Consider the following 72089-nt stretch of genomic DNA (forward strand, 5'->3'; position numbering starts at 1 on the left):
TGATAACCTCACATAGGGTAGAGAAATTCTAATGTCTTACCTGTCATGGGGGAGACAAGAATAGAAGAAATGAGGATTGGAGAAGATCAAAGAGACTTTTCTCTGAGGTCCTTAATTTTAAACTATTCAGCATATCAAGGTTATAGGTTCTGATCTATTATGTTTTTAACCCCCCAACATTTCCTATCTGAAGCTTCAGCTAATGTTCCAAAATGACTATAAACTGAACTTGTGGCTGTGGAGAAAAGAGGTGAGTTGGCAGGTGAGTGGGAAGTGATCTGCAAAGAGTGAGAACTTTATGTAAAAATATGCTGAGGACTGGATGTATGGCTTATGCAGTAGAGCATCTGTTTTGCAATTTTAAAGCCCTGAGTTCAAACCAAAGTCCTACTAAAATTAATCAATTTTTTAAAAAAAGGAAAAGTATATTGAATGAGAGAACACATCTAAGCTCTTTAACAACTTTAAGCTCATTGAACAATCTAAACATGTAAGAAATATAACTCATTCATTGATTCATCCTTTATTTTGTAAATATAGTCTTTAGTAAATCATAGGTTCCAGGTAAATTTTATGCCCTGCTGATAAAATTATCAGAGGAGGCTCAAGAGATTATATAAAGTTATATACAACATTTAAGTTGAAAAAAATTCCTAAAGTCTTTAAAATAACTTTATCTTGTTTTCCATATATGTCAAAAATAATCTTCACAAAGCTTAAATGACTGTAATCTAAAAGCAGTATAAAAATTAGAGCTATTTTCATTTGCCTTATAACTTCAGTATTGCATCACTGCATGCTATATTTTGTATAAGATGTTGTCCAAAATAATTCAATTTGTAATATTTGGTTCATGTTGCTATGTTAAAATTGTATACAGTATGTAGATATTGTATTTAAAAAGAATTCAATGAACAATGGCAAAATATGAAATCTGTTTTGCTTCCAAAAATATTGATTGATAGATAATAGTAGTAATCTATTTGCTCATCACCACCATGTTTAGTATGCAAGGATTTTGTATAAAATTACCAAATTTGTGTTTAACAAGTTGGCTGGCAAGTGGGCAGTACAGCTTTGAAATTTTATTTTATTTTTTCCTTTGTTTTTGTGCTGGTTGGGGGTACATTGAAGCATTTACATAGGTTATTACAAAATGTATCAAATATATCATACATGAATTCATCTTCTCAGCCATTCTCCTTCATCCCACTCTCCCCCGGTTCCTGAAGAAGTTTCAACAGTATCATTTTTTCATTTACTCACATGTGTACACATTTTTTCACTGTATTTTGCACTGTATTCACCATCTTACCCCTTTTTCCTAATACCTCCTCTCTTCCACTGGTGTTAGCTCTCCCCACTTAGCAAACTATAAATTCTCATTTTATGAAAAATTAGTTTGATTACACACCTAGGAAGTGACCTGTAGACCACTAAATTAATTGGAAAATCTTTCATTGTGTTAAGGATGATTTTTTTTTGCTTTTTTAAATATTTTTCTTTTTGACCATACTGAGGTTTGAATTCAGGACTCGGCACTTGCTAAGTAGGTGCTCTACCACTTCAGCCACTCCATTAAGCTTTTGCTCTGGTGATATTTGAGGTAGTGTCTCACTTTTTGTATTTTATTTTCTGCTGGATAGGGGTACATTGGAGCATTTACAAATGTTCTTAAAATACATCAAATAGTCTGGACTTTTCCTGGGTTGGCCTGGACTGCCATCTTTCTATTATGCTTCTTGCAGCAGCTGGAATATCAGGAGTGGGCCACCACTCACAGCCATTGGTTCACATAGGGGTACCACAGACTTTTGCCTGGCCTAGATATGAACCAAAATCCTCATTATCTCTAGCTCCTGAGTAGTTGACTTTCTTTTATTGAACTTAAAAAGGGTAATGAAATTTGAAAGCACATTGCTTATTTTTGGTGGGCAGACAACAGGTGACAATTTGAACCAGTACAGAGAATCTGCACATTTCTGTGATGACTCAAAAGGTGTATTTATCAGCTGATGAACACTCAGTTCACTTACTGAATGATGGGACATGAGCAAATGCAAAACAGATGACATAGTGGAAGTCAACATAGCATCGATGATGGTTTATTATAAAAATTTTGTGTGCAAAATGATAATGAAACTGAATAAATAATATAATAGTTATGCAAATTTATATGTATATGTTCAAATAAATATTATGTGAAAAGGGAAATCACATTAATATATTAACAGTTTAGAATTGCTTTCATTCAGTTCATCGAATTTTGGTGTTTCTTATTGCTTTTAAATAGAACATTTTACTAACAATATAAACATTTCAATATTCAATACAAAATATTTCATTCTTGATAGTTTCAGTCATACATTAATAAATATTTTCTATGAACAATTCCTCTTTGGCACACTAGTGAAAATTTTCTTACTTAAAAAACCATGCTATGTAAATCTTATACCTCAAACATTTATATAAATATTATGTGTCATTTTAAAAGTATTTTTAAAAAAATAGTACACCAAGCAGAGGTCCATTCACCATTTTCTTCTTTATGGACCTTCTTTGTGAGAAGGCAAAAGTTTTATTCATGAAATCATTAAAATTTTGAAAACAAGCCAAATAATTTTCCATGGAAATTGGTCCCTGAGGGGAGAAAACTCTTGCGTGATCCCCAATGCCCATTGAATGAGACACACTGGATTTACCAGACTGAAAGGCACAACACACAATGCTCTGCATATATTCATAGTAGATCTAGCATCTTGGGATTCTCCTGAAAAATACATTTCTGGTAAAAATTTATCTGACAAAACTAAACAAAATATCAAGACTGATATAACTTTGTTCAGAATAGAGAAATGAGTGCACAAAAATTTAATGATAACTATGTCAAGGACCACCAGTGCTACATTACAGATTTTTTTCACCTCCTTAAATGGATTTCAAATTCTTTTTGTGAAAAAAGCTGGGCTGATAAATTTTGGGGCAAAATATTGGAAGAAAGATTTTTTGACCAAGTTTGTATCACAGTTAAGTATTCTTAAAAATGAAATGTTTTATATTGGATAAAATTATGGAGGATCTTTATTAAGAGAATATGTATGCACATATTATTTGGGCTTTATCATGAGTATTGTCAGCAATGTAGAGTTGATAGACTAAGATTCTAAAAGAAATGTGAATATTTTGAAAGCATAATCCTAGAAGAAATTTGTTTCTGGATTATCAAATTAGAAAATTATTTCATGTCCTGCATGCAAATCCTTACATGTGGTCTATATCATAATATTCCCTAAGAATCCACTAAAATGAAATTTACTTAGAGTTTGTGAATGTTAACAGCAAAACAGTAAATGATACACTAGAGATGTTTTCTACCATTGTCCATTATATATCTGGCATTTTGCTCAGGTTATTGAACTCATTATGAAAAGTAATATACTATTATGGTCTTTGAAATAAAAATCATAAAATAAAATGATAGAGTCAGCATGAATTGGCACTGACATCAAGCAAGTTATTTTGGATTTGTCTATGGTATAATATTTCATGTAAATAAAATATGTAAATGGAAATAATTTAGAATAGCTTCAAGTACATTCTAGTTATGAAGTATGTTAAGTTTTGTGTTATGATATCCAATTGTCAGTTTATATCCATATCTATATTTCAAAATCAATTATTTCAGTGATAGTTTATTTATTTATTATTAATTAGGAGACTATGTAAGTTACTTAAAAAAACATGAAAGTTAATAAAAACAAAATCCATTTTAGAATCATTTGAGTGAAGCATGAACTTTGATGTCCAACCTGTATAGAACAAAACACTATGAGTATGTGGAACATCACACGCGTGCCTGACTTCATCCTGATGGGACTGACAGACTCTGAAGAGATCCAGCTGATGCTCACTGTGCTCTTTCTCCTGATATACCTGGTCACTGTGCTGGGGAATGTAGGGATGATACTGATCATTCACCTGGATGTACACCTTCACACTCCTATGTACTTTTTTCTCAGTCACCTGTCATTTCTTGATCTCTGTTACTCAAATGTCATCACTCCTAAAACCTTAGGGAACTTAGTGATTTCCAACAAGAGCATTTCATTCACAGGCTACTTCACACAGATGTACTTGTTTGTTTTGTTTGGTGCTGCTGAATGTTTTCTTCTCTCTTCCGTGGCCTATGATCGCTATGCAGCCATTTGTAATCCTCTACAGTATCTAGTTATTATGTCCACAAGGCTGTGCTGTGCCCTCTCTTCTGGAAACTATATGACTGGTTTTTTGGATTCCTCTTTCAATGTGATTTGCATGAGTAGACTACATTTCTGCCACTTCAATGTAACACATCACTTTTCCTGTGATACACCCTAATTTTAGCCTGGTCCTGAGAGGATACCTTTTATAGTGAAATCATGGTATTCATTTCTGCTGGTTCTACCTTAATGGTGTCGCTAATCACAATGTCCTATGTGTCCATTCTCTGTACTGTTCTGAAAATTAATTCCACCACAGGAAAGCCTTCTCTACCTTTGAGTCCCATCTCCTGGGAGTCACCATCTTTTACGGCACTACGATCTTTACTTACTTAAAACCAAAGAAGTTCTACTCCTTGGGAAAGGATCAAATGGCTTATGTTTTTTACACCATTGTGGTCCCCATGCTGAATCCTCTCATTTATATTCTTAGAAAAAAGAAGTGAAAAATGCTTTCATTAGAGTCATGCAGAAGAGAAGGGGCTCCAGGCAATTAATGTAACAGTGCTGTTAAGCATTTCAACTCATTTTTAATTTCTTTCCTGTTGGACAGGACTTTGGACTCCCTCTAAAAACAATGGATTTGCTTCATTTATATTTCTTTGAGCTGAAATAAATTTACTCAAACATGGTTTTTGACACACCCAGGAGGATGTATTTAAATTTCCATTCTGTGATTACCAGTCATAAAGTATGTATAAATCTACCGGCTAAATGTATGTGACTTTTAAAGAAAAATAACATTCAAAATTAAAGAATATGATCTAATTCTTAGCAGTATACCATAAAGCATTTCTTATATATTCCAAATTTACACAATTTTTATTAAAAATAGACATCCATTTTGGCAAATTATACATGTTTCAGAAGTCATTCTCTTTAAAGTGAGAAATACTTCTTAGATGAACAAGCATTTATAGGTCACTCAAAGTTTAAATCTAAGCTTTCTCTATCACACAAGATTAATAGTAATTCTATGTCCATGTGATCAGAGGATGGATTAGATTTATATAAAGCAATAATCCTCAGTACTGTCAATTATCATGGCAGGACTTACATTCCTGCAATATTGTAATGAACAATGCCTTTTGAAGAATATGCACTTTTGTTTTTACAAATACAGATCAGTTAATTTAATTCATGAACAAAAAAATAGCTGCAAAGGAAAACAGTCAGCAGTTTCTCTATTGGTACCGAGAATAAATAAAGCCATTGAAGTAAAAATGAATTATACTAAAATGGTGTTTTCTAACTGGAAACAATTTGGAAAAAACAAAATTTATGAAGAATGACATCGTAAAAATTATTTATAATTTTGTGCATGTTCTCTATAAATAATTGTGAGTGTATGTCTGTCCATTCTTGTCATTTTCTATGTGGAATTTACTTCATTCAGTTACAACTTTAACATGTGGTCAACTATTTGTCTATGAAATTAATTTTCTTTCAGTATGTAGGCAAAATCATGAGTCTATCTTTGCAATGCTGTGTACCTAAAACACAGTGAATTTACTAACTTAAAAATCTTCAAGCAGTGAGAGTTCTTATTTTTGTGTTTCCTGTGAAACTTGATATCCAAACACTTCCATGAATATCAAGCACTGTATTCTCTTAGAGGCTCAAGTGGTAGAGCAGATGTCTAGGAGCCTAAGTCTCTGAGTTCAAGCCACAGCAATATAAAAAAATTAAAACAACACTAGTTTCATTGACTGTCATCTGATTCCTTTAGCTTTTTAATATTCTTGAAAATGAATTATTGAATTAAATATTTTGTATTCTTAATGGTGAAAACTTATATAACACTGATTTAAAAATGAGTTAAGATCTATTGGCATCCCATATTTTTTGGCCAAGTCATTTTCTAATATTTCTTTATTGTTAAATTTTATCTACATGTTCTGGAACTGAAGTTTTAATTTTCTCTGGTGTACAAAGGATACTTTGAAATATTTGTTTTCTAAGTAATTTTTTGTTGTTTAAACTTCTATAAAATTGAATACCAATATTAAAGGAATGTGTTTTCATAAATTAATTTTGAAATTAATATTAGTGCTGTTTGCATAAAAATATGATCCATTTTTTTCCTAAATGTTTCCTGAAAGCACAATTTTTCTATTTTATCAGTTAATTTAAGTTATAGGAAACATCAAAACTGTCAACTAACTTGTTAAATATTTTAGATTGTGCTATATTTCTTGACTTTCTTGTTTCACGATTTTGCCTTTTTCAATATTGATGCCATATGAAAGGATTGTGACTTTTGTTGGCTTGTGTGTTTGCATTCTCTATAATGTATAGTTGTTGATATAAGTATTTGTTCTTACTTGTAATAAGAATTTAATAAAAGTTTATATTTGACCTTTTCAATTTATCTCTGGTACTGTAAATGCCTATGTCATTTCATAGATTCATAACTTCTTTTCTCATTTCTAGTGATTTTTATAACATCTAACTTTAACTTCCTTTCATTTATTCCTGTGATTTAGAAAATTCATACTGTCAGTTTGTGTTGGCAAAAATGTTCATCAGAAAATATAATTTTTGTAGACAGAATTTAAGTTTTAAAAATTCTTAAGGTCATTAAAGTGAGATTACTTTATTTTCTTTTTCTTTTAGCCCAAAAAGCATCTTTGCAATATTTTAAATGATAATCTAAAAGCAGTATGAGAAATTAGAGCTATTTGTATTTTCCTTATAATGTGAACATTTTATCACTGCTTGCCCTATTATTATAACATGCTATCTGTAATAAAGTGTAATATTGTGTTCATGTTGCCATGTTAAAATATTATATAAAATGAACAGAATGTAGTATTTAAGAAGAACGTAATGCACAATGGCAAAATATGATTTTTTTTGTCTTTTGCTTTCAAAAATACAGATTGGTAGATAATAGTAATATTAAATTTTGCTAATCACAACGATGTTCACACAGTTTATAAGGGTTTTATGTTTAATTAAAATTTCATGTTAAACCATGTTGGGTTTTGTATTTCTATATGCATTTTTGAATTTATTTTTAATTCTATGAAGAATGTCTTGGAAACTGATGAATATTCTAGTGATTCTGTAGATTACTTTCAATAATATAGTCATTTTCACAATATCAACACTGGTGACCCATAAATATGGAAGTTTTTCCTATTTACTAGAGTCTTATTCAGTTCTTTTACAAGTGTTTTGATTTTAATTTCTTAGGTAGGTTTATTCCCTGGATAGGGATATTCCTCTATATTTTTTGAGGCTATTGTGAATGGGATGGCTTTCCTGATTTATTTTGTAACATGTTCATTAATGATATATAGAAAAGTACTCATCCCTTTATTTTAATTTTGTATCCTATGCTTTGGGAAATTTTGATCCAGTGTATCAGCATCTGTTGGACATTTTAGCGTCCTCTAATTATACTGTCATATCATTTTAAAATAGATATAATTGAGACATGAAAAAGGGGATATTTCATCTTATATCAATGAAATCCACATAATTAGTTGGGAATACTTCGAAACTTGTAGCCCAAAAACTTAGAAAAGTTAGAAGAAACTGAATATTTCAGGTACATATGCATATGAGCTATTACAATTAATCAAAGATGACACTAACCCTACATATATTCATAATAAGCAATGAGCATGTAGAAGTTCTTATCTCTCTACAATGAAAATCTCAGCACCATGCAGACTGATTCACAGCTGAATTCTAAAAGTCTTTTAAATAAGATCTAAAAGCAATGCATCTCAAACTATTGCATAATACAAAAAGGAAAGATCACTTCCAAAGTCTTTCTATGAAGCAATATTATCCTGATATCAAAAGTAGATAAGGACATAACTACTACAATTACCATGACTACAGCAAAAACCTACAGACCATTTCCCTGATGAACATAGATGCCAAAATACACAATAAATTCCTTGCAAAAGAATTCAAGAACCCATTATAAATATCATACAACATCATTTTTGTTGTATTCTAAAGATTCAATAATAATGTTTCATCATATACAAATCAGTAAAGTTATTGCTGTACATAAATAGAATGCAGGATAAAGATCACATCAACATCTCGATAGATGTAGAAAATGCTTTAGACACAATTTTTCAGCTTCCAGTAATAAAGCCCTGAGGAAACTAGAAAAAGAAAGAGCATAGCTAAACAAAATATAGGCTCTCCATGACAAACCTGTAGACAACATTATACCACATGGAGAAAATTGAAATAATTTCCTGTGAATAGGAATGAGAAAAAGGTGCCTGACCTTTCACCTCTCATGAAATACAGTGCTTGAGTTCTTAGCTAGAGCAGTAAGATAAGGGGAGAAATTTTAGTGATAGGAAAAGATACACAAAGAATTCAAATTATCAGTGTTTGTAGGTAGTAATTACAAATTTATTAGCAAAAGATTGTTATAATATATATTTTTTAATATTTGCGGGGACCATTGTAGCATCCTTTCTTTAAAAGACAGTATTGAAAATTTTTGCATTTTATCTTCTTTTTGGTGTACTTGAATATAAAATCTAACTTTAATATATTATAGTATACTTCAATGACATAATTTTAGTATCAGACACTAACAGTGGTATAAATCCAATTATACTCTTCAAATATTTGTGCTATACTTGTCACAAATTTTACTTTTAGTTATATAATGAACCTCAAGTGCTTCAATATACTTTTGCTTTAGTAATTTATTTTTAAAAGAATTAAAATTTCTAAAATTTGTTATATTTACCTTCATTTTCACATTTTTATTTTTCTTTCTTTGCATAGAACTATGTTTCCTTCTGATGCCATACTCTCTACTCTTTTTTTAATTAATTTAGTCACATGTGCATACATTGTTTGAATCATTTTTCCCTCCTGTCCTTGCTCCCTCCCTCTACCTGCCCTCCCTTCAAGGCAGAATCTGTTCTGCCCTTTTCCCCAGTTCCTTTGAAGAGTAGAAATAAGCAATAATAAGAAAAACATAGCATTTTTGCTAGATGAGATAAGAACAGCTATACAGAGAGATTCCTAGCATTGCTTCCATGTACAAATGTGTTACAACCCAAGTTGACTCATCTCTAACCGATCTTTACACTGTTTCCTGATCCTCTTCTCACGTTGACCTCTATTGCTTTAAGGTTTCTGTATTGATTCCTCTGGAGTGGGGACATCAAATACTTTCACGTTTTGGGTTTTCCATCTAACCCCGTACATCCCATGTATATTCTCCCCTTGTCATGTAACCCAAGTCCTACAACATTGCTGTATTTTCCTTAGACCTAAAGACTGCATATGAGGGAGAACATATGATTTTTGGTCTTCTGAGTCTGGCTAACCTTGCTCAGATTGATATTCTCCAGCTCTATCCATTTACTTGCAAATGATAAGTTTTCATTTTTCTTCATGACTGAGTAAAATTCTATTGAGTATAAATACCACATTTTCTTGATCCATTCATCGGTAGTAGGGCATCTTGGTTGTTTCCATAACTTGGCTATTGTGAATAGCGCTGCAATAAACATGGGTGTGCAGGTGCTTTTGGAGTAACCTGTGTCACATTCCTTTGGGTATATTCCCAGGAATGGTATTGCTGGATGATATGGCAGATCTGAGTTTAGATTTTTAAGAAGTCTCCAAATTTTTTTCCAGAGTGGTTGCACCAGCTTGCACTCCTACCAGCAGTGTACAAGGGTTCCTTTTTCCCCACATCCTTGTCAACACTTGGTTGTGGTGTTTTTGATGATGGCTATTCCAACAGGGGTGAGGTGGAATCTTAGTGTGGTTTTGATTTGCATTTCCTTTGTGGCTAGAGATGGTGAGCATTTTTTCATGTGGTTTTTGGCCATTTGAATTTTTTCTTTTGAGAAAGTTCTTATTTAATTCAGTTGCCCATGTCTTAATTGGTTCATTGATTTGGGAGAGTTTAATTTCTTAAGTTCCCTGTATATTCTGGTTATCAATCCTTTGTCTGATGTATAGCTAGCAAATATTTTCTCTCACTCTGTGGGTGGTCTCTTTAGTTTAGAGAGATGTGCAGAAGCTTTTTAATTTTATGAATCCCATTTTTCCATTGTTTCTTTTTATTGCTGGGCTGCTGGGGTTCTATTGAGGAAGTCCTTTCCTATACCTATTAGTTCCAGAGTGTACTAACTGCCCCTTTCTGTACTAACGTTAGTGTTTTGGGTCTGTTATTAAGGTCCTTGATCCATTTTCAGTTGTTACTAGCACAAGGTGATAGACATGGATCAAGTTGTTGAACAGGCTGTCTTTTTTCCATCATATATTTTTGGCCCGTTGGTCAAAAATAAGGTGGGTATAGTTGTGTTAATTCATATCTGGGTCCTCTATTCTGTTCCACTGGTCTTTATGTCTGTTTTTGTGCCAGTACCATGCTGTTTTTAATGCTATTGCTTTGTAATATATTTTGATGTTGGGTATTGTGATACTGCCAGAATTATTCTTTTTGCTCTGTACTGCCTTGGCTATTCGCGGTTCCTTTTGTTTCTAAATGAACTTAGGGTAGATTTTTCGATCTCTGTGATGAAATGATTGGGATTTTGATGGGAAATGTATTAAACATGTAGACTGCTTTTGGTAGTGTAGCCATTTTTGCTATGTTGATTCTTCCAATCCATGAGCATGGGAGATCTTTCCATCTTCTGTAGTCTTCCTCAATCTCTTTCTTCAGGGGTTTGTAATTCTCCTTGTAGAGGTCATTCACATCTTTTGTTAAGTTTACTCCTAGGTATTTTTTTTCTTGAGGCTATTGTAAATGAAATTGTTTCCATATATTCTTTCTCTTTTTGTTCATTGTTGGTGTATAGAAAAGCTAATGATTTTTATAAGTTGATTTTATATCCTGCCTCCTTGCTATAGCTGTTGATGGTGTCTAGGAGCTTTTGAGTAGAGTTTTTTGGGTCTTTAAGGTGTAGGATCATATCATCTGCAAATAGGGATATTTTGACAGTTTCTTTACCTTTTTGTACTCCTTTTACTTCTCTCAAACTCCCTATTCTTGAAATTAATTGAAGTAAAGATGTGGCTATAATTTATCTCAACATAACTTTGCATATGTATGATTGTAAGTATGTTTGTACGTAAGTTACTTTTCCTGAAAAAGACTTTATCCAAGCTTGATCTATCTTAAAGACGTTTTAGACAATAAAATGGATGTTAAATTCTTTGTTAATACTTCTCTTTCACCACTGCAAATATTAATCACCAATAATTCCAGAAATGGATAATTTTTCATAGCATCTGCTAAAATCTGTATTCCATTTTATTTTGTATGAGATGTGTATTTCCCTCTAAATGCCTTCACAATTTTTAAATTATCTTTATCAGCCAGCATTGAGATTCCTGAGTTGAGGTGAATTTTTTTCAGTTTCAGAGGAGGCACTTAATTATATTTTAATCTTTTACTTCTGAGATGGAGTTTTGCTGTGTTATCCAGGTCTGCATTAATTCTTAGAATCAAGAAATACCCCCATTACAACCTCTTGAGTTTTTGCGACTAGAGCCACATGACACTGAGATGGGCTCTTTATCTATAAATCTACAGAGTAAGTTATCTTTATTAACATTGAACTTGATGTAATGGATACAGGAACAATTTAGACATGCAACTTGTTTTTAAACGTACATATTAATTATGTATAATATCAGTTTAATTCTGATATTTCCATACATTCATGCACTTTGTTCATATTGTCCATATATTGTCATCTCTTATCCTCCTTTTCATACACTTCCTATTCTCTAAAATTTCCCTTCTACTTGCTTTTTTTGTCATCTTATTCTATGAGATTGCACTTACACAGAAAACATGATACTTGCATAAATGTCCCTTTTTTTTACATCTTGACTTTCAGTTCTTCTTTGCATTTCATATTTGTCCTTCCCAAGATCTTATATTTTTGGAAGAGAGGTGTAATGCATTTCTTATTTTTAGAGAAGTAGTGACCATTATATCATCTAATATTTATTTTCCTTTATTCCTTTTTTGTATATTAATCTGTTGGACATTGTTGCAATGTTATATATTTTTATGAGCACTTTCTCTTTTCATTCTGTTTGACTAATATCTGTTAATTTATTTTCCAGTTCAAATATTCTATTTTTTTTAATTTAGTCACATCATTCTTATGGTTTTATTGCAAATGTTCCAGAGAAGGACACAGACTGTGGATGACAAGACAGAACAGCCAAGGTTAAAACATTTAAAAGTAGTTTAGAGAACATTTAGTTATTTCTATTGCAGACAGCATTTTAGGAAAATAATTATGACTGATAGCATTCAAACAACAATGCTAAGTGCTGCTTGTTACAATCAGGAGCACAGGGACACAATCCTGTGAAAGTCTAGTATCCTTAATTTTTGAACTCTTACAAGTTAAGAGGACAATGCCCCCCTGTAATGCCAAATCTAATACAGAAATACATTTCATAGAAACTGCAACACTCACATGGTTAAGACAAATACAGGTCAGTTTTAAATAGCAGAATTGCCCAAATGGCAGGGTTATTCTGAATGTTACTGATCACAACAGTACAAGTGTCAAAAGTTTCATTAATCATTTTATATGCCAAAGGTGTAGATTTAATCTTCATGGGTAAAAGAAATCTTCGTTTTGTAATTTTACATATATCAAGCTAACACTTAACTTTGCAAATGCTTGTAAAACAATTAGATATAGTCTAGAGAAAGAACACAGTAATAAGGTGGTCATTAGAGAGAAATTTACATGAGCAAATACTTAAATAAGCTCTAATTTAGTTAAGGTTTAGTTTAAGTATTTAAAAGCTTCACATGATCAATAGAAAACATCAGTAATTATTTGATAAAATCTTTCCTTACAACAGTTTCTTACAGATGTTACTCAGAGCAGACAACATTAAGACAGCCTTGTTGTTACGGACATAGAGATTCAGGTTTTTGTTCAACATGACCATTGAAATCTTTCAGGAGACCATGAAAAAAGGCATTCTTATACTGCTCATCTATACAGTAACTAACTTATAAAGATACATATGTTAATAGACCTAATCATGAAAGAAGTTTTTATTATATCATTTTACATTTACTCACATGTGTATATATTTTTTGGGCCATTTCCCCCTTCCCCCTCCTTCTTCAGTGCAGAACCTGTCTGCTCTTTTGTTCTCCAATTTTTTTGAAGAGAAAATATAAGAGCTAGTAAGACAGAGTTTTTGCCAATTTGAGATAAAGATAGCTATACAGAGAGATTCCTAGCCCTGCTTCCATGCACATGTGTATTGCAACCCACATTAGTTCATCTCTACAGACCTCTTCACTGCTTCCTGGTCCCCTACCATAGTGGCCTTGGCCAGAGTAAGATTACCAGATTTGCTCCTCTACAATGAGCGCATCAACCACAGTCAGGCTTTAGGTTTCCTTTCCTTTTCCTGTTCTTTTTCATATCTGGGTCCTCTACTCTGTTCTGCTCGTCTTCATATCTGTTTTGGGGCCAGTACCATGCTGTTTTTATTGCTATTGCTCTGTAGTACAGTTTGAAGTCGGGTATTATGATCCTCCAGCATTGCTCTTTTTGCTCAGTATTGCCTTGGCTATTCATGGTCTCTCTTGTTTCCAAACAAACTTTAGGGTAGATTTTTTTTATATCTGTGATGTAATTGGGATTTTGATGTGAATTGCAGTGAACATATAGATTGGTTTCGGTAGTGTAGCCAATTTTACTATGTTGATTCTGCCAATTCATGAGCATGGAAGATCTTTCCACTTTCTGTAGTCTTCTCCAATCTTTGTTGGTGTATAGAAAGGCTTCTGATTTTGTAAGTTGATTTTGTATCTTGCTACATTTCTGAATCTTTTTATGATTTCTAAGAGATTTGGGGTACAGTTTTTTCAGTCTTTGAGGTATAAAGTCATGTTTTCTGCAAATAGGAATACATTGACTATTTCTTTACCTATTTGTGTTCCTTTATTTCTTCTTCTTACCTTATTGCTCTGGATAGGAACTCCAGGAAAATGTTAAATAGAAGTGAGGAAAGTGGGCATCCTTGACTCATTCCTGACTATATGGAAAATGGTTTTAGTTTTTCCCCATTAGGTATTATGTTGGCTATATAGCCTTTATAATATTGAGGTACATTCTTTCTATTCCTAGTTTTCTTAGAGCTTTTGTCATGAAGTAGTGTGGAATCTTATCAAAGATTTTTCCTGCATCTATGGAGATGATCAAGTGGTTTTTTCTTTGCTTCTATTAATGTGCTGTATTTTTGTGTATGTTGAACAAATACCTACATCCCTGGATTTCAGTAGACTTGCTCATGGTGAATGATCTTTCTGAAATGTTGTTGGATTTGGTTTGCCATTGTTTAACTGAGGATTTTTGCATTGATGTTCATTAAGGAAATTGGCCTGTAGTTCTCCTTTTGGATGTGTTCTTGTCTGGTTTGGGGGTGAGGGTAATACTGGCTTTATATAGTGGTTAGGCATTGTTCCTTCCACTTCTATTTCATGGAAAAGATTAAGGAATGATGGTATTAGTTTGCTTTTGTATGTTTGGTAGAAATCAGCTGAGAATAAGTGAGGTCCTGGACTTTTCTTTTTTTGGAGACACTTTATTGCTATTTCAATTTCATTATTTGTTATAGATCTGTTTAGGTGGCCAATATCCTCTTGTTCACTTTTTGTGGTCATAAATATCTAGAAATTTGTCCATTTCTTCCAGATTTTCCAATTTAGTGGAATATATGTTCTCAAAATAGTCTCTGACGGTTCCTTGGATTCCCTTGTTGTTTGTTGTTCTCTCCCCTTTTTTGTTTGTGATTTTACTAATTTGAATCTTTCTTTACTCACTTTACTCAGAATTGCCAGGGGCATGTGAATCTTGTTCATTATTTCAAAGAACCAGCTTTTTCTTTCATTGATTCATTGAATTTTTTGTCTCTATTTCATTACTTTTAGCCCTTATTATTTATTTCTCTCCTTCTGCTTGTTTTGAGTTTTGCTTGTTCTTGTTTTTCTAGAATTTGAGATATAGCATTAGTTTGTTAATTTGAGGTCTTTTAGTGTTTTTAACATATGCACTCATGGCTAAAAACTGTCCTCATAAGACTGCCTTTGTTGTGTCCCATAGGTTCTGGTTGGTGTTATTTTCATTTTCATTTAGTTACCAGAAAACTTTTGATTTTCTCTCTTATTTCTTCTATGACCCACTGATCCTTGAGCAGTGTGTTATTCATCCTCCAATTATTTACATATTTTACTCTGCTGTTTTTGTTGTTGAGTTCTGGTTTTAGTGAATTGAGATAAGATAGAGTGCAGGGGGTTATTTGTGTTTTCTTATATTTGCTGAAGTTTGCTTTGTGCCCTAAGATATGATGTATTTTGGAGAAAGTTCCATGGACTGCTGAGAAGAATGTACATTGGACTGTTGTTGGATGAAATAATGTGTAGACATCAGTTAGGTAGATTTAATCCTTGGTGTCATTTAGTTCTAGGATTTTTTTGTTGATTTTTTTGTTTGAATGATGTATCTATTGGTGATAAAGGGACATTAAAGTCTTCCACTACCACTGTTTTGGATTCTATATATGCTTTTAAGTCCTTTAGTGTATGTTTGATGAAATTGGCTGCACTGAAATGGAGTGCATGTAGATTGATAATTGTTAATTCCTTTTGGTTCATTTCCACTTTTATTAGTATGAAATGTCCTTTTTTGTCTCATTTCACCAAGGTAAGTTGAAGTCTTCTTTGTCTGGTATAAGAATTGCTACTCCTGCTTGTTTTTGCAGGTCATTGGCTTAGTAAACCTTCTTCCTGCCTTTCAACATAAGCTAGTGTTTATTTCTGTCAATAAAATGGGTGCCTTGTAAACTACTGTTTGTTGGATCTTCCTTTTTAATCCAATCTTCCAAATGATGGTTTTTGAGGGGAGTTGAATCCATTGACTTTCAGTGGTAATATTAATAGGTATGTGGTGATTTCAGCCTTTTAGATGTTTTTCCTGTTTATGGATTTGAATGTGTGCAGACTAATCAATGCTCCTCTCTGATTACTTGCCTTTTCTTCTCCTGTGGTTTGATACTTTCCATCCTCTCCTGATTTTGTTTGCTTTCATCCTCTGTGTGCAGAATTCCTTGTAGAATCTTCTGTAGTGGTGACTTGGTGGTCACCACTACACAGCTCTCTATACGAATTGGGTGCTGGAACCCCTAGCCACACAACAACTGTGTTCTTCTTACTCTTCTCAGACCTCTATCAGTATTCTCAGCCCTTGAGGCTTAGCAGCTCTCTAGAACTGTAAAGAAATCCACATTTTTTTTTTCTTTTCTGGATCTTTATGGGTCTCTTCTTTAGCATCAGCTCTCTACCATCTCTTAACTTTTCTCTATTTCTGCTATCACTCAGTGTCTCTACTGGTTCTGCTCTGTGTTGTTTTTGCCCTGGCTGCTCTTTGGAACACTTCAACTGCTTGTCATCACTAGTGCTATTGCCATGTCTGCTGCTGGGGTAGATGCTGCCTGTGACACCACTTACTACCACCACTGCCAGCTTTCCTGCTGCCTCTGTCACTGTTTCTGCCATTGCTGGCACTGTCACTCAATGACTACTGGTTCTACCACTGCCTCTGCCACTGCTGCTGCTGTCCCTGCCAGTGTCTTTGGCTTTGTCATTGCTCTTGCTGCAGATGCCCCTGTCACCTCTGCCACCATGAGAATTGTGGTTGCTTCTGTCTCTCATGCCATCTCTTCTCCTTTTTTCATTTTACCAATTTAACCATCTCTACTAATGATGAAGGCTAAATTTTTGAAAGAAAATACCACTAGAAATAATCTTTTATTAGTCTAATGTTGCAACACCAGTGGACAGCACAGGAAGGTGTTTGCCAGCTCATTCACAAAGTTAGCTGATTCGCCTGCATACATAGCCAGAACTGGATGTGACAAGGGTGCCTGACCCTATCAAGGCAGTTAATTCATGCAAATAAAAGATTGTTTTACAACAATTTCAGGCCATCTGTGAGGCTAGGAGGGGGAAGGTTTCCCTTTCTCATCTGGTAGATATGGCCTCAGGCTCATCTAGAGTTCACTGAGGCTTTTGATGGCACAAGTATGGTGCAAGTTGTTTTAAATAGTCATGGCTATGGTGATATCTCCAAGACTTGGAGTTGTCCTTTGGCAGCAAGAAGCTGTGGTTTTGGTGCAGTTTTTCTCAGTGATCAAAATAGTGAGTGCTCGTGTAAAGGAAGTCTGGCTGCTAAACTATCAGTTCTTTAGTCAAGGCAGCCAGTTACTAGGAAAGAGTCCACTTCTGTCAATTAGGGAGACAATTTTCTCTATCCTCCAAAACACAAGCATTATTTAAAGTAAAAAATATATATATTAAGAAAGGTGCTAGTGTTGTGGAAATATTGACAGATGAGAAACCAAGTGAGAGTCAGAAAAGTGGAGAACTCAGATTTTATTTTATGCCAGTGGTCCCAGATGGGTTCATACTCCTTATCTGGGCATTGTCCAAAAGATTCACAGGATATTTAAAAGGCAATGCAGGACATGAAAAAATGCTCACCGTCTCTAGCCACAAAGGAAATGCAAATCAAAACCACACTAAGATTTCACCTCATCCTTATTAGAATAGCCATCATAAAAACATCACCAACAACATGTGTTGATGAGGATGTGGGGAAAAGAAACGTTTGTACACTGCTGGTGGGAATGCAAACTAGTGCAACCACTCTGGAAAAAATTTGGAGACTTCTTAAAAATCTAAACATAGACCTGCCATATGACCCAATAATCCCACTCCTGGGGATATACCCAAAGGAATGTGACACAGATTACTCCGAAGGCACCTGCACACCCATGTTCAATGAAACGCTATTCACAATAGCCAAGTTGCAGAAACAACCAAGATGCCTCACTATTGATGGATGGATCAAGAAAATGTGGTACTTGTACACAATGGAATTTTACTCAGCCATGAAAAAGAATAAAATCTTATCATTTGCAGGTAAATGGATGGAACTGGAGAACATCATTCTGAGTGAGGTCAGCCAGCCTCAGAAGACCAAAAATCGTATGTTCTCCCTCATATGTGGACTTTAGATCTAGGGCAAATGTAGCAATGTGGTTGGACTTGGATCAGATGACAAGGGGAGAACACAGATGGGAGATATAGGAATAGGTAGAAAATCCAAAACATGAAAATGTTTGATGTCCCCATTCCAGAGGAGCTAATACAGAAACCTTAAAGCAACAGAGGTTATCATGAGGAGGGGATCAGTAACCAGTGTAAAGACCAGTTAGACATGAATCAACATGGATCATAATACATGTGTACATGAAAACAATGCTAGGAAAATTTCTGCATAGCTATCCTCAACTCAACTAACAAAAATGCTTTGTCTTCTTTATTAGGCTTGTGTGTTTTCTTCAACAAAATTAGTGATAAAGGCAGAACAGGACCTGTCTGGAACTGAGGGGGGAGGGGGCAGAGGGTAGGGTAGAGAGGCAGGGGGGAGAAATGACCCAAACAATGTATGCACATGTGAAGAAAAGAATAATTAAAAAAATTTCATTCTTAAGGATCTAAAAAATAATCAAATAAAACCATACCTCAAATTATAAAATAAAATAAAATAAAATAAAAGGCAATGCAGGGCAACAGGTTACAAGGAATGTGCTGGGATTAATTGGGGAGCTAGTGGTGAGTTAGAGACCTAAGGTTGTTTAGATAAAAACAGCAGGGGAGACCTGCTTTGGAAAGTTTATTTACAAGAAGAGACAAAGAAAGGTGAGAATGGAGAATTATCTCTGCATGGTACCCTTTATCTTGGCTCTGAACTTTTTTTTACAGCTTTAATTGGCAATTTCTCATGCTTTAAGGCCCTGTTTGAGGTAACCTCTTTTATAGCTTTAATTGGCAGCTTCCCATGTTTTGTGGCCCTGTTTCAAAGCAATCTTCTTCACTAGCAATGAACGATTACCATTAAATTAACAGTGCTTACTAGTATTTAACCATGCTCCATAATGCTAAAGTCATGCCTCAAAGCCTCAGGGAGAACTAGTTCTCCCAAGATGCCTCAACAGAACTAAGACATTTGAACTTTAACAAAGCCAAACTCTAATAGTATAATATCATGTTACATTAATATTAAATTTATCTGCATACTTTGCTAACACCCCTGTTAAAGCTTCCTATTCGTGGTTTTGCAGTTTGTGTGCATTCATATATTGTCTACTACATTAAACTTCAATATGCTTGAGTGGATCTCTCATTCCACTTAGAATTATAACATTTTAAAATTTAAGCAAGTTCATTTTAGAATCCTTATTGAAGATTATAAATTCTGTAAAAAGTCATGTTTTGTATTATTTCATTATATGTGTGTATACATATATATACATTTATGTCTGTGTGTATATACATATATAGATGTATACTAAAGGAATTAAGGAGGACACATCTTCATGAGGAGAAAACTGGATTTCAGAGAATTTATGAAATCAATAGCACAGAATTAGTAGATGTGCAATAAATATGTTTAAACTCCTTACATTTATTTTCTAGACCTGAGCATATATGATTTTTGCCTTGAGGAACAATTTGATACCTGGGGATAATGGACACGACAGCAAACATTTTTGCCATTTGTCAAGTAATTCACTGCTTTTAATCCTTCACTCATTTACTATGAGAAAAGTCTCCCTGAAACTTTTGTGTTCCAGAAGATAATGTTTGTGTTTTCTCCTTGGGACATTCCTGTGAACTTCCAGAAAAGCTCAAGGGTCTGGTACAGGGATTAAAATGTATAATATTAGTGGCTTGCCTTAATTGGCTAAGCAGTTCATTTCTGAATGTAAGAAGAAAGACTTTCTGTCACTTACAAAATATTTATCAGTGATAATCTTGCATTATAAATGGAAATACATGACTTAATATTTAATCTAACACAAAGGATTCAATCTAACTGAAAAATATTCTATAAAAAGAATAATAACTCTTCCATGCTATGCAGAGTAATTGGGAAGGATTTTTTAAGTATTTTGGTCATTTGAGCTTTAGTTTAGGAATGTGTCTTAGTTTACTAGAGAGAAGATAAGACAATAGGACCTGTAAAACTAAGGAAATACATTCATAATTCAGAAAAATTGCCAAATGTGCTAAAATCTTTTTTTTCTTTTATTATTCATATGTGCATACAAGGCTTGGTTCATTTCTCCCCCTTGCCCACACCCCCTCCCTTACCACCCACTCCACCCCCTCCCTCTCTCCCTACCCCCTCAATACCCAGCAGGAACTATTTTGCCCTTATTTCTAGTTTTGTTGTAGAGAGAGTATAAGCAATAACAGGAAGGAACAAGTGCATTTGATGGTTGAGATAAGGATAGCTATACAGGGCCTTGACTCACATTGATTTTCTGTGCGTGGGTGTTACCTTCTAGGTTAATTCTTTTTGATCTAACCTTTTCTCTAGTACCTGTTCCCCTTTTCCTATTGGCCTCACTAGCTTTTAAGGTATCTGCTTTAGTTTCTCTGCATTAAGGGCAACAAATGCTAGCTAGTTTTTTAGGTGTTTTATCTATCCTCATCCCTTCCTTGTGTGCTCTTGCTTTTATCATGTGCTCATAGTCTAATCCCATTGTTGTGTTTGCCCTTGATCTAATGTCCACATATGAGGGAGAACATAGGATTTTTGGTCTTTTGGGCCAGGCTAACCTCACTCAGAATGATGTTCTCCAATTCCATCCATTTACCAGCGAATGATAACATTTCATTCTTCTTCACGGCTGCATAAAATTCCATTGTGTATAGATATCACATTTTCTTAATCCATTTGTCAGTGGTGGGGCATCTTGGCTGTTTCCATACCTTGGCTATTGTGAATAGTGCCACAATAAACATGGGTGTGCAGGTGCCTCTGGAGTAACCTGTGTCACAGTCTTTTGGGTATATCCCCAAGAGTGGTATTGCTGGATCAAATGGTAGATCGATGTCTAGCTTTTTCAGTAGCCTACAAATATTTTTCCAGAGTGGTTGTACTAGTCTACATTCCCACCAACAGTGTAAGAGTGTTCCTTTTTCCCCTGCATCCTCGCCAACACCTGTTGTTGGTGGTGTTGCTGATGATGGCTATTCTAACAGGGGTGAGGTGGAATCTTAGCGTGGTTTTAATTTGCATTTCCATTATTGCTAGAGATGGTGAACATATTTTCATGTGTTTTTTGGCCATTTGAATTTATTCTTTAGAGAAAATTCTGTTAAGTTCACCTGCCCATTTCTTTATTGGTTCATTAGTTTTGGGAGAATTTAGTTTATTAAGTTCCCTATACATTCTGGTTATCAATCCTTTGTCTGATGTATAGTTAACAAATATTTTCTTGCACTCGGTGGGTGTTCTCTTCAGTTTAGAGACCAGTTCTTTTGATGAACAGAAGCTTTTTAGCTTTATGAGGTCCCATTTATCTATGCTTTCTCTTAGTTGCTGTGCTGCTGGGGTTTCACTGAGAAAGTTCTTACCTATACCTACTAACTCCAGAGTATTTCCTACTCTTTCCAGTATCAACTTAAGAGTTTGTGGTCTGATATTAAAATCCTTGATCCATTTTGAGTTAATCTTGGTATAGGGTGATATACATGGATCTAGTTTCAGTTTTTTGCAGACTGCTAACCAGTTTTCCCAGCAGTTTTTGTTGAAGAGGCTGCTATTTCTCCATCGTATATTTTTAGCTCCTTTGTCAAAGACAAGTTGGTTATAGTTGTGTGGCTTCATATCTGGGTCCTCTATTCTGTTTCACTGGTCTTCATGTCTGTTTTTGTGCCAGTACCATGCTGTTTTTATTGTTATTGCTTTGTAATATAGTTTGAAGTCAGGTATTGTGATACCTCCTGCATTGTTCTTTTGACTGAGTATTTTCTTGGCTATTCGTGGCCTCTTGTGTTTCCATATAAATTTAACAGTAGATTTTTCAATCTCTTTAATGAATGTCATTGGAATTTTAATGGGAATTGCATTAAACATGTAGATTACTTTGGGGAGTATCGACATTTTTACTATGTTGATTCTACCAATCCATGAACATGGGAGATCTGTCCACTTTCTATAGTCTTCCTCAATCTCTTTCTTCAGAAGTGTATAGTTTTCCTTGTAGAGGTCATTCACATCTTTTGTTAGGTTTACACCTAGGTATTTGATTTTTTTTGAGGCCACTGTAAATGGAATTGTTTTCATACATTCTTTTTCAGTTTGCTCATTGTTAGTGTATAGAAATGCTAATGATTTTTCTATGTTGATTTCATATCCTGCTACCTTGCTATAGCTATTGATGATGTCTAGAAGCTTCTGAGTAGAGTTTTTTGGGTCTTTAAGGTATAGGATCCTGTCATCTGCAAATAGGGATATTTTGACAGTTTCTTTACCTATTTGTATTCCTTTTATTCCTTGTTTTTGCCTAATTTCCCTGGCTAGGAATTCCAGTACTATGTTGAATAGGAGTGGAGATAGTGGGCATCCTTGTCTGGTTCCTGATTTTAGAGGGAATGGTTTCAGTTTTTCACCGTTAAGTATAATGCTGGCTGTAGGTTTGTCATATATAGCTTTTATAATATTGAGGAAATTTCCTTCTATTCCTAGTTTTCTTAGAGCTTTTATCATGAAATTGTATTGGATCTTATCAAAGCCTTTTTCTGCATCTATTGAGATGATCAAGTGGTTTTTGACTTTGCTTCTGTTAATGTGGTTTATTACGTTTATTGATTTTCGTATGTTGAACCACCCCTGCATCCCTGGGATGAAGCCTACTTGGTCGTGGTGAATAATCTTTTTGATGTGTTGTTGAATTCGGCTTGCCATTATTTTGTTGAGGATTTTTTCATCAATGTTCATTAGGGAGATTGGCCTATAGTTCTCCTTTTTGGAGGTGTCTTTGCCTGGTTTTGGGATAAGTGTAATACTGGCTTCATAAAATGTGTTTGGCAGTTTTCTTTCCCTTTCTATTTCATGGAACAGTTTAAGGAGTGTTGGTATCAGGTCTTCTTTAAAGGTCCTGATAGAATTCAGCCAAGAATCCATCAGGTCCTGGACTTTTCTTTTTGGGGAGACTCTTGATTGCTGCTTCAATTTCATTTTGTGTTATAGGTCTATTCAGATGATTAATTTCCTCTTGGTTCAGTTTTGGATGATCATATATATCTAGAAATCTGTCCATTTCTTTTAGATGTTCCAATTTATTTGAATATAATTTCTCAAAGTAGTCTCTGATGATTTCCTGAACTTCCCTGGTGTTTGTTCTTATCTCCCCTTTTGCATTCCTAATTCTGCTAATTTAGGTTTTTTCTCTCCTCATTTTAGTCAGGTTTGCCAGGGGTCTATTGATCTTGTTTATTTTTTCAAACAACCAACTTTTTGTTTCATTAATTCTTTGTATGGTTTTTTGGGTTTCTATTTCATTGATTTCAGCTCTTATTTTTATTATTTCTCTCCTTCTATTTGTTTTGGGATTTGCTTGTTCTTGTTTTTCTAGGAGTTTGAGATGTATCATTAGGTCATTGATTTGGGATCTTTCAATCTTTTTAATATATGCACTCATGGCTATAAACTTTCCTCTCAAGACTGCCTTAGCTATGTCACAGAGGTTACGGTAGGTTGTGTTTTCATTTTCATTGACTTCCAGGAACTTTTTAAATTTCCTCTTTTATTGCATCGATGATCCATTCTTCATTAAGTAATGAGTTATTTAGTTTCCAGCTGTTTGCATGTTTTTCGTCTTTACTTTTGTTGTTGAGTTCTACCTTCACTGTATTGTGATCAGATAGTATGCATGGTATTATTTCTATTTTCTTATATTTGCTGAGGCTTGCTTTGTGCCCTAGGATATGATCTATTTTGGAGAAGGTTCCATGGGCTGCTGAGAAGAATGTATATTGTGTAGAGGTTGGATAAAATGTTCTGTAGACATCTACTAGGTCCTTTTGATCTATTGCATATTTTAGATCTTGGATTTCTTTATTGAGTTTTTGTTTGGATGACCTATCTATTGATGATAATGGGGTGTTAAAGCCTCCCACAACCACTGTGTTGGCGTTTATATATGCTTTTAGGTCTTTCAGAGTATGTTTGATGAAATTGGATGTGTTGACATTGGGTGCATACAGATTGATGATTATTATTTCCTTTTGGTCTATTTCCCCTTTTATTAGTATGGAATGTCCTTCTTTATCTCATTTGATCCATGTAGGTTTGAAGTCTACTTTGTCAGAGATAAGTATTGCTACTCCTGCCTGTTTTTGGGGGCCATTGGCTTGGTAAATCTTCTTCCAGCCTTTCATCTTAAGCATATGCTTATTTCTGTCAGTGAGATGGGTCTCCTGTAAGCAACAAATTTTTGGATCTTCTTTTTTAATCCATTTTGTCAAACAGTGTCTTTTGATGGGTGAATTAAGTCTGTTAACATTAAGCGTTAGTACTGATAGGTATGTGGTGATTCCTGCCATTTAGTTGTCTTAGTTGTTTGAAGGTTTGATTGTGTGTACCTAACTTGATGTTACTCTCTACTGTCTTGCTTTTTCTTTTCCTGTGGTTTGGTGCTGCCTGTCTTTTCATGGTTAAGTTGGGTGTCACTTTCTGCCTGCAGAATCCCTTGCAGAATCTTTTGTAATGGTGGCTTTGTGGTCACATATTGTTTTAGTTTCTGCTTATCATGGAAGACTTTTATTGCTCCATCTATTTTGCATGATAGTTTTGCTGGGTAAAGTATCCTGGGGTTGAAGTTATTTTCATTCAGTGCCTGGAAGATCTCACCCCATGCTCTTCTTGCTTTTAGTGTTTCTGTTGAGAAGGCTGCTGTAATTTTGATGGGTTTACCTTTGTATGTTACTTGTTTTTTTCTCTCTTACAGCCTTCAATATTCTTTCCTTAGTTTCTGAACTTGTTTTAATGATGATATGTCATGGAGTAGTTCTATTTTGATCTGGTCTGTTTGGTGTCCTGGAGGCCTCTTGCATCTGTATGGGAATATCTTTCTCTAGATTTGGGAAATTTTCCGTTATTATTTTGTTAAATATACTACGCATTCCCTTCACTTGCACCTCTTCTCCTTCTTCGATGCCCATGATTCTCAAGTTTGGCCTTTTGATGGAGTCAGTGAGTTCTTGCATTTTCTTTTCACAGGTCTTGAGTTGTTTAATTAATAGTCTTTGGTTTTTCCTTTAATTACCATTTCATCTTCAACTTCTGAGATTCTGTCTTCTGTTTGTTCTATTCTGCTGGATTGGCCTTCCGTTTTGTTTTGCAGTTCTGTTTCATTCTTTTTTCTGAGGTTTTCCATATCCTGGCAGTTTTCCTCTTTAACGTTGTCTATTTTTGTCCTGAGTTCATTTATCCATTTATTCATTGTGTTCTCTCTTTCACTTTGGTGTTTACACAGTGCTTCTATGGTTTCCTTTATTTCTTCTTTTGCTTTTTCAAATTCTCTATTTTTGTTGTCTTGGAATTTCTTGAGTGTCTCCTGTACATTTTGGTTGACCCTGTCCAGTATCATCTCTATAAAATTCTCATTGAGTACTTGTAGTATGTCTTCTTTTAAACTATTCTTGTGGGCTTCATTGGGTCCTTTGGCATAGTTTATCTTCATTTTGTTGGAGTCTGGATCTGAGTTTCTGTTCTCTTCATTCCCCTCTGGTTCCTGTACTAATTTTTTGCTGTGGGGAAACTGGTTTCCCTGTTTTTTCTGTCTTCCTGTCATTGTCTTTGGTCCCTGTACTGTGTGCAATTAAGTATTTTCTAGCTTGTAATAATAACAATGGTAATATTTAGAATGGAAGGGTGAGCAGAGATGGAAAACAAATATACAGACAAGAGGGAGAAAGCAGAACAAGGTTTCAGATATGAAAGTTTCAAAGGTATAAACAGGGAGCATTAGTGTACTAATTGACAGTAAGCTGAACAGACATTAGAGAGACAGAGAGAGGATTGAAAATCAAAGATAAAAAAAGAAAAAATAAGTAAATGAAAGAAATATCTATATATAAAAATGAATTAAAATAAAATGGAAAATAGAAAATTAAAGAAAACAACAACAACAAAAAAAAAACCAAAACCAAAATCCTTCGAAATTTATATGCAATGCAGTTTCAGTCTTAATAACTTGGGTGTCCATCTCAGTCTCCAGTCCTGGAGATGGTGCCTGAGATGTTGTTCTGTAGTTGTCTCATCAAAGACGATGCATAAAGTAGAACAAAACTACACACACACACACCAAAAAAAAAAAAAAAAAAAAAAGCCCCACCAAGTGTCCCCAGTTCAAATGCAATACAGTTTCAGTAAGTTTTTCGGCTTGCAGGTGTAATTCGGTTGTTCTCTCATCAAAGGTAGGATGAAAAGGAAAAAAAAAGAGTCTGGAGACAGTTCTGACAATGGTATCTGCAGATGTGGCTTGCCTGCCTGCTGCTCTCAGCCTACTATAGCTGGCAGCGTTATTTATGCAGATCTCTGGGGTGAACTTAGCACTCACTTGGTCCCACAGGCTTTGTTTGATCAGAGTTATCCTGTGTGGGAGCCTCTGCTACAGGCTTTCCACTTTCTAAGCACTGGGAAAGGTGACACTGCCCCTGCATTGTCAGGCCTGCATGTTTATTTACAGTTCATGTGGGAGGTGGGTCTTCCCCCTTCTCCTGTGCAGTTTTCCTCCCAATGCCACTTTCACAAGCTTTCCTGCTTCTGCTTACTGGGCGGTGCTGCTGCTCCTGTTGGCCGCCATGTTTATTTACAGTTCACATGGGAAGTGGGTCTTCCCTCCTCTCCTGTGGAGTTTTCCTCCCTCCACCACTCTCACAGGCTTCCCCGCTCCTGGTTGCTGGGTGCGTGCCCCGCTCCCGCCAGAGGCTCTCTGGCCTGCCAGGCTTGTTTTATTTACAGTCCTGGGAAGGATTCCCTTCCCCCAATCTTCGGTGCTCCGGGCGCCCCACCCTCTTTCCAGTGTGTCTTAATTATTCTTATTGCTTATTACTCAGTTTCTCTTTTTTTTCCCAGGGTGGAGGTCAGTCTGTCCAGGGGGCTATGCTGCTCTGGCCCAGGCTTGTCTGTGGGGGTACCATGGTACCACGAAGCTCACCTGGTCCACGTCTTCCCAAGCTGTCTGGGTGCCAGCCACTGGCGGTCCCGGAGGCCCTCCTCATTTACTGTGAGGTGGAGATTCTCTGCACCGGCTGGAGGTGTTGAGGGGTCAAAGTTATGCCTTTTCTCAGTGATTATGCCTGCAAAGTGTGTCTCCAGTGTCTCTCCAAGATTTCACTATAGGAGACTCGCTTTCTGCTTCCTACCTCGAGCCTCCATCTTGGAAACCCAAATGTGCTAAAATCTTAATGCTCATTTACATTGCATTTTGGGATTTTTTTCTTATCAAGGGAATTAAATGAAGTTTAAATTAATTTTCTTGTTAGGAAATTAATGTACAAGTCAAATTAGCTTTCTGTTTCTAATTTCATGGTCTATTTAGCCTTGATTGCAGTGTGAAAGTTAAAATATGTAAGCATGTGATTTTGCATTATTTCTACCAGATAATGGTTCCTGAATGGTCACATATAATAGTGTCCACAATGTTTTCTAGTAGAAATGGCTTAAATATGGAAATAGAGAAATAGAGACCACTAAATGTGTAGTATGTATGTGACTTGCTTTATAGCTGGCCTTCAGTTTTCTCTTCAATAAAAGGATGCTGAAGAAATTATTTTGCAGGTTGTTATGAAGATTATATAAGAAAATCTACACAGACTGAAGATGTGGTTCATGTGGTAAGAGCTCTTGCCTAGCACTCAAGGCCCTGACTTCAGTATACTCCAAAGAAATGTACACAAAGCAGTATTGTTAAAAATGTGACAGATGCTGTTGTACCTTTCCTTCCTCTTGAGCTCAGTGTTGGCGATACTATCATATTCCCTGGATGCCTGGTGACTTTTGTTTCATGGCTGTGAGAATTGAGAACCTAATTTTACTTTGGTCTTCAAGATTGATCAGGTTTCACTAAAATTTCTGTAGCTTATTTTTTCCTAACTTCTGTCAAAATGTAATCAGATAGATATGAACACAATCTGTTCCAATTTCCTAAAATATTAGCTCACAGAGAGGCCTGTGTTCTTGGCACCTTGGATAAAGTGTCTAAACTCCACAGTTTTGGTCCATCATGCCTCTTGTTCCCTGTGGTAAATTAAATGTGACTTGATTGAGAACAAAATGAAGTTCAATGCATAAACCATTTTGTTGCTTTGAAATCAAATTAGAGAAATCAAAGTAGAAGAAACATTTTATCCACAAAAAAGTAACAGGGGTTTGTAAGTATGCATAGTAATTATTTGACTGGTTTTCAAATGGGAAGGATGCAGTGACATGGTGAATTTTTAAGGTCAAATACCCTAGAGAATAGCAGGCTTTAATAAGTATAACCTCATTAAATTTCACTGTATTATTAACTGTCAAATAAAACCATATTTTTAACTTAAAAATGAATACTTAGCCTTTTGTGGAGCATTGATTGTTCAAAGTAAGATGAAAAGTTGATGTTATACAATCTTATTTTCTTAGGTTGTAGCTTAGTAAAATTGGAAGTGATGTGTGTCATATGTTTTCACCCTTCATAAATATTTAAAATATCAATTTAATAAAATACACTTAATATATTTCATGAGTAAGAGCTTTTGGCAATGATATCTTATTCATGTAACTAATACATCACTGAGAATTTTAGATTGATAATATTTTAACAGATTGAATTATTTATGACATAAATGCATAAAATATACTCAAGGTTTTTGACACATCATCAGAATATAAATTCTGACATCTGGCATCAATATTGAATTAAAATTTTAAAAATAACAGTAAATAATCCATACAAGGTCACAAATGAACAATTGGTGATATTTGTCTCAAGAATAAAAAGTGAAAAACAGAAACCAAAGCTCCAGAAATTTAAAAAGTAACATTGACTTATTTCTTTGCAAAGTTCACCCATATGAAGATCATCTGTTCACCCCAGCACTTTAAAAGTACTAAAGGAATGGGATAATTGTCCCATGAAAAAACTTCAGACAGTTTGGAGACAAAGCGTTTGTCTAATGAGAAATTAAAAAGTCAGTATATTCTATCTTATTTCAAGTTAACAAATAATATTTACTTAATAACTTTCTCAGTGATTTCCACATTTAAATTCAAACCAGTCTGACAATGGTAAGTGTATTTGCTCTCATTTTAAAAATAGAGACATTGCAGAGAATTATTCTCTGTTTTGTATGAAACTTGGTATGAATCCCTGGTCTTTATAAGTATGAAGACAAGATAATATGAAAGCAGGTGAAGAAAGTTGAAACGCTATTTTCTCAGTGTTTTGCCATTCTTAGATGCCTTCTATTCTATAGTTGTTACCCTAAAAATGTTGTTCAATTTCCTGGCAACAAGTAAGTCCATTGCATATGCTGGATGTGTAACACAAATGCTTCTTTTTGTGACATTTGGGACCACAGAATGCTTTCTTTTGACTGCAATGGCTACCGCTATGTAGCCATTTACAAGCCACTTCTGTATTCAGTGAGCATGTCACCTAGAGTCTGTGTGACACTTATCATTGCTTCCTATGTTGGTGGTATTTTACATGCTATTATACACACAGTAGCCACACTTAGCCTGTCCTTCTGAGGATCTAATGAAATTAGACATTTATTCTGTGATATACCTCCACTACTTGTTATTTCTTATTCTGACACTTGCATAAACCAGCTTCTACCCTTCTGTTGTGTGGACTCTATTTGTGATAGTCACCATCTTGATTGTTTTAACCTCCTATGGTTTCATTCTTTTGGTCATTCTGAATATGAATTCTGTTGAAGGGAGGCGAAAAGTGTTCTCTACTTGTGCTCCTCACCTAACTGGGGTGTCCTTTTATCACAGAACAATCATCTTCACGTATGTAAGATCAAGTTACAATTATGCCTTGGAAAATGACAAAATAGTCTCAACATAAAACTGTTGTGATTCCCGTGCTTAACCCCATTGTATATAGTTTTAGGAACAAAGATATAAAAGAGGCCATGAAAAATTTCTTTGAGAAATTGATTTATAATTAAAGTACATTTTTAAATTTGAGTAGTCTTACAAAATATGTTGATAATAAATTTGTTTTGTTAGAAAACAGAGAAAATAATTTTAATTTTACATAATGGGGATATATTCCAAAAATATTTCCATATAAAGCATTATTTGCCTTCCAATATAACATGCTAGAAATGCCATCATTTTTTTCATTCACAGGTCTATAACTATGTTTAAGTTCATGTATCTTATTTAATCATTGGTATACATGGAATGCTGTTGGTAGTCTTTGTATAACATCTTCTTCATGGAGTGACTTGAAATGATTTCCTCAGGATAGTATGAATTGAAATGTCCCCCACTGGTTATGTTTCAGGATGAATTATTCCCTCATCCTTTAATTCCTCTCCTATGCAATGTTGCTGAACTTACCCAATTTTTCCTCATATAATTAATCAAACTAGTCACTTGTACATTCTTTTGACCTCTTTAGCTTGAAACTGTAGATTGTTCTCCCATTATTAAAGGATTGCTTTCCACTGTCCAATCACAGAAATTAATTAGCTCCATTCTGAAATCCAAAATTTTAATTGATAGTGCATAATAATGTTTATTGAAAGTATATTCAAGTGTCACCACAACAAAAATATAGCATAGATTATTATCTATGGAGCAACCTGAATGCTACTCCAACATTTGAATAGCTAACCTACTTTGATGCTATGGTCCATGCTCATATGTTAGAAGTCCTTACTGATTTCCTGTTCTGTCTTTGTAGGCCGTATATGAGGAATGGCCTTGCACTTGTTATCATTCCACAAAGTATATGCTTATTCAAAAAGACCCAGAAAATAGAAACAATTACATTTTGCTTAAGCTTAGCCATCAATTTGCTTCCTTTATTTTTTGTATTTATTTTTGTTCCAAAATTTATTTACATGAAAAGATATTAAGATGAGACTTTGACTTGCCTATTGATGGAAATATATCTCTGAAAGGGTGATATTTTTGTATCTGTATGGGAAAAATTACACCAACCATATCAATCAAATTGATTTCCTTTGAGAGTTAATTAAAAAGCTATATGATTAATATCCAGAATAATTTCTAGTACTTCAGTGTCTAAATTCTTTGGAATCATTATGCAGAGTAGCCACACATCTCTATTTGAACAAGTAAATATTTATCAGAAGAACCTAACTCAAAACTCCTTTAAAAATGAGTTTACCAGGAATGGTGGAACATGTCTGTAATCCCAGTTACTCAGGGGGAAGATATAAGAGGAATGTGGTTTAAGGCCACCCCAGTTTAAAAAAGTTAGTAAGACCCTATTTCAAAAAATTAGGTGGGCATGGTGGCTCATGCCTGCTATACCAGCTGTGCTTGGGGAGGGGGGTACGTGATCATAGCCCAAGCAAAACCAGGAGCTTTTATCAGAAAGTAATTAAAGCAAGACGTGGGGACATGGCTCAAGTGGTAGAGTTCTTACCTAGCAACCACGAGGCCTTGAGTTCAAACACCAGTTCTAGCCATCCCCCAAAAGTCCAATTTTCAGAGACAAAATACTTTCATTGCAGACAAGATTTTATCTTATTGAATCAAGCTCTTCAAAGCCACAACATGTTAAAATTTATATTTCATTTATATAATATTTTATGGAGTGATTTATGGAAGAAGGGAATTATCTACTTAAAAATATTTTAAAGTATTTTTCATATGAAAAAATTGTGCAGCTTTCATGTTTTAGGTTTTCAAATTTACTTAGGAAATATTTCAAGTAATCTTATCCAGTTAATTGTGGGTTTTTTTACAGCTTCAAATTATTAAAAATAATCATTATCTTAGAAAGGAGAATGTGGGCAAAGGCAACTAAGATAATTTCAGTTACATGTAAAACTGTCTGGTTAATATTTTTAAAAAAATTCAAAGGAATCCATATCCAGGTAATCTACAATAAAATTCTAGTATTCCTCTTTTAATACCACTATCACTGAAGCCAAATAATTTGAATAGTCAGTCTCAATCATGTGCCGCTTTTACATGTCAACATAAAATAATGGAATTATTAAATAATAAGGTTAATAACACTTGATTCTACATATCTCAGCTCAATTTTACTTTCCTCACAAATAATTCTTCCTAGCACTGATGGATCACACTTGTAATCCTGGCTATTCATGAGGCAGAGATCAGGAGGATCACAGTTCAAAGTCAGGTCAGTCAAATAGTTCTTAAGACCCTATCTTGTAAAAATCAAATACAAAAAATGGCTGGTCGAGTGGCTCAAATCGTAAGAGCTCCTACCTAGCAACTGTGAGATTCTGAGTTTACACCCCAAATCCACCAATAAATAAAATAATAATTCTTTGACTTGTACTGTCCTCATGTGACCTCTTTTTCTCATCACTTGACTTTTGGTATTATTTTTTTGAGTACTTGATTTCCATTTAGACCTATCACAGTGCTGACACTATAATGTACCCTTATAGCTTTATAATTTTATGAGCAGGGCCTGAAATTTACCTGGAACATATGATTTACTGAAGAAAATATTAACTAATAAAATGATGAGTCAATGAATGAGTTACATTGCTTAATTGCTTAGATTGTTCAATGTGCTTAAAAGTTTTAATGGGCTTAGATGGATTTTTTTTATGTTCATTCAGTATCTTTTTTGTTTTCCATTTTCATTTACATATCATTTATTTTGGAGGGATGTAGTTTTGAAACTCAGTGCTTCACATTTGCAAAGTAGGTGCTCTACCACTTTAGCCACAACACCATCCCTCAATATACTTTTAAAATTCTTCTCACTGTTGCAGATCACTTGTCACTCATCTACTAATTCAACTCCCTTTTCCACAGTCACCAGTTCAGCTTACAATCTCTTTGTAACTACAGATGAATCTTCAGATGGAAAATTTTGGGGGTTAGGAACATAATGCATCAGAGTCTGTGACAGTGGTTTACTGAATATATTTAAATTAAGTGCCTCAGAACAAAGTCTCTCTGATTTTCTCCACGCTTCATTTTCTTGTGCTCTTTTCATCCCTGTGGCAGGTAAGAGATTAGAATTTGTCTTCCCTAAATGGGGTCATCAAAATGAGGAGACTTCTTCCCCAAACCAAGTCAGAAAACACAGAACCATCATTCTGAATTTCTACCAATATTCTGTGTACAAGCTGACCATTAATGAATTATCTGAACCACTTTGTCTGAAAGTAAATAATCTGACTGTCATTTCAGAAATGGCCTGACCTATACAAAAGGAAAGAAAGACAGAAAGAAAGAAAGAGAGAGAGAAAGAGAGAAAAAAGGAAAGGAAGGAAGGAAAGAAGGAAGGAAGGAAGGAATGAAGGAAATAAAGGAAAGGAATAAACCTGTGACATAGAGAAGGCAAGAAGAACCTAACAGACATGTCTGGTGCGTTGTTCTCCAACAGTCTATTATTATGAGAACATCCCCTTTGTGGGTCATATCTACAGAGCTGGCTCTTCTTTGTGAAACATAAAGATGCAAAGAGGCAACATTCCCTGGGTCATTAGGTCTGCATTCTTGCAGGTACTTGTGTGACATAAGGCATTTGTGAAGAACATTTGAATGCTTTCCCAACTAAACTGATTAACCAGTTTTATTTTTATACCTATTTAGAAATCCTTAACTTAACTACCGTACAATAATTATAATTTGGACATAAATGAAGATTTTGTGCACTGAACAATTTTATAAATTCTTTACACTGATTATTTCATGTGATCGTTATAACAACTACCATGAAAGGTTTTTAAAATCTCTTTTTAATACAGATGAGATAAACATGTACAAAAATTTTAATTGACTCATTGTTCCATAGCTGTGAAGAGTGATGTCAGCATCCAATGTAAGTTGCTCTGTTACATAGTTTCTGCCTTTAAGCTTGTTGCACAGGGATGAAATGATTCACTGACCTTCTCACTTTACAATTTATTTAAAATTTAAAAAAATTAGGAATTGCTGAAAGTCATCAATTACTCAGTGGCTGAAATAAAAGAGAAAGGAATGCATTAAAAACTTTTGGAACAGTGAATTTACTAGATAGAACAATTCTTACCATTCTGCATAGAATTTGCAGTTTCTGAGCTTGGGTAATCAACATTAAAAGAGAAAAGAAAGAATGAATAAAGGAAGTAAGGATAGAGAAAGGAGGCGATGAAGGACGGTTAAGATCAATATACATTATTTGTATGTATGAAAATAGCATAATGAAATTCATTAAAAAAGTTAAATAAAGGAAAAAGATGGGGATGGGTGAAAAGAACATGTAATAGAGGGGGTAATGTGATAAAATACAATATATACATGTATGGAAATATGACATTGAAATCCCTTTTACTATTAATATATGTTAATAACTTTTAAATGAAGCAAAGTATTTAGAAGAATAAGAGCAGAGAGAATAAGATTAGGGTCATTTGTCCTCATTTTCAGGTTCCACTACATTTTCAAAGTGCAGACTAGAGATAATTCACTGTTAATAATGATGCAAATATTTAAAATCATACCAAGGGATAAGACTTAAGAAATTATAGAACATGCAGTTCTACACATGATAAAAATTGAATCCTATTTTATCTAGATCATTCCATTCTTTATAGTAATGACTAAGAAACTCAACTTGTATAAATACACATGATCCCGATAGTTTTAAGGTAGAGTCACTGACAATTATTTGAAGAAAGTTCTAGGAAAGATGGTAAACAACATGCATGAATATGCCAGAAATGTAATGGAATCTACAAATATACCCATTCAAATAATGGAAATAAACATGAATACACACAAACACATTCACAAAACAGAAACAAAGAAATCTTTCAACAAGATCATCAGTAGAGTCAATTCAGATTAGGAAAGAATATGTGAACTTGAAAGTATATTAATAGGTATTAAGCAAACACAATGATAAAGAGAAGGTGATAATACAATATGCAGGGATATGACAACAATATTCAACAGTCTAATATACAAAGAGGGAATAAAGCAAGATAAATTTTTTATGATATAATGGTCACTACTTCTCTAAAACAAGTAGGGCACCAACAATTGATCTAAAAATATAAGAAGACCTAGGAAGGACAAATATGAAATGCCAACAGGATGTGGAGATCTTCATTTTAGGTGAAATAAGGCAGATTTAGCAAGTATCATTTCTTTTCTCTGTAAGTTGAATCTTGTAAAGCAGGATGACATGAAAGTGGAAGCAAACCTTTAGAAAATTGTAAGTATATGAAGGGGATGATACGAAAAGGGTAATGAGGGAGGATATGAACCAATTATATGTACGTATAAAAATATCACAATGAAACTCATTATTCTGTATTAAAATTGTTTCTCTATATAATATATAAAGCTCACATTTAATAAAAACAACTTGTTCTGTTTATTTATAAGTAAAGAACATGACAGAGTGCCATGCGACTGTGGTCTCAGCTACTCAGTAGGCCTTGATTCCAAGAATTTAATACAGATCAGGGAAACAGGGCAGCACTCAATCTTAGAAATAAAACATTAAAATATAATTAAATGACTATTATGAAAATGGAAACAATTTAAGCTCAACTGATGAATGTTAATGCTCATAAATCAAGTTAAGTAGAAAACTGTGAAGGCATTAAAAGGGAAAAACAAATCACATACAAAAGAAAATGGCAAAGGATTATAGCAGATGCAATGAGAAACTATTACTGGAATTATTGGTGATTAATATTGGCAGTAGTGAAAGACAAATATTGACACAGATTTCAATATCCATTTAAATAAAATATCTTAAAAGTAGATAAGAAAGGATAAAGTCTTTTTCAGGAAAATTAATTAAATGCAGAAACACATAATCATGTATATGCAAATTTATGTTGAAATAACTTATAATCATCATGGCTGTGCTTCAATTATTTTCCAAGAACAGGGAGTATGGTAACAGAAGGAAATATAGTTCTATGCAAAGAAAGAACAAGAAAAATGTCAAAATGAAGATAAATATAAATTTTTTTCATAATTTTAATTCCTTTAAAAACAAATAACTAAACAAAACTACATAAAAGCATTTGAGTTTCACCATATACCAAAACGTAAAATTTATGACAGGTATAACACAAATATTGGAAGAGTGGAATTGGATTTTCACCACCATGTCTTTACTAAAAGTTACACTGAATATGTACACTTTAATATGTTAAACCTGAATTTTATAGCCCAAGGACTCCAAAAAGAAGAGGAACTACATAAGTTATTAATATCAGCAATGAAAGAAGGCATGCCAGTATAGGCTCCACAAACATTAAAACAAAATATATTATAACAATCTTTTCCTAATAAATTTGTAATTATTACTTACAAACGTTGATAATTTGAAATCTTTCTTTTCCTATTTCTATCGCTGAAATTCCTCTTCCTAGCCTGACTGCTCTAGCTAAGAACTCAAGCACTGTATTGAATAAGACTGGAAAAAGTGGGCACCATTTTTGCATTACTTATTCATAGGAAATGATTTTCATGTTTTCTGCATTTAGTATAATATTGAGTATTGGTTTGACATAGATAGCTTATATTTGATTTAGGTGAGCTGTTTCTGTTACTAATATCCTCAGGGCTTTCATCATGTGAGTTGTATAAAATCTTTTTCTTCATCTATTGAGATAATCGTGTGATCTTTATCCTTCATTCTATTTATGTACAGATAAACATCCTGTAATCCCTAGCATCCAGAAAATTTGATCAAGGATTATAATCATTCTAATGGTTTGTTTAATTTACTTTGCAAGTAATTTATTGAGTTCTTTTGTATCTATGTTCATCAGGGAAATTGGTCTATAGGTTTTTGTTGTAGTCATGGTAACTGTGGTAGTTCTGTCCTTATCCACTTTTGGTATTAGGGTAATACTGGCTTCATAGAAAGAGTTTGGAAATACAATTCTCTTTCTATTCTATGCCCTTAAATTGTACTTAAAAGACTTTTAGAATTTAGTTATGAATGTGCCTGGTCTTGAGATTTTCATTGTGGGGAGATTCTTTATTACTGCTAATAAACTCATGTTCATTATACACCCATTTAGGGTTTATATCCTCAGTTTAATTTAGTAGGGAAAATGTGATTGAAATTATCCATTTCCTCTAAGTTGAATTCAAGTTTTAAAAAATCCCCAAATAACCACTTGAAATTTTATTGATAAAAGAGGAAATATTCTTTTTTATCTCTCAAGTTATACTTATATTAAGACAATATGACACTGTATTTAAAGGACACTAAAAACTCCAACAGAAGTTCCTATGTCTGCTCAACACTCAACAAATTAGAGGAAGCAAAATCAAAATATGAAAATCAGTAGGTTTTCTTCATATCAATAATGAATATATTACAAAAGAAATGAGGATGGTCATCCCATCCACCATACCCTCAAAAAATACCTAGGAATAAACCTATCTGAGGAATAAACACATCTATACAATAAAAGACATAAGTCACTGAAGAAAATTTGAATAAGAAAGTAGAAAATTTTAAGACCTCCTGAGTTCACAGATCAGAATTGCTATTGTGAAAATAATATTTGTGAACACAATCTACAAAGTCAATGGAGTAACCACGAAAATCCCCATGATATTCTTCACCAAAGCAGGAAAAAATCCAAAAATTCATTTGGAAGCACAAAACCCCAATCATTCAAAGCATTCCTGTGCAAAACTAGCAGTGTTGGAGGTATCATGAAAACTGATTTAAAATTGTACTACAGAGTCCAATAAGGTAAACAGCATGGTACTGGCATAAAAACTGATATGTAGAAAAAAAGAAAATAGGAGAGGACCCAGAAATAGGCCCATGCATCTACATCTGATTCTTGACACAAGTTTTAAAACCTATGTTGTAGAAAAGACAGCTTCAACAAATAGTGTTTGAGAAACTGGATACTCAAATTTACAATACTCAGTTTAGATCTCTACCTTTCACCCTGTACAAAAATCTATTATAAATGAAGGAAAACCTTAGTACAACAACAAAAACTTTAAAATACTAGAGGAAAACAGACAAAATAACTCAACATGTAGGCATAGGCAATGACTTTCTGAGTGGGAATTTAATAGCTTAGGAAATAGAGCAATCATTGTCAAATCAGAGTGCATTTAACTAAAAAGCTTCTGCACAGCAAAAAGCAACAATTATGAGTTAAGAAACAGATCTAAAAGACAAAAATCTCATATTTTCTTACATATACAGACTATAGACCTAAAAATAATATGCCATAATTGTTAAAGAAAGGCTTTTGGATGGGGGAAACCATCAGGAGGGTGATTGGGAAAGATGAGTGTTATGGGGGATGAATTTGACTGAAAAGAATAATGAAAGTATGTAAACCATTAAAAACTTCTTTAAAAAGGGGGTTAGGAGAAATGGGAATTAAGAAGGAGTAATAGATGGGGTAAACTCTATCAAAGTACATTCCATTCATGTATGGAAATATCATAATGGAATAACATAGTACTGTTATTTTATACTAATAAAAAGCAAAAAAAAGACAGTGTATGGATTGAGAGAAATATCTTTGCCAGTTAATAGTATGACAAGGAATTGATATAGAGATATATAAAGAACTCAAAAACTAAACTAAAAGACCAAATAACTAAATCAATAAATGTCCAAATGAATTCAATAGACAGTTCTCAAAAAAGTATGAATTGTTAGTTGAACACATTAAAAAAGTCAACAGTCTTAGCAGTCAGAGAAATGAGAAACAAACTGCGTTGATATTCTATAACACTCAAGTCAGAACATCTATCATCAGGAAAACAAAGAATAAAAATGCTGGGAATGATTAAGGGATAAAGAAACACTTCTTCATTTTATTTTTTATCAGTATATACTGGCTGTATAGAAGGATACACTGGGATATTTACATATGTGCTTACAAAATATCTTAGTTAGCCCTACCCCCTAGATTGTCCTCCCTTTTCCTTCTTAGAACAATTTCAACAGGTTTTATTATTCTATTTTTTATATGTGAATGCAAAATACATCCACCATAATAACACTTATTCAGCCTGTCAGTGGGAGGGTACACTCAAAACATGCCTGTGCAAAACCAGTAGTGCTGTAGGTATCACAATACCTGATTTCAAATTATACTACAGAGCACAATAATTTAAACAGCATCACACTTGTAGAAAACTGATTTGTAGACCAACAGAAAAAATGCAGGACCCAGAAGTAAGCCTATACAGCTACATCTTACTCTTGATCCAAGTTACAAAAACATGTGTTGCAGAAAAGACAGCTTCTTCAACAAATAGTACTAGAGAAAGTGGATACCCAGTATGTACAGTACTCAATCTAGATTTCTACCTCCCACTCCATGCAAAATCAATTTTACATGGTCAAATATAATATAACAACAGAAAGTTTGGAAATACTAGAGGGAGACTTAGGAAAAATTATTCAAGAGATAGCCATGGGCAATGACTTTCTGATTGGGACTTGAATAGCTTAGGAAATAGAGCAATAATTGTCAAATGAGAGTGCATTTAACTAAAAAGCTTCTGCACAGGAAAAACAATCATGAGTCAAGAGACAGACCAAAATCACAAGTATCTCATGTTTTCTCTCCTATGCAAAGTATAGACCTAAAAATAATGTGACATAGTTTTTAAAGGAAGACAGTTTGATGGTGAGAGGGTTTCAGGAGGGCAATTGGGAAAGGCGAGTGTGATGGGCGATGAATATGATTGAAGTTCATTTTATGTGCATGAAAAACCTGATGAAACCCACTAACAATTGCTTTAAATTGTGGGACACAGAAATGAGAATTAAGAAGGAATAATGGATGGTGTAAATTTCATCAAAGTGCATTATATTATTTGTACATATATAATGAAATCCCAGGCTACAATTATTTTACACTAATAAAAAAATGACAGCATATTTAATAAGAGAAAAATTCATGAAAGTTATTAATCTGATACTAATTAACATATACAATACATAAAGAACTGAAAAGTAAACAAAAAAACCAAATAATTTGATCAATAAATGTCCAAATGAATTGAACAGACAGTTCTCAAAAAGTATGAATTACTAATAAACCCACAAAAATGTCTAACAACCTTAGTTATCAGGAAAATGAAGCCAAAACTACATTGACATTCTATCAAAACCCAGTCAGTACAACTGTCATCAAGACAACAGAGAACAAAAATGCTAGTGAGGATGGAGGAATAAAGAAACTTTTTATTTTATATTTCACTAGCATATAAAACCTGTACAGGGTGATATTCTGTGATACTTAAATATGCACTTACAATACATCTTAGATTCACACCCTCCATCATTCTCCTTCCTCCTCCCTCCCACTATTGTTAGCACAATTCCAATAGGTTTCATATTTCTATTTTCATATATGAATACAAAATATACCCGCCATATCAACACACATACATCCTTTCCTCATGCTTACCCCCTACCCCAGTGGTAATCATATTAACCCCTATTATTTACTCTCTCCTTAGTCAACATGCTACTCTAAAATTCAAGAGCATAAGATGTATTATGTGTTTCTATATTCGTAAATAGACGAGTTATTTCAGTAGTTTTCATTCTCTAACATTTTGGTTCCTGCTTCCCATTGTCGCCTCAGAGAGATCCACTAATAAAATCTTGATCTCTCTTTCACTAAATATATATGTGTATATATATATATATATAGGTGTATATATATATATGTATATGTATGTATATATATGTATATGTGTATATATGGATGCATAATGATCATATATATATTTATATGCATTTAATGTATAGGTCTAGCTTACATATAGGAGGGGAAATGTGTGATCTTTTACTTGTTGAATCTCACTCATGTCACTTAACATGATGTTCTTCAGTTTCATGCATTTACTTGCAAACTGCATAATTTCATTCTTTTTCATGGCTGAATAAACCTCCATTATGCATATACACCACATTTTCTTAGTTTATTCATTAATTGTGGACCACCTGGTTTGTTTCCAAAGCTTGACTATTGTAAATCGTGCTGCAATAAAGAAGGGTATGCAAGTGACTCTATCACATTCTGGAGCACATTTCTTTGGAAAATGCCTAAGGAGTGATATCACTGGATCAAATGGTAGTGCTATTTTGTTTTTTTTGAGAGATCTCCATATTGTGCTCCATAGTGGTGTAGCCCTAAATAATATTTTACAACATAAACTTAATGATAATTACATTTGTTTAGATTATCCTTCCTTTAATACATAAAGGAACTACATTTTTATAGCAGAATAATTTATAGAAAATGACGTATAATAGAATGGTGATGAGTAGTGCAGGCTGTAGCGTCAATCTTCTGGGCTCAAAGATGAGTTTTTCTGTAACCAGTGGAGTGATCTTGAAAAGTTTTGCAATTTCTGTGTACCCAGTTTAGTCATTTATGAAACATTATTATCAAATGCACTTATAAAGAGTAGAAGTAGACCTCAAATTTTTCTATGAATAAAATAACTTATTCTGATGCAATGGATGTAAAAACTGTAAGATATATGGAAAATTTTTAAGTCTTTTCTGAAACAAAGAAAAGATGAATTTCCATTGCAAGAGATTCAAATTTGTTTACCTGAAATGTCCATTTACCAGCAAGCTGGTTAAACATAAAATGTTAATTATATCTAAATCTTGCATATTTTTGGACGTGGTTATTATGAGTAAAATGTATTAGTACTATTACCTACCAATCAGTTCTTTGGAACCAAAAGAGTCTTCATATTTTGTCATGGTGCATTGCATTCTTTTCTCATAGTATATTTATATTATATGCCACTTTAACATGGCAATATGAACCAAAGAATTATAATTTTAATGATTTCAAACAGCATTTAATAAAATTATAGTATGCAATGAAGTATTTAAATTATAGGGCAAATGTAAATAAGTCTAATTTATCATCTTGCTTTTCTATTGTAATCATTTAACATTGTGAAAATTCTTCATGGTCTATATGAAAAATAAGATAAAATAATCTTAATTTAATGACTTTAAATTTTTTTCAAATTAAATCCTGTCTACAACATTATTATTTTAAGCATTTTTGCCAACAGAAATTGACAGTATGAATTTTTTAAATCACAGAAATAAATGAAAGGAAAGTAAAACTAGATGTTATTAAAATAATTAGAAATGTAAAAATGGATTATGAATACATAAAATGACATAAGGTATTTATAGGACCAGTAAGAACAGTACAATATTAATTTGTACTGTTATTTTCAATTACAAGTAAAAATGATAATAATATCAACAGTATAGCTTGTAGACTACACAAATGACACATCCAAAAGCAGTCACAGTTCTTTTGTATGGTATTGATATCATATAAGGTAAAATCTTGAAATAAGACAGTAGAGAAATTTCATACATTTCAAAATAGTGAAAAAATTACTTGGAAGTTTTGAAATTCCACATAATTTAAAATTAACTGCCAAATAGAGAAGTTGTGCTTTTAACACTGAGAAAGCATTTAGGGAAAAGGACAACAAAATTTTATGCAAACAACATTAATATAAATTTCAAATATATATCATTTATAAAATTATATTTCCTTACAACAATATACATATTGAGTTTTACAAAAGTTAAAAAAGAAATACGTTAGGTAATCAATACTTCTAAAACAGCCATTATATAGCAGAGAAAATTAAAACTTCAATTTTAGAACATGTCAGTAAAATTTCAAAAACAGAGGAAGCTTTAGTACTTGGACAAAAATTGTAGGATGCCAGTAAATATTGACTGTAAATTCTTTGTTATGTAGCTTTTCACCACTAAGAATGTTAAAAAAGTGAGGCAAATATCTAATTTAGAGTTCATTTTTGAAGAATATTGCAAAGCTAAAGGAATCAGGCGGAAGGCAATGAAATTTTTTACCAAAGCTTTTTTTTTTCTTTTTTTGTTGTTGGTGTATTAGGATTAAATTCAGAATCTCACATTTGCTAGGCATGAGATCTACCACTTGAGCTACTCCACCAGTCCAAATTCTTGATATTCATGAAAATTTGTTTTCATGATTCCAGCAATAAACATAAACATAAGAGGTCTCACTGCACGAAGATTTTTAAGTTGACAAATTTCAGGTTCAAAGCACTGTAAAATGAGACTCACGATTTTGCTACTTACTGAGAGCACATTCATATCACAGATTTCATTGACAAATATATCACCAAAAGTTACAGTTTTAACTGAACTGCAGAAAGTTCTGTACAGGAAAAAGCAGGAACTCATCGTCATAGGACAGGTACAGATATGCACTTATAATTACTGACAGAGAACATGTTAACTGTCACAGTTTTTCTCTTCATAACTTTTTGTATTTTCAAATTTGTCTCCAATATTAGCACCTATCATTTTTCTATAACTCATTTCTACTTCAATGGCTTAATTTATTCTAGATACAAATAAACTGCTACTTTCCCTTTGAAATATTTTTATGTTCATGAATTAAACCCACTGACCTTAATTTGTAAAACAATGGTTCATATTCTTCAGAAGGCATGTTCATTACAATATTGCAGGAATGTAAGTCTTGCAATGATAATGGCCAGCATTCATGGTTATTGCCTTAAATACAACACATCCATCCTCCAATCACATGGATTTGGAATTATAAATTACTTTTTGTTCTAGAGAAAGCTAAAATTTAAACTTTCAGTGACTTATTAATGCTTGTACATCTAAAAAGGCATTTCTGATTTTAAAGTGAATGAATTCTGAAACATGCATCATACTTCCAAAATGTATATATCTTTTTCATTTTCAGTACTGGGGCTTGAACTCAGGGCCTTTAACTTGAGCTATTCCACAAGCCCTGTTTTTGTGAGGGGTTTTTTGACATAGGTTCTCAAGAACTATCTGCCAGGGATGGTTTTCAACTGCAATCCTCGTGATCACCGCCTCCTGAGTAGCTAGGATTACAGAAGTGAATCACCAGAGCCCAACATATAAAATGCAAATAAAATTTTAATAAGAAAATTCTATAAAATTGCAATAGATGAGGGATATTCTATGAGATACTTTTAAGAATTATATCATATTTCTTATTTTGAATATTATTTCCCATAAAATCACATGTATTTAGTCATTAAATTTATACTTATTTTACGATTGTAAATCATAATATGGAATATTAAAAACATGTTCCTGCATATGTCCAAAACAGAATTACATGAATATATGTGTGCTCCACAGAAATATAAACACCAACAAATCAATTGTTTTTAGAGTTCATGTCCAACAGGAAAGAAAGATGATTTTAAATGTTTAATAGCACTGTTATTTTAATTGCTGGAACCCAGCTTTCTAAATGACTCTAATGAAAGTATTTTTCACTTCTTTGTTTCTAAATCTATAAATGCGAGGATTCAGCATGGGGATCACAGTGGTGTGACAAAAAAAGAAAAAACAAAGAAGCCACTTGATCCTTTGCCAAGGAGTAGGACTTCTTTCATTTTAAATAAGTAAAGATCATAGTGCTATAAAAGATGGTGACTCTCAGGAAATGGGAGGCACAGGTAGAGAAGGCCTTTTGCTTTCCTGAAGTAGAATTAATTTTAGAATAATATAGAAAACAGACACGTAGGACAAAAATATTTTGATGAGGGACACAATTATGGTAAAACCAGCAAAAATGCATATCACAATTTTCCTGTTAGATGTGTCACCACAAGAGAAGCTAAAACTGGGGATATATCACAGAAAAATTGATGGAGTACATTGGAGTTGAAGTAATGCAATCTTCTCATGCAAATCATCTTGATAGAAGTATCCATAAAGCCAATCATTTACAGCCCATTGAAGAGGGCACAGCACAGCCTTGTGGACATAAGAACTGGACAGTGTAGTAGATTTCAGATGGCTATATGTCTATCATAGGTCATTGAGGAAAGAAGAACACATTCAGCAGCACTACACAGGACAAAAAAGTATGTCTGTGTGAAGTATCCTATGAAGGAAATATTCTTGTTGGAAGTCACTAAGTTCCCTAAGGTTTTAGGAGTGATGAAATTTGAGTAACAGAGGTCAAAAAATGACAGCTGACTGAGAAAAAAATACACAGGTGTCTGAGGTTAGAGATCCAGGGAAATGATCAATACCATCCCTATGTTCACAAGCACAGTGACCAGGTATATCAGGAGAAAGAGCACGGGGAGCAGCAGCTGGATCTCTTCAGAGTCTGTCAGTCCCATCAGGATGAAGTCAGGCACATGTGTTGTTCCAAATAATCTTACTGCAGTGTTGTAAACTGTTTAGAAATCAGTTTATGCTAGCTCAAATGACTGTAGAATATTTTTTTATTATATGAGTTCTCCTATATTTTTATAAGAAGTAGAGTTGGTTTCTTAATAAATTTACAGACTATCACTGAAATAATTGATTTTGAGATATAGATATGGATAAAAACTGACATTTGGATATAACACATTTAGCATACTATGTAAATAGATTGAACTTGAAACTGTTCTAAGGCCTTTCCATTCTTAACATATTTAATCTACATGAAATATTATATATCACCTAGATATTTTCAAATAAGCGGAATAGTGAGGAAATTCCAAAGCCATTTACCTGTAACCAGTGTCAATGCATGCTGATTCTGTGATTTTATCAAGATAGTTTGATTCCAAACAGCATATGCATATTACTATATTCCTGATTATAATGACTTCAAAATCCTGAACAAAATACTGGATATATAATGGACAAAGATATAAAAACACTTTAATGTGTCATTTACTGTTTGTAACATTCATAAACTCTAAGTAAATTTAACTTCAAGGGGACTAAGGGAGAACATAGACCACATATAAGTGTTTATATCCAGAAGATGAAATATCTTCCTAACTTGGTACTGCAGAATCAAATTTCTGCTAGGATTATATTTTCAAAATATTCAGACTGCTTTCAGATTCCGTATCTATCAATCCTACATTTCTATTTCCACAAATACTAACAATACTTATAATAAAGCTCAAATGATATGAATATTCTTATAAAAATTCTGCATCATTTTATGTGATCTAAAATAATTCAATTTTAAGAATACTTACTGTGAGACAAATGTGGCAGAAAAAAACTTTCTTGTAATATTATATACCCCAACATTTATGAGGTTCAATTTTTTGCCAGAATAGTATATGAAATCCATTTCAGGAGGTGAAAAAAATTCTGTAATGGAGCAGTTCTGGTCCCTGACATAGTTATCTTTATATTTTTTATTCTAAGGCAAGTTAAATGAGCCTTGAAATTTTGTTCAATTTGTTCAAATGAAATATTTACCACAAAGGTGATTCTCAAAAGAATCCCAAGGAGCTGGAGCTACTGTGAATATATAATCAATGGAGTGTGTGCCTTGCCTTTCAGTCTGATAAGGCCTGGGTGCCTCATTTAATGGTCATGGGGTCAAAAAAAAAAGTTTGTCATCCTCAGGCACCAATTTCCAAGGAAAATGACTTGATACATTTTCAAGGACAAAAATTTTAAGAACTAAATGAGCATAGGCTTTGTCTTTCATGTAGATGCTTCATGACAAAGAAAATGATCAGTGGATCTCTGCTTGGTGTATTGATTTTTAAAAAATAGTTTTAAATTGACTCATAATCATTACCTAAATATATGTAGTAAAATATTTACATAGCATAGGGCTTATATCAAGAATAATTTAGTGATACAAAGAAAAATTTTTTGGAAAAACATTATTTTATGACTGATAGTATCAAGGATGGTTGGTGAAATTTTCATCATGAAATACTTTATTTTTTAAAATATTTTTATTGTTGTGCTAGGTAGGGGTACATACAATATATTAAATACATCATACTTGAATGCACTACCTCCACTGTTGTCCTTTATTCCCCCTCTCCTGATTCCCAGAGCAGTTTCAACAGGTATCCTTTTTGCATTTATATACATGGGTAAACATTATTTGCCCTGTGTTCATCCTCCTACCCTTTGAAAGCCTCAATCTAGAGATAAAATTGTTGTTGAAAAAATAGTACAGGTAGCTTCTTTCCTTACTGGCACGGAGCCCTGCTGAGCTGACTGGCTGGCCTGGTTCCCAGAGGCAGGCAGACTGCCCTGAGCAGGCAGAGAGGGGAGGGTTGGGCTGGCCAGCCGGTGGGAAATGATGCCAGACTGCTGCTGGCCCCCAACTGCGTGCAGTAGAGCCCACTATTGACTTTTGACTAGTAGAAGTTGTAAGTGTAATTTAAAAATCTGTTATAAAAACCATGGGAAGACAGAGGCAGGAGGATCTGGAGTGCAAGCCCAGTCTGGGTACATAGCAAGACCCTGTCTCAAGAAAACCAAGGGCTGGGCTGGTAGATCAGTGGTAGAGTGCTTTGCCTACCATGCACAGGCTCTAGGTTCCATGCCAGCAATGGAAAATAAAAATGATAAAATCTATATGGACAGTTAGGGAAATTATAAGAGCGTGAACTGTGAGCTCACCAAGCAAAGATTAGTGTAGACTTTGTCTTTATAAGATGAACTTGAAGAAACAAGTTGCAGTTCAAGTTGGAGTGAAGGGCTTGCGTTGTTGCTCTATACCTGGTTGTTGCTATTTGCATTCCTTTTCTGAGCCTACATTTTCATAAGCTTTTCATCAGGCATATCTTGCACACTTGTGCTTCAAGACAGAATTTATGCCATCCCCATAGACAACTGGCTTGTCTGTTCTGCCTTCTCTCCATGATTATATCTACTGCCTCATCTTGACTTATTAGAAAAAACTACAAAAATAAATGTTTCGTGGTTTATTTAGAAAATAATACAGAAAATAATGCTGTTTTTTTGAAGAAAAAATTTTATAATTATAAAGTGTGAGTTTTCTGTAAGTTGAGGTACATTATTTTTGGTGGGGTCAAAACACATTCTTGTGGGAAATATTCTTAATACATTTAATAATGAGCACAATTTTCATGAAAATGAAGTGTTTTGTGACTTTTGATATGTGTTTTACTACTCAAGGTATAGGAAAACATTTTAATTAAAAGTAAGAAGTTATCAAATGTGGCAATTACCTGACTTGTTAATGTTATGAATCCTGATACGAACTGCCAGAGTTGGGGATATTCTTTCTGGTTAATATGTAAATGAATGAATTTAATTGCACAGCCAAAAAAAATGAAAGAAAGAAAAAATAATAGAAAACACCAAAATTCAAAGCGAATGAAAGCAATTCGAAACTTAATATTTTTAATGTGATTTCCCTTAAAATGTTTCCCTTTTGCATTTGTACATACATATAGATGTGCGTAATTATTATTTTACTACATATTCAGTATCATGCTAATTTTACAGCTAGAACTTTGTTGGTAACCAAAAGCCACAGTCTGACAGGGAGACTGTGGCTTAATGGCATTCAGACAAGGTCAGAATCTGCAGGTGAACTACGTCTCTCATGGTAGAAAGGAGTGCTAAATGGTTTCTCTTGACTCAAAAAAAAGTTTATACTTATTCAAGGACTCTGGCAATCAGAATACAGGGTGGCAAACACAGAAAGGTTATAACTAAGTCAGAGTGTTTTTGATATTTATGTCTCTTCCTCTTTTGTATAAAGCTTGCTGAAAAAAACAAAATTTTGCCAGTTGGTCATTAGCCTTCTGGCTCTCTTGATATGTGTATTGTCTGTTCATTTCTTCCCTGAGCCCTTTTGGGTCAAGGACCTCTGAAATCGTGACAAAACTTTGTAATAAATCATGACTTTTGCTATGTTTTCCTTTTATAAACACACTGTTTCATCTGGTTTGTTGTTGCTGGTGTAACATCAGTCAGCAAATGAACTGAGAGTTCGTCAGGTAATAAACACACATTTTAATGCATCACAAAGAATGTGCCGATTCTCTGTTCTATTTTATATTGTCACCTACTCACTTGCACACAAAAATCGTAAAGTGTGTTTTACTTTTTTATTGTAATTGTTTCATTTAATAAAAGAAGAATGACTACTCAAGAGGTTGAAAATGGGATCATCCTTCTAGGCCAACCCAGGGTAAAAGTTTTTGAGACCCCATTCAACCACTACCTTAGTGTGGTGGCATGCACTTGTCATCACAGCTACTGCAGGAAACATAAATAAAAGAATGACTGTCTAAGCCAGCTCATGGAAGAAGCAAGACACTGTCTCCAAAATAACAGTACAATAAGACTTAGAGAAGTAACTCAAGTGATATACCACCTGCACAGCAAATGACAAGCTCTCATATGCAGAATATAGACCTAGAAATAATGTGACACAATTTTTAAAGAAAGGCTATTTGGTGGTTGGAACCATCAGGAGGGTGATTAGGAAAAGGCCTATGTGATGGAGGATGAAAATGAGGTTTGCAGAGATGGGAATTTAAAAGGAGTAATAGGTTAAATTTTATCAAAGTACATTATATTCATGTATGGAAATATCATAATGAAATGCCATAGTACTATTATTTTACAGTTAGAAAAAGAAGAAAAACATAGTGTATGGATTGAGAGAAAGATCTTTGCCAGTTAATAATATGACAAGGAATTAGTATAGAGAATATATAAAGAACTCCAAAAATAAACTAAAAGACCAAATAACTCAATCAATGAATGTCCAAATGAATTCAATAGACAGTTCTCAAAAAAATATGAATTGTTAATAAATATATTTAAAAAGTCAACAGTCTTAGTTATTAGGAAAAGGAGAACCAAACTGCATTGATTTTCTATCACACCTGAGTCAGAACACCTATCATCAAGAAAGCAAACAAAAAAATATTGGGGATGCTACAGGGATGAAGAAATACATTTTGTTTTCTATCTCTTCATTGATTTTAGATTGGGCAGTCCACATCATATGTGATTGATTTTGCCATTGTGCAACAAACTCATGTGTTTGAATATAAGTCTGTATTGCTACTCCTGCCATAGCAGCCATAGCAGCTATGGCAATCAGACCAACTACAGCAAGAATAATCCATTTGACAAATCTTTTTGATCATGTTAATAATTTAGATACTACTTTAGTCATTAAATCTTTTAAGGGAGAGTGTTGCCATTCTCTTGTTAAGTTTACAGGCAACGAGACATCTCTTTTTGCCCTTAACATAAACAATGCTTGAAAGGACCAATTAATAGACAAAGAAATGTTAACACAGCTGTATAATTTGCAATCAAAGCAGTCGACACTTTTTAGAGTAAAATTAAAACTAAAAGTTCCAAGAGCTAAGACATATGGTAAGCTGACACATGCTTTCCTGTAAAAGGATTCATTTTAATCAAAGCTATAATATAAAAAAAAGCAGGAATATTTGCTTCTGGAAAAGTTTCCTTTCCAATAGGTCATCGGTTTTCCTGGGCCTGACAATTCAAAGAGGAACCCATAATGTTTCAGGGGATCTATACTTGTAGAAACACAAGTATAACCTTTGCCCTTTTTAAGTAAGAGCCCAGGTAACCAAGAGGTAAAAGATTTAAACCAAATCGGGACTTGTATGTCCAGCAAAGAGGGAGGTTCACCAAAATGTTTATCTGCTGCAGTCAAAACATCACCCTGAGGTAAATTTAAATTTTTAAACTGAAAAGTGTTAATGTTAAGGTGTCTCAAGGAGTTCCCCCTTTTTTGTTTTTTAACAATTGTATTTTTAAAGTTTTATGTACCCTTTTAACGATAGCTTGTCCTTGTGGATTGTAAGGGAGGCCAGTGACATGAACAATGTTTCATTCCACACAAAATTGTTTAAATCAGCGACCTGTGTACTCAGCTCAATTTTCTGTTTTAATTTTTGAGGGTACTCCTTTAACTGTAAAGCATTGTAAGAGAGAGGCAATGAAAGCATGAATATTTTCATGATGTTGCAGAACAGCCCAAATGAATTTAGAGTGGGTATCAATAAGAACATGTAAATATGGTGGCTGTGGATAAAAGGCAATGTGAGTTACATCTATTTGTCATAATTTATTAGTATGTAGACCTTGAGGATTAGCACTGGATGGGTGAGATCTACAATGTAAAGGAGCATATATAGGACAGGATTTGATTATATCATGAGTGGTACATAGAGGAATTTTATAATGCACATGTAATCTGTTGGCATTAGTATGTAAATGTTGATATTCTTTTTCAGGGGATGAAAACACTGCACATGTAAGTTTATCTGCAATATCATTCCCTCACACTAGAAGGCCGGGCAGATTAGAATGAGCCCTAATATGAGTAACATATAAGGGATAAGTACATGTTTGTATTAGCTGTTGTAATGCGGATAATAATGTTTTCATAACTTTATGAGTAGTAGAAATAAGGGCAGTTTCAATAGCAGGAAACAGCTCTACTACATAAGCTGAATCTGAGACAATATTTAATGGTTTATTTGTAACTTTTTATAATAAATAAATCAGAACTGCTAATTCTACCTGTTGTGCAGAAGAATAAAAAGCGAGAGCACACAAGGAAGGGGTGAGGATAGGTAAGACACCTAAAAAACTAGCTAGCATTTGTTGCCCTTAACGCAGAGAAACTAAAGCAGATACCTTAAGGCAACTGAGGCCAATAGGAAGAGGGAAACAGGAACTAGAGAAAAGGTTAGATCAAAAAGAATTAACCTAGAAGGTAACACCCACACACAGGAAATCAATGTGAGTCAATGCCCTGTATAGCTATCCTTATCTCAACCAGCAAAAACCCTTGTTCCTTCCTATTATTGCTTATACTCTCTCTACAACAAAATTAGAAATAAGGGCAAAATAGTTTCTGCTGGGTATTGGGGGGGAGAGGGAGGGGGCAGAGTGGGTGGTAAGGGAGGGGGTGGGGGCAGGGGGGAGAAATGAACCAAGCCTTGTATGCACATATGAATAATAAAAGAAAAATGAAAAAAAATGTTGGAATCACATTAAAAAAAAGAAGAAGAAGAATTGGTTTGAATATTTCATGTAAATCAGGTCCATGTATGCCTCTTTTACTGGATGATGATCCATCTATATAATAAACTGAGGCATGAATTACAGGATGTAATTTTACTATAGTGTTAACAATAAATGGAGTTCATTTAAAAAAAATTCCACAGCTTACCTGCCATGTAATGATTACCTATATATCCATAATAATTGCTTATACTGTTACTTAAATTATCATTAAGAGGTAACAGATTTTTTAAATGTTTATTAGTAAGGGGTAAAATAATGAGTTGCGGATCAAATCACAGAATCTGTAGACATCTTGCTGTTCCCTGTATAATTAAAGAGGATATTAGATCGATATATGAAGCTAAAACTTTAATTTCTTTTTTGTTTTAAATATAACCATTCTAAAGGAGAGTTCTCTTGTGCTAAAATTCCTGTAGGAGAATATGGAGAAGCAAATATTAACAGAGAGAAAGGTTTTAGAGGATTAAATCTTCTTAGAAAGGCAGTCCATAACAGTGATTCAAAAAATTGTTATTCATTTTTAGCAGCACGTGTTAAAGTTTGAGGGTTGTCCAGTGCGGTTTCACCTTCTAAGATATAAAGGAAATTAGTGATTTTATAATTTGTTCTACCTAAAGAAGGATGAAGCCAATTAATGTCTCCTAGTAACTTTTGGAAATCATTTAGAGTTTTTAATGGATGTCTTCATATGGCAGATTTATGAGGATGAACGATGAGTCGTTCAACTGTATGACCTAAATATTGAAAAGGAGTAGTACTTTGTATTTTTTCAGGAGCTATTACCAATCCTCTGACTTGTAAAGCTTTTTGTGTGGTTTTAAAATTTTTATATAATTGTTTAGAACATTCATGAGAGATTAAGATATCATTCATATAATGAATGATATATGGATCAGGAATTGTCACTCTTATAGGTTGTATTATTTTCCCTACAAAATACTAAAACATAATGGGGGAATATAAGCTGCTAGTAAAGAACCACTCTTCGTTTTTGAGCCTTTGTAAGGGTAAATGTGTAAATGATGCATTTCACCCTCTGTGCTTTCTCCCTCAAGGAGCTCATTCCAATCTTCATTCTTGGGAAGACAGGGATAGAGAGCAGTATCAGGTGGAGGGGCCATGGCTAGAGCTGCCATGGCGAGCAACAGTGGTTAACTTTTGGTTTCCTCTGGCACAGTAGAGCCATGGCTAAAACATTTTTTACTTTCTTTAATGACCTTTTCCGTATCTCCTTCATCTAATTCATATTTATGAAGGGATGCAACAGTGCATTTTTCTAAATTTTCTTCCCTTCTGTCTCCCCAAGTATAAGAATTACAGATTTAACAAGAGCCCATGTTATCCAGAAATGAACAGGTATCTTTTCTCCCTGTCTATATGCCTTTTCAACATTTTCACATGCTCGCTTCCAAACTTCTTCATCTAAAGTACCTTCCTCAGAAAACTAAGAATTATATTCACAAATAACTTCTAAACAATCCTTTAGTCCTTTAACTGTTGTTTGGAAACTTGAGCACCTCCTCATAATAAAAAATAATGCACAAGCGAACGAAAAGGCTGGACTGGACTGATCTTGCCCCATCTTGTCTCACTTACCTACTTCTGTGAGGGTGTCTGCGCCACTGTCAAAATTATCCTTCAGGTCCCAGTTCCGGGAGCCAACTGTTGCTGTTTATCTGCAGGACTTAGGTGATTACAGCCTAAAAAGATGAGGGGACTATTGAGTTGTGCTCAATAGCCACTTTATTGAAGATCACTTCTGCTTTTCATAAGCTGTTTTTTCACAAAGAGCATTTGGTCAGAAAAAGCATGCCAAGTATTATGTACAAATGTTACATTTTACAAGGAAGAACAGTTAATATTAACTCTGTCTTTGTTATATCTCTTTTTAAAACAGGAAAAGGGAGGCAGGAGAAGCACATGGTCCTTCTTATTTACATCTGAAGGGCACGAAGTCATCTTGGGGACCTTGAGCACTGTTGTTTTTCTGGACATTTGGTCCTAGAACCTTTGCCTCAGTTCCTTAGAGCTTTCTCACAAAGCCAGATGCCAAATCACACAGGCACGGTCCCACTGATGGCTCTAACAAAGCATCTTGAAAATGTAATGTAACCTGAAAATACAAACAGATCTCACTGATCTCCTCCTCTCTGCTCTTATTCTCCTAAATACTCTGTATAATTTAATAAATTATTAGCATGTTAATTATAAAAGTGATATTGTCATATTTTTTTACATGCATATATTGTCTTCACTCAGAATACCCCCTCTGTTACACTTTCTTTCACTCCTTCATGTCTCTTTAGTAATTTTCATTATGTTTTTTTCATGCATACATATAATAAACTTTGATCATATTCATTCCCATTACCTGCTTTCTCCCTTGTATTATTCTTTCTTTTCCTCTTTTAATGTTGATCACCTGAGTTCAGAATAGACAAACTATACATCTAATGAATGGTTTAAAATATATACACAGTAAAGACAGTAATCCTAATGTTTTTGATTGATTCTTTTTTTTATTTCTGTCAATGATTCAATGAAGACTTTCAGTAATTCCTTAATTTTTTCTAGAAACTAAGTAAATTACAAAGTGAGAAGGTCAGTGAATCATTTTAACCCATGTACAACAAGCTTAAAGACAGAAACTGTGTAGCTGGGCAGCTTATATTTGAATGCTGATGTCACCCTTAACACTTATGGAACATTGAAGAAATTACTAAAATATTTGTACATGTTTATCTCATCTGTGATAGAAAGAGAATAGAAAAATCTTCCCTGGAGTTGTTCATTTCTTCTTGCTACATTAAATTATCCATGTAAATAATTTATAAAATTGTTCAATGTCCAAAAAGTTTCATTTATGTGACATTATAATTGTTGTAAGGTAGGTAAGTTTCCTCATTTTGCCTAGTGTTTCCTAGTCAGGTGTATAATGAAAACTGGCATAAAGAATATTTGGAGAAAGCATTCAAGTACACTTCAGAATAGCTTTGTGCTACACAACCACATACAAGAATGAAAACTTAATGACCCAGGAAATGGTGCCTATTTTTATCTTTATGTTTCATAAAGAACAGGGATATTCTAATAATAACAGACTGCAGAAAAGTACTTCACAGGGACTGTCTGTCAGGTTCTTCTTGCATGCTCTGTGTAGCAGCTCTACCTTCCTTCCTCCCTCCCTTCCTCCCTTTATTCCTTCCTTCCTTCTTCCTTCATTCCTTTCTTCCTTCCTTCCTCCCTGCCTTTCTTCCTGTTCTCCTTGCATAGGAAAAAACCCACAGCTTTGCCCTTGCCATGCAAGGGCTCTACTACTGAGCCTTCTCCAGACTTAAATACACTAAATTATTATTTTGAAAAAGTTAGTTCAATTGCACATAAAATATTTCCTGCTGTAAGTGCTGCTTTTTTTCATTCTGCTCTTTGTTTTTTAAAAAATATTTTGGCAATACTAAAGTTTGAATTTTGGGTTTGACAATTATTAGGCAAGTGATCTACTACTTGAGACACTACATTAAGCCCTTAGCTCTGGTTATTTTTGAGGGAGAGTCTCACCCTTTTCCAGGGAAGGCCTGGACTGGCATCTTTCTACTTATAATTCCTGAAGAAGGTGGGATACCAGAAGTGCACCACCATGCACAGTTATTGGTTGATATGGGGGTCTCACAAAATTTTCCCTGGGCTGGCCTTAAACCAAGATCCTCCTGATCTGAATCTTTTAATTAGTCATTTTTCTTTTATTAAATATAGAAAAGAACAATAAAAGTAAAGCACACTGCTTATTTTTGCATGCAGGTAGTAGATGACATGAAAAGAGAGTAGAGAATCTTCATATTCTTGTGATACATCAAAAGGTGTAATTATCAGCTGATGAATGCTAAGTTCACTTACTGAATGATGGAACACCAGCAAATGCAAAACAGATGAAACAGTGGGGTTTATGAAAAGAAAACACAGCATAGGTCATGGCTTATTACTAAATTTTAGATGTAAAATGAACATAACACTGAATATATAGTATAATAACAATTATACAAATTTATATGTATATGTAAAATAAATATTATGTTTAAAGGGGAAATGATTATTACATTAAAGTATTGACAGTTTAGAATTGCTTTCATTCATTTCTTTGAATTTTGGTGTGTTTTATGATTTTAAACAACACATTTTACCCATTATAAACATGCTTTTCAACACTAATTATAAAGTATTATATCCTTGCTATAATCCTTGATAATAAGCATTTTTTTCTGAAAATATCCTTTCATTTACACTGGAGGAAAGTTTCCTAATTAATAGGCATGCTATGAAAATCCTATACTCCAACATCTATGTAAATGTTGCATATCAATTTAAAAATATCATAAAAAATTTCTACACTAAGCATAAATCCATTGATCTATTTCTTCATTGTGGAGCTTCTATCTGAAAAGGCAAAATCTTTGTGCATTTAGCCATTAAAATTTTTGTCCATGAAAACAAATCAAGTAAATTTCCTTGGAAATTGGTCACTGAGGATGACAAACTTTTGCTTGATCCCCTTGCCCATCAAATGTGGCACACTAGACATGTCCAAAGGACAGGCACAGCACACACTGCTCTGCATATATTCACAATGTCTCCGGCATCTTGGAATTCTTTTGAGAAATATATTCCTGGTAAACATTTCACTTGAGTGAATTGGAAAAAAATATCTAGGGTGAATAAACTAGCTTCAGAAAAAAAAATGTGTAAACAAAAATTTGAAGATAACTGTGTCAAAGAACACTAATGCCACATTACAGACATTTTCACCTCTTTAAATGGATTTCATTTTCTATTTGTGAAAAGATTGAAGCAGATAAATTTTTAGGCATATCATATTGGAAGAAGGTTTTTTATTACTATAAATTTCTTATTAGGATATACTCATTACACAGGGATGAGACTGGTAGTCACCATTCCAAGTACACTTATACATTATATTGCCCCTGTTATCTCATCTCCTCAGCCCCCCCACCCCACTTAAAGAAATTGTAAGAAGTTTCTTAGTTTTGTTTCATATAGGAGTACATAGTCCATTAATGATATGTCACCTTAATCTCCTTCCTTCACTCTCCCCCTCCTACTAGTACCCCCTATCCCCACACACATTGTGCATATTTTTCAGTGCCAATATTTGTTATTAATATTTAAGTAGATGTTCAAAGGGTTGTCTCAATGTATGCACATTGTGGGGGTTCTTTACTTTAGTCAGTTCAGTCCCTTTGAATACTCTAACTTACCTCTTTACCTCCCATGCCACGTTTTTCAACAGTTTTTAATACATATCCTTATATCCTGTAAATTTACATCATATGGCATGCTATACTACTGATGCTTTATCATTCTATTTTCCTTTCCCTCTTTCCCTGAGTTCCATAGAGTAGATCGACTGTTACAAACATGTTCTATATCTGAATTTGTATATGTTCATGCTTGTTTTTGTATATATGTCTATCTTTGGATCTATCTTTTGTTTATGAGAGAAAATATGCATCTTTTGTGTTTCTGATCTTGTCTAATTTCACTCAGCATTATTTTCTCCAATTGAATCTATTCAACTTCAAGCTCCATGTTATTATCTTTGTGGATGAGTAGAACTCCATTGTGTGTATGTACCACAATTTCATGATCCATTCAACAGCTGTAGGGCATCAAGGTTGTTTCCAAAGCTCGGCTATTGTGAACAGTGCTACAGTGAACATCTGTATACAGGTGTCTCTAATGTATCTTGTCTTACATTCTTTTGAGTAGATGCCCAGGAGCAGTATCACTGAATATGGCAGTTCTATCTCTAGGATTTTCAGAAATTTCATACTGCTTTTCATAACACTTTTACTAACTTGCATTCCCACCAGCAGTGCATGAAGGCTCCTGTTTTGTCATATCCTCACCAGAATTTGTTGTTGCTATCACCTTTGATAATGGCCATTTGAACTAGGGTGTGATGAAATCTAACTGCTATTTTGATTTTCATCTCTTTTATAACCAGTTAAGTTGAATACTTCTTCATGTATTTACTGGCCATTTGTATCTGGAAGAATTTTTTTTAATAAAGTTTGTGTCATAGTAAGTATAGATAAAATTATGGAGGATCTTTATTTGAAAATATTCATAAATATACTACTTGGGCTTTTTGTTAAGTATTGTCAGCATTTATAGAAAAAGAAATGTAGGGTTGAGAGAAACAGAATCTAAAAGCAATGTGATTATTTTGATACATAATCCCCGAAGAAATTTGGATTCTGGATTATCAAGTTGGAAATGCATTTCATCTCCAGGGTATAAACACATGTTGCCTATATTTATAATGTCCCTTGAGAGTCCCATATAAGTGAAAATTATTAGAGCTAGTGAAAGTTACAAACAATTAAATAATACATGAATGTTGTTTTCTACCATTGCCCATTATATGTCTAGCATTTTGCTCAGGTTAACTGAATTCATTATGAACAGAAATACAATGTTCTTTGGAATCAAAAGTTCTTGATAAAGAACTTGGCATGCATTGGCACTGATGTCAGGCAAATTATTTTGCACTTATATAAAAATATCTGGATGATGTAGAATCTTGATATAATAATTCATGTACATTAAATATGATTATGATGGAAAGAACTTGGAATAATTTCAGGTTCATTCAGTTATGAATATGTTATATTTTGTACTAGCATATCCAAAAATCAGTTTGTGTCTATATCTATATTTAATAATCAGTTATTTCAGTTATAGTCTATAAATTTATTATTGATTCGGGGACTACATAAGATACTTATAAAAATATAATAAAACAGATAAAATCAAAAAACATTTCAGAATCACTTAAGATAAGCATAAGTTTTGATTCTAACCAGTATGAATCAGAACACTATGAGTATGTGGAAGAACACACGTGTGCCTGACTTCATCCTGATGGGACTGACAGACTCAGAAGTGATCCAGCTGGTGCTCACTATGCTCTTTCTCTTGATATACCTGGTCACTGTGCTGGGGAACATAGGGATGATACTGATCATTTACCTGGATCTCCAGCTTCACAAACCTATGTATCTGTTTCACAGTCACCTGTAACTTCTGGACCTCTGTTACTCAAATGTCATCACACTTAAAACCAAAGGGAACTTAGTGAATTACAACAAGAATAGTTCATTCATGGGCTGGTTCACACAGACACACTTCTTTTCTGTTTTTTGCTATTTTTTTTTTGGTTTGGTGGTAATGAACATTTTCTTATCTCCTCAATGACCTATGATTTCTATGTAGCTATCTGCAGTCCTCTAAAGTACCATTTTATTACACCCTCCTCACTAGGTCCTTTATGATTGGCTTTATGGACCCCTCTATCAATGTGATATGCATGAGTAGATTGCATTTCTGAAACTCCAATGTCATCCATCACTTTTTCTGTAAGACATCCCCAATTTTAGGTTTGTTTTGAGAAGAAGCATTTGACATGAAATTGTGATTTGCTTTTTGGCTGTTTCTATTTTAGTGGTGTCTCTTATTGCAATATCTGTGTCCTAAATGTCCATTCTCTATATGATTATGAAAATTAATTCCATCTCAGGAAAGCAAAAATATGTGCATCTCATCTTCTGAGTGTCACCATTTTTTAAGTCCTACTCCTTGGGAAAGGGTCAAGTAACTTCTGTTTTTTTACACCATTGTGATTCCCATGCTCAGTCCAATCATTTATATTCTTAGAAACAAAGAAGTGAAAATCCTTTCATTAGAGTTATGCAGAAGAGAGGGAGTTCCTTGAAATTAAAATAACAATATTGTGAAGCATTAAACTCATCTTTTCTTTCTTTCTTATTGGGCACGTCCTATGTTTCTCTCTAAAATGAATTCATTTGTGTCATGTTTTTATATTTCTGTGGAGCTGACAAATGATTAACCAAAACATTATTTTGTACATATCCAGGAAAACAATTTTAAAATTTCTCTGGTGTCATTGCCAATCATAAAATATGAGTAAATCTGTTGGCTAAATATTTGTGTTTTTAATGGGAAACAACATTCAAAATAAGAAAATGTGATGTAGTTCTTAAAAGTGTCTCAGACATATACCCTGTGTATTCCAATTTTACAGAATGTTCTTGTTCAAAAGTTATACATTTCAGAAATATGATACATTTCAAAAGTAATTTCTTTAAAATAAGAAATACATTCTTAGATGTATAGTCCTTAATAAGTCCCTGAAGATTTAATTCATAGCATTCTCTTCCATTAAAAATAAGTAATAATTCCACATCCAGGTAATCATATGTGATGTATTTAAGGCAATAATCCTCAATGGTGACCATTATCATTGCAGGACTTGCATTCCTGTGATATTGTAATGAACAATGCCTTTTAAAGAATATGCACAGTACATTTGCAAGTTAAGTTCACTTAGTTTGTCTCATAAACTGAAAAATAGATAAAAAGGAAAACAATCAGCAGTTTCTCTATTTGTATCTAAAATAAATTTATCCATTGATGTAGGAAAATGGTGTATTTTAACATTGGAGACAATTTGGAAAATTAAAAATGTTATCAGAAGAAACACTGTGACAGTTATTCATAGATTTGTGCATGTTCTCTGTAAATAATTTTGAGTTTATACTGTACATGTATATGCAAATAGAATTTCTGGAGTTTTCTATGTAGAACTTCCTGTACTTAGTTAAAACTGTGTCATTTGTTGATTTATTTGATAATGAAAGCTGTGAGATGAATGTGCTCTCAGTTTGTAGGCAAAATCATGAGTCTCACTTTGCTGTACTTTAGACCTGAAACACAGTAAATTGCCAAGGTAAAAATCTTCGCGCACTGAGACAACTTATGTGTGTTCTTGGGAAACATGAAAACAAATTATTTCCATCAATATCATGAATTTCAGACTCAAATGGTAAAATAACTGGCAAAGTAAGTTTAAGGCCCTGTGTTCAAAGCTCAGCATTACAAAAAATTCCAACCAACCAAACAAACAGGAAGAAAAAAACCTTAGTAAACTACTGTATTGCCTTTCATTTGATTCCTGTAGCTTTATAAGGAAAATGAATTCTTGAATTAAATATTTGCCTTGCATTTTTATGTTCTTGATGGTGAAACACTTATAGCAATATTGACCATGAAGACTTAGCAGCATCCTAAAACCTTTGCCAAGGCAAGGCATGAAATTTCTTTATTTTGAAATCTTATCGATATGTTCTAGAATTAAAGTTTTAATTTTCTCTGCTCTAAAGGTTATTTTAAAAGTATTTGTTTTCTAAGTTATTTTTTGTTTTTTAAATTTTTGAAAAATTTGTTTATTTTTATTGTGCTAGGGGAGTACATTGTAGTATTTATAAAAGTTCTTACAATGTATCAAATATAACATAGTTGAATTCACCCACTCCAATTCTTTCCATCATCCCCCATCCTCCAAGACCTGAACAGTTTCAGTAGGTATATTTTTTTCATTTACATACATTTATATATATTATTCGCACCATATTTATCTTCCCATACATAGATGGTTTTAAGGAAACCAATATGATTTTATAAATGATTTATTTTTAAAATATATATTAATGCTGTTTGCAGAAAGTTGTAAGTTTTTCCTAAATGCTTTCTGAGTTTCAAAAGCACAACTTCTCTATTTTGGCAGTTACTTTAAAATTATGCTAACTAATTTATCAAATATTTTAAATATGAGTGAAATTTCTCCAATATCTTATTTCAAGATTTTGTCTTATCCAAAATCAGTGCCACATAAAAATTGTAACTTATTTTGGATGCATTATTTGTATTTTATATCATCAATATATAGTAAAGTAAATTTTTATGTTATTATTTTGATTTATCAGTGGTCCTGTAAAAGCCCTATATCATTCCATATATTCATTATCTTTTTTCACATCTCTAGTCATTTTTACAGTATCTAGCTTTACCTTCCCTTCATTTATTCCTGTGATTTAGAAAATTCATACTGTCAATTTGTGTTGGCAAAAATTCTCATTAGAAAATATAATGTTGTAGATAGCATTGAATTTGAAAAAAAATCATAATGTCATTAATTAAGATTCTTTCTCTTCTTTTCTATATACACCCAAAAGAATCTTCACGATATTTTAAATGATTACAATCTAAAAGTACTATGAAAAAAGTAAGGCTATTTGCATTTGCCCTATAACTTTTGTATTACATTACTTCATGCTATATTTTGTATAAGATGATGTGTGGAAAAAGTTAAATTGTAATTCTTGGGTTAATGTTTCTACATTAAAATGCTATGTAAGATATATATAGTATTAGAAAAGAATGTCATGCACTATGCAAAATGTGAATTCAGTTTTGTTTCCAAAAATAAAATTTCCCTCAACACTAATGTATCACAAGTTGTAATTTCCTATATCACATGCCCTTTTACTGTGTATATGATACTGCTTTTATATACTTCTGAAGATTAAGCCAAAATCACAGTATCTTATTGCAGCAGCTATAGATAATATTTGACAACATACATTGTCAATAGTGACTACATTCGATGGTTTGTACTTTCTTTAGTATAAAAAAGGACTATTTTGTTTATGGCAAAATAATATTATGGATAATGAAACATAATAGAATTGTGATGAGTAGTGGGGGCTCAAGGGACAATTTGTCTGTGTTCAAATGTGATATTGTTCTGACTAGTGGAGTGATCATGAACAAAATATATAATTTCTTTGTGTTCCAGTTTAGTCATGGATAAAACACAGCTATCAAATACTCTTTTTGAAAACTTGACCCATTTTTGGGGAAATATTTTGTGTTCATAGAGTTATCTTATCATGAACAAAAACACACAAAACAAAAAGCATGTGCTGAAAGTGTAAAAATTACGATGGTGAGAACCACTTTGAAATAGAAATGAACGGTGAAAGAAGGATGTGGAGTGATGAGGGATGGTCTCATTAAGAAAAGAATAAAATCAACATGCAGCTGTTTGCATAAAGTTTCAAGAAGGAGGGACTATAGAAAAATTCTAGGTAATTAGAGGACTAGCATTTGCAGGAAGGAGTTAGGAGGTCATGCAGTGACAACTTAGTGAACATGATGGATGTTAAGAGATGAGTTCATAAATCAAATACTGTTTTTAAATTAGGGGGGAGAGGCAATTAAGGGAATATAACAGAGGGAGTGAAAAGTTTCAAGGTACACTGTATGCGTCTATGGAATTATCAAAATGAAATCCCTGTACTACTAATGTATGTTAGCTTTTTTTTTTTCAAAGTGAGTTCATACAAGCAAGGACTGAGGGAAATATTTTCTACTAGGTGGCAATTACAAAGTTTTAGGCTTTTCCTCTTCCTTACTGTAATAAAATGTCTTGTAGATTTTGTGATTAAAAGGTTCAATCTAATATTTAGCCATATCACTGTTAAACAGTAAATATTAGACTTTATTGGTAGGATCTGTGCTTTAACCCTATTCCTTCTGAGTCAACTTCAATGTGTTTTATCAGAAGAATAAGCATAAACCACACAAGACCTAGATGATTGTAACAGTAAGTTTAAACACAGAATTAATAGTTCCTTGATCTAAGATGGTAACAGAGAAAGGGAAAAGGTAGACTCCATGTCAGTTCTATCAACAGAATCAGCTTATGCTGATGGAATGGACATAAAGTCCGTAAGATATAAAGAAAATTCCAGGAAAATTCTTGTCTTTACTGAAAGAAATAAAAGCCTGGTTTTCCATTGTATAATATTAAATTTTGTACCTGTAATGTTCAACTGCCAGCAAACTTTTTTCAATAAAATGTATTACTTATATCTAAAATCCTTACAATTCTGAACCTGGTGGTAATGAGCAAAATATGTTGATACTCTTATCTGCCATTTTGTCAACATAAATTGCAGCCACTAGTACCCTGATACCAAAAGTGGATAAGAACACAACTACCACAATTACCATGACTACAACAAAAACCTACAGACCAATTTCCCTGATGAACACAGATGCAAAAATACTCAATAGCATACATGAAGAATAAGTTCAACAATCCATTAGAATGATCATAACCATGATCATGTTTACTGCTTTCTAGGGATTCAAGAATGTTTCTACATACACAAATCAATAAAGGTAATACTGCACATAAATGGAATGAAGGATAAAGATCACATGATAATCTCAATAGATTTGGAAAATGCTTGACACAATTCAATAGCTTGCATGATGAAAATCCTGAAGAAATTTGTAATACAAGGAGCAAACCTAAACCAAATATAGGCTCTCTGCACCAAGACAACTAAAGTAATTTATTAAGAATAAGGAATGCAAAAAGGGTGTCCTCTCTTTCCAGTCTTACTCAATGTAGTGTTTGAATTCTTAACTAGAGCAATATTAGAAGTAAGAGAAATTTTAGTGACATAAAAAGGAAAAGAAATAATTTAAATTATTCCTGTTTACAGGTTATAATCACAAATTTATTAGCAAAGCTTGTTATAATAGATGTCCTTTTAATATTTGTGAGACCTTACTGGCATGCTTTCTTTCATTGCTGATTTTGATAATGTTTGCATTCTCTCTTCTCTTCGCAGTCCTTGGACTATAAAACACAAGTTTAATACATTACAGTGTACATATTCAATGAGCTTCTACTATAAGATATTTACAGTGCTATAGATTCAATTTCACTCTTCCAATACTTCTCATAAATTTTACTTTTAGTTACAGCTTCAATCTGATATACTATAATATAATTTTGCTTTAGTCATTTTTTAATTTATTCACTTACTCATATGTGTGCACATTGTTTGGGCCATTTCTTCCACTGCCCTCTGCCCCCTCTATCTCCCCGACCCACCTTCCTTGCTTCCAAATTTCTAAAATTTGTTATATTTTTCTCCATTTTCCCTTTTTTTTGTTCCTTCTTTCTTTGCATATACCTTTGTTTCCTTCTGCTGCTATGCTCTCTATACTTGGAAATGAATTGAACCGTAGCCATGATGGCTATAACTTAACATCTATGTACGTTTGCATATGCATATGTATGTGCATTTGTGTGTTTAATTTTCCTGAAAAAATCTTCATCATGTTTTTATCTAATTGAAAGTTTTTATAATATTAAAACAGATATTAAATTTTGTTTAATACTTATCTCCACTATTGTAAATATTAATCAGCAGTAATTTCAGTGATGAATACTTTCTCATTCCATCTTCTATAATCCCATGACATTTTTATATGTGATACATAGTTCTTTCTAAATGAATTCATAATTTTCTACTTATCTTTGTTTTCAGTATTGAGATTCAAGAGTTGAACTTAATTTTTTCCAATCTCAAAATATGCATTTAGCTATATTTTACCCTTTTATTTATGAGATAGGGTGTTGGCATGTTACCCAAGTCTGTAATAATTTGTTGGAATCAGGAGACATCTCTAGCATCCCTTCCAGAGTACCTGGAACTACATTCAAATGCTTTTGTGTCAGTCTATTTAATTAAAATTTCCAGCATTATTTTTATTAAATATGAACTTGATATATTATACACAGAAATAATTTACACATGGACTTTGTTTTTAAATATATATATATATAAATTATACAGAATAGTGAGTTTGTGATATTTTCATATACGCATACATTTTGTTCATTTCCTCCCTCATTATCCTCTCCTATCCTTTTCCTCATATACTTCCTATTCTCTAATAGTTTCCTTTCTACTTTCATGTCATCTTGTTTTACTAGATTTTATTTAAATAGAAATCATATAATACTTGCCTAAATCTAACGTATTTCACCTAATATTATGATCTCCAGTTCCTGTTTGCATGTTGTATTCCTCCTCCCTGAGGTCTGCTTCTATTTTTGGACCAATGATTTGATCCAATTCTTATTTTTAGAGAACTAAGGACCATTATATCTTCAAATGTTTATCTTTCTATGTATATTACATGGCTGGATATGTTAGCAATATTCTTACTTTTTATTAACATTTTCTTTATCATCCTGCATGATTGATACCTATTTAATTTGTAGTTCACATATTCTTTACTAATTTACAGTTACTCTCCTTATCCTGTTTGAGGATTTTTCTCTGGTCTGTGAATGTGTTTGTGTTTATTCATATTTATTTCCAATATTTGAATGCACATTTTTGTAGATTCCGTGATGTTTCTGGCATTTTCATATGTGTTGTTTACCTTCCTCCCTGCATCTTTTTCAAGTAATTATCAATGGCTTTATTTAAAAATTAACTGGAATATGTGTACTTTCACAAGTTGAGTTTCTTAGTTATTACCATAAGCATTGGTATAATCTGGAAAAGAAGACTTTTAGAATAAGGTTCACTCTCATTTCAGGAGTCTGTAATTTTTTCAACAACCTGTAATTGACTTTTACAATTCCTTAAAGTGTAGTTGAGTTGTTTCTACATATATTTGTGAAACCCACACATTCTAACATCATATGTGTATTTTCTAAATTGAAATGATTCACGCATTCTATTTCTTTTTTAGGACTCTTCTCTTTCCTCGGATTTCAGAGTACTTGGATGAATGCAAGTTTAGCACTGGATTAGTCTCACAGAAAGTTATTACATTTTAGATTTTAAGAAAATTTTAAATGATGTGAAGTAAACTTTATTTGCAGTTTTTTATCCTTTGTGCAAATGCATGTTTGGCAATCTCTTATGTCTTATCCATTGCCATAATTTTAAATATCTCCATTATTCTTAACAGTGAAATATCTCTATTCTGCACCTAGAAAATGTAGTGGAACTTGAAATTAAGTACATATATACCTGATCTCATTGCCTCTGCTGTTATTCTGCTGAATTCTATACTTGTTTTAAAAGTTATTAGCATATATTAGTTGTAAAAGTGGTTTCACTGTCATATTTTCACATATTCATACTTTGTCTTTGATCAGATTACTCCCCTATTACATTGTCTTTTCACCCACACCCATCTCTTCTTTTTATGAGTTTACTAATTTTTTTAATTATTCATTTAGTCACATGTATGTACATTGTTTGGGTCACTTCTCCCATCTCTTTCCTTTATTTTAGTTTTTAGTAGGTTTCAGTAATGCTTTGTTCATACATTCATACAATATATATTGATCATATTTATCTCTATCAATTGCTTTCTCAATCCTTTCCCTTTTGTATACTTCTTTCTTTCCTCTTTTAATGTTGTCCACCCATGCTGAGAACCTGAAAATTTTATGCACAGTATGAATCTTTTGAATTTTAAAATCAGTGAATCCTGTGCTCTGAAAATTTTTAATGCATTCTTTTTTGTTTTATTTCTGCCACTGACTAAATTATGACTTAGTTCTTCCTAAATTTTTACCTAGAAATTGAGTAAGTAAACTCAAGTTAAGGTCAGTGAATCATTTCATCCCATGTGCAACAAGCTTAAAGTCACCTTTCATTTGAATGCTGATGTCATTTTTAACAGGTATGGAATATTGAGCAAATTACTTAAATTTTTATGTATGTTTACCTCATCTGTGATAAAAAGAGAATAGAAATATCTTTCTTGGATTTGTTATTTCATGTAGTTACATGAAATAATTAATGTGAAGGATTTATGTAATTCTTCATTTCTCAAAAATCTTCATCTATGTAAGGTAGGTAAGTTTCTTCATTGCGCCTAGCGTTTCTAGTTAGATATAAAACTAAAAGTGGCTAAACAATTTATTTGGAGAAAACATTCAAATGTACTTCAAAAAAGTTTTGTGTTACACATTCACCTGTAATAATGAGGACCTAATAACCTAGGGAATGTTGCCTATTTTCATCTTTATGTTTCATGAAGAATAAGAAATTCAGGATATATGATCTACAAATGGGTATGTTCTCATGATAACAGACTGAGGAAGAAGGACCTCACCAGAGTATCTGTTAGGTTCTTCATTCTTTTTTGTATTATAGGTTTCTTTATTTCCTTCCTTTCTTCCTCCCTCCCTTCTCTCCTCATTCTTTTTCCTTCCTTCCTTCCTTCCTTTCTTCTTTCCTTCTTTCCTTACTTCCTCCCTCCCCCTCCTTCCTTCCTCTCTCTCTCTCTCTCTCTCTCTCTCTCTCTCTCTCTCTCTCTCTCTCTGTCTCTCTCTCCTTCTTTCAGTGCAGGGGAACAAATCCAGGACCTTGCACATCATGTGCTCTATCACTGAGCTTATAGTCCAGCCTTAAATATTCTAAATTATTTTTAAATTGTCTGATTACACACATAGGAATGAAATTTTGAACACTAAATTAATTTCAAAATATTTTCTATTGTGAAGGCTGATGCTTTTCTTTTCCTTTTTTCCTTTTTGGCCATACTGAAGTTCAAACTCAGAGCTTGACACTTGCTAGGCAGGTGCTCTACCACTTGAGCACTCCTTTATGTCTTTTGCTCTGGTTATTTTTGAGTAGTGTTTCACTCTTTTCAAAGGCTAGTGTGGACTGTACCATCCTTTTATTTATGCTTTCTGCCATAGCCGGGATAGTAGGAGGGTACCAACATACACAGATATTGTATGAGATGTGGGTCTCAAAAACTTTTTCCAGAGATGACTTAACACTAAAATCCTCCTGATCTCCACCTCCTGAGTAGTTAATTTTCCTTTATTAAACTTACAAAAAAGGATGATAATATAGTAAAGCACACTGAATTTTTTGCATGCAGGTGATAGATGAAAATATAGAACACAGAATCTGCACATTTCTGATGGGTCAAAATATGTATTTATCACTTGTTGAGCATTCAACATTTCCCTTACTGAATAATGGGACTCCAGCAACAACAGAACAAATGATAGACTGGGGCTTATAAAAGGCAAACAGAGCAAAGGGCATGGTTTATCATAAAATCTTAGTTGTCAAATGAACATGATACTGAATATATAGTATAGTAATAATTATGCAACTTCATATTTATTTATTCAAATATGTACTCTGTGCAAAAGGGAAATACTTAGGGGAAATCACATTGAAATTATCAGTTTAGACAGCTTTAATTGAGTTCTTTGAATTTTGATGTGTTCTATGCTTTTAAACAACACATTTTACACCTTATAGAAACACACTTTTCAGTATTCAGTATAAAATATTTAACACTTCATTGTGTAATCATAAAATAATATATTTTCTGAAAAGTTCCTTGCTTTCACACAAGTGAAAAGTTTCCTAATTCAATTAATCTTTTACCTCATACTTTTATGTGTTAATTATTTGTGAACTTAAAATTATTTAATAAAATTAGTACACCAAAGATCCACTGATCATTTTTTCTTCATTGTGGAGCTGGTATGTGGAAAAGCAAAGCCTTTGTTCATTTAGTCCTCAAATTATACACACCAAGTAATTTTCCTTTTGGTCCCTGAGGGTGACAAACTGTTGCATGATCCTCTGTCCATTGAGTGAGGTGCCCTGGACTTTTCAGACTGAGAGTCACAGCACACGCTTCTCTGAATATATTCACCATAAATCCAGCATCTTAAGATTCTTTTGAGAAATTTTGTCCCTGTAAACATTCCAGTTGAGAAACTGAACAAATTATCTAGGGTAATTTAACTTGCTTCAGAATAAAAAAAAAAAGAGTGTACAAAAATTTAAAGATAATGATGTCTAGAACCACCAGTGCTGTACTACATATTTTTTTGCCTCCTTAAATGGATTTTATATTGAATTTGCGCAAAAAATTGAAGCTGATAAATTTTGGGGCATATGATATTGGAAGAAGTTTTTCTTTTCTATTTTTTTCTACCAACTTTGTCTCACAGTAAGTACTCTTAAAACTGAATTGTATTACATTACATAAAAAGATAAAGGACATTTATTACAAGAATATTCATACATACATCATTTGGGCTTTGCCATGAGTATTGTCAACATTTGTGGAAACTAAAGGTAGAATCAGAGTGTAAAATCAATGTGAATATATTCAAAATACAATCATAGTACAAATTTGGTTCTGGATACTGAATTTAGTAAGACATTTCATGTCTTAAACATAAAAATTTACTTGTGGTCTGTGTTCAAAATGTTCCCTAAGAGTCCCATACAATGAAATTTACTTAGATATGAATCCTACAAACAAAACATTAAAAGATATGTTAAAGCAGTTTTCTATCATTGTGCATTAAATATCCAGCATTTTGTTTAGGTTTACTAAACTAATTTTGAACAGGAAAACAGAAGTGTGTACATAGGCTTTGAAATCAAAATATCTTGATAAAACCATAAAATCAGCAAGCATTGCAATGACTCAGGAAATTATTGTGGAATTTACTCACCATTCCCCTTTTCTGAAAAATAACTGGATTATATAAAATCTATGGTATAATATATCATGTAGATTAAATATGCTAATAATGGAAAGAATTTGAAATAGTTTTCATTTCATTCTAATTATGAAGTATGTTAAACTTGTGCCATCATACCCAAATGTCAGTTTTATCCACCTATATCTGAAAATTAATCATTTCATGAGAACCTGTAAATTTATTATTGATTAGGAGACTATCTAAGCTACTTTAAAAAATACATTAAAGCTAATCAAAATGAAACCATTTTAGAGTAATTTGAGCCAAGCATAAACCTTGATTTCTAATTAGTGTACAGGAGCACACTATGAGTATGTTGAACAACACACATGTGCCTGACTTCATCCTGATGGGTCTGACAGACTCTGAAGAAATCCAGCTGATGCTCTCTGTGCTCTTTCTCCTGATATACCTGGTCACTGTGCTGGGGAACGTAGGGATGATACTCATCATTCAACTGGATGTACAGCTTCACACTCCTATGTACTTTTTTCTCAGTCACTTGTCATTTCTTGACCTCTGTTACTCAAATGTCATCACTCCTAAAACCTTAGGGAACTTAGTGACTTCTAACAAGAATATTTCTTTTACAGCCTGCTTCACACAGATGTACTTTTTTGTTTAGTTTTGTGCTACTGAATGTATTTTTCTCTCCTCAGTGGCCTATGATAGATACATAGCCATCTGCAATCCTCTACACTATCCAGTAATTATGTCCACAAAGCTGTGCTGTGCCTTCCTCACTGGGTCTTATATGATTGGCTTTATGGATTCTTCTATCAATGTGTTTTGCATGAGTACATTGCATTTCTGCAACTCCAATGTAATCCATCACTTTTTCTGTGAGTCATCCCCAATTTTATCCTTATCTTGTTATGACACATTTGTCATAGAAATTGTAATATCTATTTTTTCTGGTTCTACCCTACTGTTGTCCCTAAGCACAATATCTGTGTCCTATATGTTTGTTCTCTATACCATTCTGAAAATCTGTTCCACCTCAGGAAAGCAGAAAACCTCTACTTGTGCTTCTCATCTCCTGGGAGTCACTATTTTTTATGGCACTACAATCTTTACTTATTTAAAACCAGGTAAGTCTTACACTTTGGGAAAGGATCAAGTGGCTTCTGTTTTTTACACCATTGTGATCCCCATGCTGAATCCTCTCATTTATAGTCTTAGAAACAAAGAAGTAAAGAATGCTTTCACTAGAGTCATGCAGAAGAGTGGGGGTTCCAGGTAAAAAAATAAGTGATTCTAAACATTTAAATGCATCTTTTCTTTCTTTCATGTTGGACATGTTCTTGGTCTTTCTGTAAAATCGATTGATTTTCTTCATTTTTACATTTTTGTGGAGCTGGTATATAATTATCCATGCATAGTTTTGGTAATATCTAGGGACATGTTTTTTAAAAATCCATACTGTGATTGTTAATCAAAAAATAAGTGTAAATTCATTAGCTAAATATATGTGACTTTTAAAGGGTACTGATATTTTAAATAACAGAATAAGATTG

At 33.3% G+C, this 72089-nt stretch overlaps 3 pseudogenes; 2 read left to right on the top strand and 1 right to left on the bottom strand.

Moving 5' to 3' along the window:
- The first annotated feature begins 3828 nt into the window (after positions 1–3828).
- Positions 3829–4761, top strand: LOC109674310 (olfactory receptor 8H1-like; annotated as a pseudogene).
- A 39926-nt stretch (positions 4762–44687) lies between these two features.
- LOC109679478 (olfactory receptor 8H1-like) lies at positions 44688–53407 on the bottom strand (annotated as a pseudogene).
- Positions 53408–70879: 17472 nt separating this feature from the next.
- On the top strand, positions 70880–71815 carry LOC141421722 (olfactory receptor 8H1-like; annotated as a pseudogene).
- Positions 71816–72089: the final 274 nt, after the last annotated feature.

Source organism: Castor canadensis, chromosome 1 (genome assembly GCF_047511655.1).
Source record: "Castor canadensis chromosome 1, mCasCan1.hap1v2, whole genome shotgun sequence".
Taxonomy (NCBI): Eukaryota; Metazoa; Chordata; class Mammalia; order Rodentia; family Castoridae; genus Castor; species Castor canadensis.